The sequence below is a fragment of the Epinephelus fuscoguttatus genome, linkage group LG15 (assembly GCF_011397635.1).
Source record: "Epinephelus fuscoguttatus linkage group LG15, E.fuscoguttatus.final_Chr_v1".
Taxonomy (NCBI): Eukaryota; Metazoa; Chordata; class Actinopteri; order Perciformes; family Serranidae; genus Epinephelus; species Epinephelus fuscoguttatus.
In genome coordinates, this window is record NC_064766.1 from 17,490,852 (window position 1) to 17,557,559 (window position 66,708).

Below are 66,708 nucleotides of genomic sequence, written 5' to 3' on the forward strand. Positions count from 1 at the left end.
ATGTTCTCAATAAATGTTTTGTTCCTTACAATCAATGCAAAGTCTTTTTAAGGTAAAGGTCAACTAGCATATTTGAAGAATGAGTCGCCTGACATCTATTAATACATAACACATTACCGCAATGTTGTTGAGCTCAAAATGTTAATCAGTCTCTCCAAATCAGATAATTACAACATTTTAACTGTGAAATAAGAACCCAAAGTATATCAGCGTGCATAGTATTTAATTGGCCTTTACTGTATTATTAAACAGTAAAAGCAAATTCCTGAAATTCAGTTCTGGCTTTTGGTTTTGGTGTGCCACCCTATGATTTTCAGTGGCTCCCTCTGGCCACCCCTATGAAGAATTTCTGGGGACGCCCTCCAAATGTTCTCAGTCTAACATGTCATGACTAACCCATGAAAATCATAAATCTCCAAAATGTCAGCAAGAAAAACAGCCCTGTTTTAAGCTTTGCAAAAATGCATTTTTCATATAATTGAAAGGTTTTCTAATAGTTCATTTGGTTTAAAAAGTAGGATAAGTTTCTAACACATAAAGGAAAACTTGTGGATTTCACTGGACATCAACAATGTGTTCCTCATAACTCAAGTTACTCACAGAAAACACTCCTCCTGGACATTATTCCCTGTCTGTATAAGGAATAACAACAATTATAAAGGACTACACACTGCAATAATGGCAATGCAACATGAAAAACAAGAGATGTTTTTCTTCAGATGTCACTTAAATGGTCGTTGTATGCCTCACTGTTCTTTGAGTTTCCTTGTGGTCTTTATTTTTAGCCGGGGCAGCTGGCACACAAGAGTTGAAAGCAAGCAGACAGGTCCGTTAGTGCTGATGTCACCAGCACACACACAGACATATGCACCTCGATCTCACTGTGACAGTTTCACAGTTACCATACTTAGCACCAAGATTAATCGGAAATGACAAAATATCATGTCTAATCTTTTTTTTTTAAATCACGTGATTTCTGATACAAACTTTCATCTGCAAACAGAGAGCATGAAGTGAACACCAAGCATGAACCACTTTCCAAACATCTCATAGGTGCATAAATTAAAAATTCATGGAAAACATCTCGGAAACAAAAGTTATAACCAGTCAACAATGCATTTCATACTGTGTGCCTTACAAATGACAGAAAACTGATCTAAAAAAAAAAAGCTCTGTCAAACCAATAGTAATTAAGAGGATTTTAATTGCAGTAGACTTATGGTTTATGTCTGCGTAGCTCGACTGTAACGCTCCAGCTGCCTGGTGTAGATCACATGCAGACAGCTATTTCTCCAAATTTTCTTTGGCTGGATCATTTTCCAACAGCCCTTTTTCATTCAGCGGTAGAATGAAAACTATGTCCTTTCTAACCAACTCTGGTATTAACATCAATTTGAACATTCCTAAGTAAGAACACAGGCATATAGATATGCAGCCTGAAGGGGAAAAAATGAACCTTCAGTAACTCATGTAACTAATGTGAACAATGTCCTTTTGATGTCTGACTTCTAGTCTGTCTCCTTCCGCTTCTCTGCTACTTCTCTCCAGAAGTTCCAAACGAAAGGGCCATGATCCATATAAGGAGACAGGAGATCTACACTATGTTGTTTCTTCAAGAGGTGAAGTTGAGATTAGGGAGGGGGGCACTGGTCTAGAGTAGCCAATGTGGGGAGTGGCGGATCGGGCAAACGGTGGGAAAGGGCTGTCACTAGAGACTGGGGCTGTCTCCAAACCTCCAGTCAAGTTTAAATCACATAGAGCTCCACCGACTCTCAGTTTGCATCCTCCTCTGCTCTCCTCTCTGAGCTCCCTCTGTCTCTCTCCTCCTCTCTGCAACTGGTCGTCACCTTGCGAGGGCTCCTGTGAGGCGTCTTCCTCTGAACATCTGCAACAACTTTTCACCTAAAGAAATAAAAACTTTTTTCTCCTTTGAAGCCTGAGACCCAACTGTCACCATGGAGGCCATCAAGAAGAAGATGCAGATGCTGAAGTTGGACAAGGAGAATGCCATCGACAGGGCAGAACAGGCTGAGTCTGACCAGAAGGCAGCGGAGGATAAATGCAAGCAGGTGAGACGAGGCTGATAGATATGATGACCTGACAGAGCAGTGGGCGCTCTTTTATAACACTAATTTTACTTAATTTAGAGTTAGCTGGGCAATAATTTTGTATTATTATATAGTGATTCTTACATTTATATAAATATATATGTATGACTAGATAAACACAGGAACTATTTAAAAAAATTAAAAGTAACAAAATTACTTACTGAAGTTGTGTGACATACTGCTTAACATGTGATTTTGTGTACATATTCCGTCAAAAGGTATTCGCACTAATGCTGTCATATTGATTTGAACTATATTGCACAGCCCCGTCTAAAGTGAGAAAAAAATATCAAGGTTACTGTGACATCTAGTTTCTCACTTCAGAATAAAGTTGGAAATATTTTTATGGATGTTAAAATGATTTAATTCTTTTAGTCTCTTTTAGCCTCTTTTAGGCCAATTTTAATTAAGGCAGAATAATCTGTGTGATTAATTTGCTATTCACATAAAACAGTAATATATTTGTGTTTTCATTACAAAGATAACCAGGTTTAACATGAAATAAATGAATACCAAACCACTTGTGCAGTCCTAGGAGGAGCTCAACATACAATGTCAAGTATTTCCCAGAGCACCAAATGTTAAATTACAGAGAGCAGCTGATACTGAGCCCCAGGGCCTTGTCTTTTGGTAGGCAAGAGAAAGTGGAGGGTACCCACAGGAACGCACAAACAAAATGGCAGATACCCCTCTTCTACCAACATGGAACTGATTTTGTTCTTGTTCCTGTCCCTAATTTTGAACTGTTTAGATTATTTCAGCCAAAATTAAACTAGTTCAGAACCTGAAAAGTTGGTAAGCTGGAACCAAAAAGTAGCAGGTTTTCCTTGACCTGAAGTGCGAATCATGACAACATCAGTGGGTGTGTCATATTCTACAGGTTGGAAAAAGGATAGATGGATTCATGCTTGTTTTTTGGGGTAAAAACAAATATCTCTAATAAGAGAACAAATGGTCACAGGTAATTGACCCTAAGCTCCGCCCCTATGTGATGGTCCTCAAGCTATTGGAGCTAGCATGAAGCCCACACTGTCACTAACTGCACTCCCTGAAGAAACATTATCATATTTTTGGAAAAACAAAAATGAGATTTCAGTGAGAAGCAGACCGAAGGGTCTACAAAATGTTTTTGGAGGTTATATTTAGGATGTCAAACTCACTCAGCACTAAAAACAGGTTCAAAAGACAAAGATAGGTAGTGGTTAAAGCCTAATGTACAGATGACAGTGTAAAAGTAAACCACCACATCACCTGACAACCTGATGACAGAAGACAATGGAACTACAGGAAAACTTTGCTGATATTCAACCAGCTGTGTGTCATCACAGTGTGTGAAAATGAAGGATGCTTGCCTTTCCCCCCCATTGCCCGTGCTTGGAGCTCCTGGGGAAGCTAAAAAAAAAACGTTAATTTGCATACACTACAATGACACTCAGCTGTTTGAGCTGGCTAGTCAGCCCTACAATTTTCAGGCTTCGATTTTGGGCTTTGGATTGGGGAAAAAAAACATGTATCTCCTTTCAACCTCTCTGGGTAACAAGTATTATTAGTACACGTGCCCCTGCACAATGTTTGGCTCAAAATCCACAAAACCACCCTGAAAATGAAGGAAATCTGAAATGATAGCATGAGAGTCTATGGAGCACAGCCATGTTGTTGTTGGACCCTTGTCGGAGCTGGTCAGTGTTACACTATAATTGGCTAGGCTGCGTTTGAGGGGCGGGACTTAGCAAAGGGTCAATCAATGTAATCCACGATATTTACTGCTTTTGTGCATTGTGATAACAACGAATGGAATGGAAATGTTCAAGAACCGTAGCTAATTTGGTGGAAAATGGGTAATTGTGACAACTGCTGGACAAATTATCCACAGTGAACCAGGGGGATTACATGAGGTTACCAGAAGTGGTGCTGCAGGTTTTTAAACTACTCATCTGTGACAGTGGTTGCACTGATACTTAAGCATGAGAGTACTGCATTACCCAGCGTCCTTATCTGAAGTTAAAGGGACAGCAAACACCAGGTGAGACAGAGCAGACACCAAAGCTGAGTGTCATCTACTTCCATTATATCTAAGAGAAGGCAGACATCTCTACGGCCAATATCTCCAACACTCTGTAACTCACGCTAAAACAATCTAGATTAATAAACAGCACGACAAGGGGAGAGGAAATATATGTATTTTTGGTTTTGGAGTGGACTGTCCCTTTAAGTCCTCAACCTATCAAAGAAAACCTCACAGATTCCACATATCGGCACATCCATATTTGGTGCTGCAGGGTGAAAGCGTCAGACAGTTTGACATTTATTTTGAGGGCTAACTTAATGATAGTGTTCTTCTACCACTTGACACAAGCAAAGTAGAATCTAGAGATGCAATATGATAGTTAAGGCTTCTAAATAGAGACAATTATTGCACAGTGGGACGTGGTGTCGTCATCATGGCAGTGCGAGAGGAATGCTAGAGAGAGAGAGAGTTGGAGAGGCTCGGACAAAGCTAGGATCTACATTAAAGCAAGTGGAAAGAATCTTCTCTCTGGTTTCTAATGCCCTAATCATACCCTCAGAGAGCACAAGGAGTGACAGTTGTCACTGGCACTGAGCATATGGACCCCCGTCTCTTCCACATCAACAGTCAGCATGAAATCCTAGAAGATTACGCAGAGCTCTTTAGTTTGTTTGGATGGCACTGATTCAAGCAGTGCTGAGATATGCTTTCTTTGCTATTCTTGGCATGATGTGGCGAACATCAGAGTGGAGTCAGGCTGACGGAGGGCACTGAAAATACACAAAACTAATACTCAATCTTAACATACATCGCAGGCAACAGTCTCCAGCAGCAATTAAGGGATTGGCTTACCAAATTACAAAAGAATTTTAAAAATTCAGCAGCAATGGGTCTTTTCAAAAGCAATGGCCCGTTAATAATTCACAGAGCTGATCGCAGAGTTTACACTGAAACTACTTTCTACAGAGAAAACAGCCCTGACTAAACAAAATGACAGCAAGTTCTGAAGATTATAGACACACTTTGTGCTTTTCAGTGGAATGTCTAAACAATTATTGGATGTATTGCCATGACATTTAGTGCACACATTCATGTCCTCCAAAAATGTATTGTATGGTGATCCTCTGATCCATCTTGTGCATTCATCAAGCCAAAATTTCAGTTTGTACAGTATTTTGTTTTGTAACTATATACCCATAAAACGGACATTCCCACCAGCCTCAGCTGTGTTTTGTGCTAATTAGTAAATGTTAGCATGTTAAAACATTAAACTAAGATGGAGAACATGGTAAACATTATACCTGCTAGGGTTAGGGTTAGCATCAGCATGTTAACATCATCCTTGTGAGTATGTTATCATGCTGATATTAGCATTTTGCTCAAAGCACTGCTCTAGTAAAGTATGGCCTCACAGGGCCACTGGCTTGACTATACACCTATTGTTTCGAGACATCTAACTTAGATTTGTACTTGTCATATCCCTATATGTATGAGAGCTTCTGGGTATTGACCAAGACTACTTAAAGGGGCAGTTCATCCCAAAATCTTTGGTGCTGTTTATCAGTCTAGATTGTTTTGTTGTAAGGTGCTGGAGAAGTTTGCTGTAGAGATATCTGCCTTCTCTCGAATATAATGGAACAATGACACACTTGTGGTGCTCAAAGCACACACAGAAAAAACCTTAACAGCAATGTCTCTTTCCAGAAACCAAGACCCAGGTAATCAAGATAATCCACACACCTTATTGTTAGCAGTTTCATATAGGAACTATTTTCTTTCTACTGAACTACACCAACCAAATCACTGTACAGAAAGAAGTGCAGATCTACTGTTAGCTCACCTACCACCACAGAGCTAGCTAACGCTACAGCTCAGCCAAGGAGGACGCTGTTAATGTTCGCATCGCCCCAGCCTCTTATGCATGAGTAGATGCACACTTCCTTCTGCACAGTTATACAATTACCGGGTGTAGTTCTGTAAAAAGAAAATAGTTTCTACATTAAACTGCTCACAAGGTCTGTGAATTATCTTGAGTAACTGGGAGAGGCATGAGAGGCATCGTTGTTAAGATTTTCAAATTTTTTGGCACTTTGAGCACCACAGGCTGAGTGTCATCTCATTCCGTTATACTCAAGTGAAGGCAGACATCTCTATGGCCGATACTGCCAACATTCAGCAAGTTCTACCAAAAAAGTAACACTACATGTAAGAGGAAAATGTGTAGTTTTGATTTTGGGGTGAACTATCCCTTTGAGTGATTTTAATCTTAGTTTTAACACATCCGCACTCCCTCCCCCATCACTCTATCAAAACAGTGCTTGATTTTTCCATTCAGTGTTTCATTCATACTTACTAAGTTTAGCTTGGCTGTACCCTTCCTGACTCTCTGTCACATTTGTCTCCTTCCAGCTGGAGGATGAGCTGCTCGCTCTGCAGAAGAAACTAAAGGGAACAGAGGACGAGCTTGACAAGTACTCGGAGGCCCTGAAGGATGCTCAGGAGAAACTGGAACTGTCGGAGAAGAAGGCCACAGATGTGAGTTAACCACAGCGACGCCATCTGAAACACATTATCCACATAACAGTGGAACACCACAACGTCTGAGTTTCAGTCTTATAACCTATTGATTACCGCTCGTTCAGACTGGACTGACCTACATATCACTCTGTGACTGAGAATACCAGTGGCAAAGACACATTCAGGCTTCGGAAACAGAGGTTCTTTGCTATGAACATTAGTTTAAAAAACATTGAATTAAGGGCCTTATGCAGTGACTGAGTGTTGCCTCTACTTACACTCCCATAAAAGGTCATATCTGGACTCACCTGCACAGGGAAGGGTTTGGTTGTTTATTGGAAGCATAGCCACAGAGTGAAAATCCCCTTTAGTGTGTTAAACACGGTTACTTTTCAGTATGTCAGAATATTTACAATACATTCCCACTTTCAGTGTGCTACTCAGCACCTACTCATCAACCACAATGTAGAAGGCAACTAACAACCCAGAAATGAGTCCTGAAATGACCAACTTGTATTTTCTGCTTCACATAGTGTTGAGAATCACTAAGCTATTGGTGTCTTTGTGAGGTCTGTAACGGAGCCATTTCTCAAGCACAGACAAAACTTGGCCGGCCTGTAGCCGACCAGGAATCCCAGGAATGCAGCTTAAGCAAACAGAGAACCCCGAACTGCAGTGTCTAATGAAATCAATGCTCTGGCCTTTTTTGGGGGCGGAGATATCACACTCAGCTCTGTCTGGCCCTTACAGTACATACCTTATCACTGACAATGGTGAATGACCATTAACCTTTAAAGAGCATCTATTTCATTTATGAGCTTTATTTCACGGTTACCTGAAAAAAACTTAATCTCATCAAGTGTTATCTTTGATCTAGAGAAAAATGTTCTGGAAAAACATTAAAGGAGTCATGACCAATATAATTAATATGACTGTAGACATTCTCTTCTAATGTTGTTTTACCAGTGACATCTGATGATTCTTTTCTTTTCATCTATTTTTTGTTGAATCTTTTAAGAAGATGCATTATCTCGGAGTAACAAGACTTATGTTGTACGCATATAATTACTAAGGCCGCAACTAACTTTCATTTCTATTGTCAATTAACCTGATGACTTTTGCACGTAATTGATTGGTCTACAAAATGTCAGCAAATAATGTACAATATATTTTACATTTTCTTACAATCACAATTTCCTGAAGTCCAGCTTGGAGTCTCTAGTCTAAACCCAAAAGCATAGGCCAGGGGTGCCAGTCCAATCCAGCCCACTAGATGACTAGACTAAGAGGTGCCAGGTCTCAGAAGCAAGTTAAACAGTACCAACTTCATGTAAAATTCTGCTTCAGAGGCTTTTCCACCCTGACCAGAACACAGTTTTCTGATATAACAGTGCATACTTACTGTGGCCATGTTTAAAGATATTGGACATTGTGCAAAATAGTCAATCAGCAGCTTCATGTCAAAATAATCTGTAACAGGAAATGTGTGGATAAATGCAAATGTAAAATGGCAGTGAAAAGTAGACAGATTGAATGTGGGAAAACTGAGACATATTGTTGAAATTGCACTTATTTTTCAACAGGCTGTTCATCTGTTTAATGAAAGGATGACCGTCTACAGAATGGAATTCTTTACACCAAAAAAGGGAAAATATTGGAGCTGATGTTACTTACTATGCAATGGTTTTAGTGGTCCAGCCCATCTGAGATCAAATTGGGCTGTATGTGGCCCATGAACTAAAATGAGTTTGACACTTTTGGGTGTCAAACACTTGATTTCCTGCATTTTGGTGACTTTTTATGCACCAGTTTTTGCCTTTTCTGATTTGGTTGATGGTGGAAATGTCTTTCAGTTCTTATAAATAAAAGTCCTCTGCTACGTTCATGTTTTTATTAGGGGGGACACATGCACATGTTCTAATATCTAGGGGGATATGTTAGTACAAGGCTACAATGGTATAACCAACAGTCCAAAACCCAAATATATTAAGTTTACTACTAGATGAAAGTAAAGGGCCAGTGAATGTTTTGCATTTTAGTTGAGAAATAATTAAAATGTTGAATCGATTGTCAAAATAGTTGCTGACTGATTCTTAAAATAATTGATTGTTTCGATTAGGCCTACACTAAAGTGAACCTGAATATGTAGCATGAAATGAAAATAGCCTCCACAGTACTACATCGAGGCTAAACTACCAGTGAAAGCAGCTGAGATAAGGCCTCAAAGGTTAAAGGTCAGATTACAAATGATTTAAGTCTCAGATGACCCATCAGATGCCCACACATCTGCTTTTTGTTGCTCTGTCCACCACAACTTCTTCTTCTAATGTGCTTCCCACGGTTTATGAGGGTTGCTGATACACAGAGGAGTGATACAAGGACAGACAGAGAAAATAATTGGGTTTATGCCTGAACAAGTGAGGAGAAGGAGAAGGAGGAAGAGGAGGAGGAGGAGGCAGAAGGGGGCGCTGAAGGAATGTGTCGCCACCCGATGGCTGCAGGTCACGTCTGCAACCAAATCAATTTACATTCCAGGCCTCTGCAGGTCAACAACCCCTGTTGAAGAGGATTATTATCGCCCCACCCCACCCTTGACCCTCCCTCCTCCCCCTTCTAGGATCAGATCTTTAGTACTTTTATTTTTTTACACACTTTACAACTTGCCCTTAAACTTTTACTTCACTTTTCTCCCTCTCACAACCATATCCTGTTCTGCTCACACTGGATATGATTCATATATGTGAATCAGCCTGATGAATCAGATGAGGCAACTCCACTCCTCCTCCCTTGATCTCTGTGCCCTCCTCCTTTCAATCAGAGCACAAAAATGCGGCCCAGGCAACACCTTACATTTGCCATATAAGTCCACAATAGAAAGACTCGCGCACTGACTTTACACACCTCTTTTGTGGAGGAAAAGAGCAGCGCCTTCCCCTCCTAAATCCGGTGATGTCATCTGAGACTGGATTCTTCACGGGATTGGACGATCTCGCCATAAATTTCCTGAAAACTCCCAGCCCCTTTTCCCCCCATCCCAACCCCGCACGTCCCTGACTTCCTGCCCGAGAAAAAAAAGTTTTACTCGGTGCCTGCAACTTTGACGCAAATCAATAACTTCTTAAGGACACAGCCAGTCGATCTAGACGGCTACATTTTTGGGTTTCCTTTTTTAATTTTTTTGAGGAAACAAAGTAAACGAAGTAATGGAGGCCGTGAAGAAGAAAATCCAAGCCCTCCAGCTACAGGCTGATGAGGCAGAAGACCGTGCACTGGCACTACAAAAGGACGTGGACTGTGAACGGGAACTGCGCGAAAAAGTGAGATAATTAATAATTTATCTAATTTAGTCGCATTTTTAAACTCAATCTTTACTACCACGTTCATGTTAAGCATCTTTTGTAAAGAATTAAACTGTCAGTGATGGACCCCAGGTAGCGATAATGATACTCTAATAACGCCCTTAAAGGAATTCCACACTTTTCCTGCCAAACCCTATAGGAAAATTGTTGATTTTTATGTTGTATTGTGTCATTGTGGTTGTTTTAGAGGTTTGCGGGAAACTGGGACATCATGATTGCGACATTCCTTCCTATACTTTTGTTCGGCTGTGTTATCTAACCCAAACCCGCCCTAGATCGTCTCAAACACCTACAAATGCAACGTAAGCCTCCAGTTTTACATTAACCCTCAGCGTGGTTGAGTAGCAATTAAGGCGTGGCAGGTTTATAACGTTATAAAAATGGGGATTTGGTTCCCAATGTATGCCAGAAACAACTGGAAAATGGTTTATGATTTGTTTCTCAAACATACAGTTTCTTGTATGAGTAACTTTTGACACATATCTGGAATTAGGAGTGCCTATCCTCCTCCCTCCTCCTCCTCCTCCTCTTTGGCCTCTACACAGGAAGAAGAGAGCAGACATGGCTATCTGTGATATCAGTCCCACAGGAAACAGGCCCAAAAGAAGCACGCTGTTGTCCTCCAAACATACATGAGTTTACATTACAAAAGTCCGGCCAGCTGTGCCACTTCAGATATGCTAGGGTTAAGTCTGCCACTCTTGTTCTGCATCAGCAGTTTTCAAAGTATCTTGTCAGGCAGAGTCCAGAGCTCATCAGGGCTGTTGGGAGGGAAATTGATTACATGGAGGAAATCTTACTGTACTGCACAACAGAAAAAAAACTGGAATATATGCCCCAGAGAAAATTGCGATGGGTTCCAAAGAATAAATAGGCACAAATACCAGTAAATAACTATCGCTGTAATAACAGAATATGCTGATTACACCTGCAGTATTAATGAGACCTTCCATGCTAAACCTATCTAACCTATAAGGCTAGATTCCAACGTGCCATCCCCAACAGTATCCTTCCTCCACTGGCTGCAGCTTGCTTCCTGGCTGACATCTGACCTGTAACCTCTATCCCTCCCTGTGTTGCTGTAGGCAGAGGGCGATGTGGCATCTTTGAACCGCAGGATCCAGCTGGTGGAGGAGGAGTTGGACCGCGCTCAGGAGAGACTGGCCACAGCCCTGCAGAAACTAGAGGAGGCCGAGAAGGCTGCAGATGAGAGTGAAAGGTGAGAATCATGACGCATCGGCCACATATTGTTGACGCCAGCATACAAGATGGGAAAATCTTATGGCTTCAGGGTCATACTATGGTCACATTTTAGTTACAGGAAGTGGACGGGGGCAGAGGTGCTAGTTCTGTAAATATGAGATGAATAAAATAAGATCCCCAGGAGGGAAATGAGGTGTTGGCTGCACAAGAAACAGACCAGATAAAGATATGAAAGAGATAAGATTAGAGCAAAGGAAATAAAGAAGCTAAAGTATAAATAGAAATTATTTTTAAGCTATATAAAGATAAATAATAAAAAATAAACAATAAGTACAGAATAGAGGAAGATAAGTTTGATTTTAACAGCAACCTCACACTTTGCAGTATCACCTGGATAATTAAACACTGCCTATCTGTCTTTCTGATCATCAGAGGCATGAAGGTGATTGAGAACAGAGCCATGAAAGATGAGGAGAAGATGGAGATCCAGGAGATGCAACTCAAAGAGGCCAAGCACATCGCTGAGGAGGCCGACCGCAAATACGAGGAGGTACGGGCACGGAGGAGGTCAAATTACAGCTGATTTTGGTTCTCACATCTCATTTCTGTTTTTGCTCAATGGTGATTTCGTGTCTTTCTAATGTCAGGTTGCCCGTAAACTGGTCATCCTTGAGGGGGAGCTGGAGAGAGCAGAGGAGAGGGCAGAGATTGCAGAACTGTAAGCATAAATTGAAAAGGTTACATAGGAGTTTATGGGAAAATATTTAAAATATGGAGAAAATTTACATGTATTTTCTGTATTCATACAGTAAGTGTGCTGACCTGGAGGAAGAGCTGAAGAACGTCACCAACAACCTCAAGTCACTAGAGGCTCAGTCTGACAAGGTATGGTGTGGTTAATCTCCTGCAGGAGCAGTTTGATTGTGTATTTCATCTCTATCAGCCTGCTGTTTGACCTTAAAACAACTTCACACATTCACAGTTAAAGGATTTGCCCGTTACGACCCCTGGAGCTGCAGAGCATCTTAACATTTTATTACATTTTATAAAGTAAAGGAAGTGTTACCCATTCAATTCACCTCCTGAGAATGAGCCTAAAACTGTAAAACTTTTATCTAACCCGCTAAAAGAAAGACAAGCATCATGTACGGTGAATTATTAATGTTTAAAATATAAATAATGAGCATTAAAGGTGGAATTTTCACATTAAATGTATTGTTTTGCAGTAAAATGGTTTTCTTTTCTGTCTTTATAGTACTCTGAGAAAGAAGACAAGTATGAGGAGGAGATTAAGGTTCTGAATGACAGACTCAAGGAGGTAAGTTCATGTCTGCTCCAGTTGTATTCTCTTTTGGAAGCTGTGTCGGGGTGATTAATGTTATTTTTGTCTTTTTAAAGGCGGAAACCCGTGCAGAATTCGCAGAGAGGACAGTGGCTAAGCTGGAAAAGACCATAGATGACTTAGAAGGTACGCTTCATTTTAATTCTTCTCTTCGTTCCTACAGCTTCTTAACTCAACCTTTGTTCAGAACTTTGATTTTCCTTATCTTTGATCTGATTTCTCTCTTTTTCCTCCTGATTTCTCATCATCGTCTGCTCACTTCTGCCTTGTCCTCCACCTGCTGCGTATCTCTCTGCCCTTTGACCTGCAGATGAACTGTACACTCAGAAACTGAAATTCAAGGCTATCAGCGAGGAGCTGGATCATGCCCTCAATGATATGAACACCTTGTAAACTTTGATTAAGCTCATGATGTCGTCACTTTCCCCTTTGTCTCCCCTTGCCTGATCTGAAGCACTTTGTCTCTTCCACTCTCCCTTTGCTCTCCCTGCCCCTCGCTCCTTTTGTCTTAAACTAAAGCTCAATAAAGATATTTTTCTCTTTTCATCTGTTGTCTGTCATTGGAGTTACGCATGCTTTTCACGTCTGTGCAGCTGTAGTACCGAATAGTTTCTTTGTTTAATGGTTATATTTTATTAGCATACCAATTGCACTTCTGTGATTAACTCATCCATTCTCTGATAAAGCCATTGTATTTTATATCTGCTGTTACTTTTTATTGCAGAGAACCTATCGAATGCGAAAGAGGAAAACATAGGAATGCACCAAGTCCTGGACCAAACACTGCAGGAGCTCAGTAGCTTGTAAAATGCCGAGAAGAACACCAAACAAATTAAAAAAAAAAAAAAAACATTTGTTTTGTAAAAGATATTTTCTACATGCCATCCATTCTCCTTTTTAATTTCACTCTTGCAACACATGTAACCCTTTTATATATTTATGGTTCTTATGTTTCTTTTCCTTTTTTAAAAATGGTTTTGGGTCCATATGGTAATCAGTTCGGGTGCTGCACATTGTGTCGCCGACCAAACTCTGAGCACAAATAAAACTGATGATGACGCCAGTGATGATGATGTTTGATGAGTTTGTGTCGTGAGTGTGTCTGTGTGTCCCTCAGGCAATTTCAACACAGTTATGAAGTGTAACAGCAGAAGAATCTCAGCCTTCAATTTACATGTGCCGCTCTGCTAACAGTGAAATTCATCAGACACAAAACTGGAAATGAAGGCTCGGCTTAGCTGCTGGATCTTTGGTCCCACAACTGTAATGTCGCTTTTTCAGTTAAGATACGTATGAGTAATAATTCAATCAACAATAAAAAAGTAGCATACACCAGATAAGTTTAATGTTAAAGATTATATTGTCCCCAGAAAGTTGAAAGCAGGCCTTCAGCTCAGACTTTATGTGGCCTGTTTGTGTATCAAGGAGTGGTAAGCACTAAATCATAGTAACCATATAAACAAACTGACCAAAACCCACCCACAGAGGAATCCCATGTGATGTGGTTGAAAACTCAAAAAACAACTTATTACATTGACCTTGTGTTGAGCTATTGACAGCATAGCTCATTCTGAAATGCAATACCACAATGTTAAAGGTCCAGTGTGTAAGATGTGGGGCTTCTATTGGCAGAAATGTTATATAATGTTCATAAATATGTTTGCATGAGTTTATAATCACCTGAAAATGAGAATCATTGTGTTTTTGATACTTAAGAATGAGCCATTTATATCTACATAGGGAGCTGGTCCTTTCGCACAGAGTCTACCATGTTATTTCTACAGTAGCCTTGAACAGACAAATCAAACACCTGCTGTGATTAGAGCCATTCACATTTTAGCATTCCTGTTGTCACCCACCGTAATTCTCCTACACTCTTGGCACACTTTTAGTTCAAGAACCTCACGGCTAGATGCTACTCAGTCCTACATACTAGACCTTTAAGTCCTGCATTCAAAGTGTTACTGCAGTAAAGGTAAAGTATTTTCAGGAAAAAATATACAAAATATCAAAAGTAGAATTTCTGCTCTTTAATGTAGTCACTACAAAATCAAACCAAAAGCCAAGGTAGTAACTACAATAATTGTAGTGGGGGGGGGGCACTTCAAATAATTTTTTGAGCATTGGGGAGGAAGTTCTTGATTTGGCTTAGGGAATGGACATTCTTCTTTAAATGGTTGTGCTTTGTATGTATTTTAAACACCCTCAGAACTCAATCCTGCAAGCCTATTTTCAAGGAATGATTTTTTTTTAATAATTTGAAGAATCACACCATTTAAATTCACCAGAAACTGTGAAATATGGTTATTTATAATGAGAGGGTCATACATTTTTCCCCATGTAACCAAGGGAGGCTCAAAGAAAAATATTTGTATCTCGGGAAGGTCATGATGTAAAGAAATGGAGACACACCCCAGTCGCACCCTGCTCTGACAAGTAAAGTACAGTCCCTAACTACAGTTTTAGTGTGTTTGGGGGTCAGAGGTCAAATCATTCATCGTGTTTTTTTTTTAGATATGAAAAATTACTTTATGAATTCCTATTTAAACAATAGGAGCAGCCCTACTTTTCTACCCATAACACATTTGGCTGGACAGTCTAAAATCTTTGAAGCCATTTTCTCAGCTTCAGTCTTGCCATAGTTAGCCTTTAATTTAGTTTAGTTTAGTTTAGCTTATTTATTTTATTAGTACAGATGCATGGCATGTAATGGAGTAAAAGACACCTCTGTAGAATACAAGTGTAAAATAGCATATGAAAACCTGAGTAAATGTACTTTGTTACTTCCAACTCTGCAGAGGACAGTTAGTAAAGTAAGTAAACGCCCACTGGTCCGTTACATATAAACTGCAGGTGGATTCCGCGCCAGCAGGGGGCGTTATTTCCGTACATTCACATCGCTGCTTCGCCGGGCGGGATTTCCGCAATAATATCAAGTATGGCGAAGACATACGACTATTTGTTTAAATTACTGTTAATCGGCGACTCCGGTGTCGGGAAGACCTGTGTCCTCTTCAGGTTTTCAGAAGACGCCTTCAACTCAACGTTTATCTCAACCATAGGTACGAGTTTGTTGATGTAAACTGTCTATTTATGTCTGTTTACAATACGGCAATGGGCTGTCCCGGAGGTTCCGTCTACTTGCTGGAATGCTAGCTATGCTACGTATAGGGCTGGAAGTAGTTTCTTTTTGTCATGAATACACAGTCAGTTATTTTTCAAGTGTCATCCACATAGTTAACTCGGTTAGAAGAGATGAAAAGAGGAAACGTTGTTGCCCTTGTGTTCTGCTTGAGGCTGATGTAAGAGTAGAAATGTTGGTGGTGTGTTTTATGATGCCGGGTGGTTCCCCTGCCAGCTAACGGTTGCGGTTAGCTAAGTAGCTCTAGTGTTAGCCATTGGGTGCCGTCTACATTCTGGTAAGACACCGGAAAACCCTATATAGCACGCCGTAGCTAGTTAACATAAGCATGTTAGAAGGGTTGTTGTTCTTTAAAGCATATGTTACTGCTCTGTGGGATGACAAGAAGCCGAGTCGCCGTTTATTCCGAGTCTACAAGTATAATTTTTTCGTATCAGAGCTGTGTCGATCAGTGTTTGACAGGTAAGCTAGCAAGCTAACGTTATGATTGACATGATCCTCCTTTATCCCTCCAGGCATTGATTTCAAGATTAGGACAATAGAGCTTGACGGCAAGAAGATAAAGTTACAGATATGGTAAGTTTATCATGATTAAATTACTCAAAATGCAGGACGTGTAACACGCTGGCAGTATCCTGTCAATAATTGGCTAATAAAGTATGGATGGTATACATTTTACTCAAGGCTCCTTACAGATGTAGGGTCCTTACAGGTTATTAACACTTTTAAAGTCTGAATTCTTGCCCTTAGAAATTGTTGCATTGTTGTAAAAGCTTTTGTACACGTTCATTTTGGTGATTTCAGCAGAATTTATTTCACTCTACCTGTAATATCTTAAGCAGCAACATAACAGGATTTATAGCTTACAAAATTCATCAATATAATTCCAACCTGTAAATTAACCTCAAATATACCAAAGCTTTATACCTCCCTGCTATACAAGTGTGTTGGAAAAAGTCAATTTAAGATAAACCAATCTCCTCAAAGAGCAACTTGCAGGTTGGATTATTTATACCACATCTATTCTTAACCTTTACTGAAAACGAGCATTTGAAAATGTGTAAGTAAAATAATATAGGTAATAAGTTATTCCATCACTGGCATACTTGACCGTGGTGAGATGGTGATTGAAACTTTCCCACATGATTCATCCAAATATTCATCATAAAGATGTTTGATATCTCTTTCGTTTTTCAGGGATACGGCTGGTCAGGAGCGCTTCCGAACAATCACAACAGCCTACTACAGAGGAGCAATGGTGGGTGTCTTCACGTGTAGTCAGGCATAAATCCACTTCCCCAGGAAACTACAGCTCGTGAGCTCTTACTATCTTAACATGTTTGAGTTACTGTTTGTTACAGGGCATCATGCTTGTCTACGACATCACCAACGAGAAGTCGTTTGATAATATCAAGAACTGGATAAGGAACATAGAGGAGGTATTTACTGACTCAAGTAGACAATTTACGTGCTTGCTACTTCTTTAAATATCTAAATGGCACTGTGTATATTGTTGTGCTTATTAAATATCTCTTCTCTTGATACAGCATGCATCCTCTGATGTTGAGAAGATGGTCCTTGGCAACAAGTGTGATATCAATGACAAGCGGCAGGTGTCCAAAGACAGGGGGGAGAAGGTGAGATGCAGTTAGAATAATACATTGTTAATAGGTTATGCTTGATAATAAATAGTAACATTGGTGTACTTTTATATTGATAAATTTGAAAAAACATGTCAGCGTGCTTAACTTTCTCCCGTTGTCTTTTAGCTCGCACTAGAGTATGGAATAAAGTTCATGGAGACCAGTGCAAAGGCCAACATCAACGTGGAAAATGTAAGTAGCCATTCCTCTCTGAGTTATAAACTGCTGAACAGATGATGTGTCATCAATTTGACAACATGGTTATTTGCTCTGGTTGACAGGCATTTTTGACGCTCGCCAGAGACATCAAATCAAAAATGGACACGAAGTTGGTAAGAATTCTTTGATAATACAACTTCGTTTTTCAAAATGTGAGACACTGATATTGGAGGTCGACCGTTAGTGGATTTTCAAAGGCAAATTGAATAGTAGTTCGAAACAGGTACAAATTGATCACCTCTACACCCCGCAGAAAAAATTTGACTGCGTCAGAAATGAACAATTTTTGATTTTATTAGAAACTGGATAAATGTTGAACTAAACCTCTAAGTCAAAATAATGAGTAACTAAATATATCTTGAATTGAACATCAAACTAACCATCAAAAAAATCGAAGTGGGGGTGAGTTTTGTATTTTAAGCCGTTCATTTTAACATGAGGTTCTCAGGTACACAGTGACATTACCTCGACTTGAGCATTGTAGCTGTTACTTGTATTTCAAAAATGTATTTGTAACAAGAAATATACTCAAAATACTTTCTCCATGATTCATAAAACATTAAAAACAAGACTTGGTGAAAACGCTAGAGAACTTTTAATTTAAAACAGGAAGTGGCAGCATTCACTCAGTCACAGACTAATGGAGATTAGCTTTAGCACGATAGCGCTGGACCTGCTGTTGTGGTCTAGCCACAAAATTCTTGTATGAAGAGCAATACACTGTCACACACTAACACAGCAGATGTGACCTGCTTTCTCTGGAGGTGTACCCACTGATCATTTCACACAACCCATCCCTCTTTAGCTTTGGTGAGTGATGTAAGTCACTGAGTAGCTGGTGGAGGCCGGGCAGCCATCGGCCACTGTCTGAGCCAAGTTCTTTCAATAAAGATTTTTTGTAAAACATCTTATCAGCATAAAGAAAGTTGCAAAACTGTACAAGAGTAGCCACTGAGCCAGCAGTTGTACATGACAGCGGTGACCTGTTTATTTGTCATTTTGCAGGAGGGCAACACGCCGCAAGGGAGCAGTCATGGAGTCAAGATCTCAGAGCCTCAGAAAAAGACCAGCTTCTTCCGCTGTAGCCTACTCTGAGGACTGAGGCCTTCGATACTGGCTGCCAGCTGGCTGGACATAAATTGACTGTGCTTGCTCTTAGCACTTCCTTCCCCTTCCTTCTTTCTACCCATCCATGGCCTGTCCTCCCAGTCCTCACAAACCATTATATTCCCAGTAAGCAGAGGACTTCCCTTCTTCTCTTCTTCTTCTTCTGAAAGCTTCCAGTGGTGCATCTCTTCCATTTTAAGGAAATCTGTTGTCTTCATGGGTCTGAGTGCTTGACTGGTCGAGGACTCAGCCAGGAGCATTGTCCAGATGTCCCTTATCACACAAAAGACAGGCTCTTACTTCTGATGTTAGTCTCTTTGTACTACGCGCTCACATTTCACACAGCCAGTAGCACAACCGAGGATGAGAAATCATTCAATTAATGTCAAGGTTTTGGGATTGCAAATACAAATGTGATATTTAGATCTATTTTTATTAGTGCTCTTTTCCCTTTGTAAGTGATAATTGTCACCCAGAGACTGATAGGCTTGAACTCCAGTGAAACAGAGTTGCACATGCTTTCAATTTCATTCCAGCAGTTGAGAATCATATCACGCATACGGCACTCAAGGATCAGAGAGGAACTGGTTTGAAAAGTTTTCTGTTTGAGCTCTGCTCCAAATAGAAACCTTTTGTAGTCCATGACAATCATTTGATTTGACTTAAAATGTGTGTTTCATCATGCCCTGATCATCACACACTGCCTCCAGCTCTTTTTAACATTCCTGCAATAGCTTTCAGGTCCTGCAAAGCAATTTGGCAACACAAAACCTAAAAACACAATCTAGATTTCTGCCTCTGTAGATAAAGTTCTGTCACATCAGCAGAACAGTGGTGAGGTGATGTGTGTCTGCTTAGGTTTGCTTGGTGTCGTAGCCAGCAGGACAGTATTGTAAACTGTGCTGTGAAAGTGAATTGCTACCAATGTGTAGGTGCACTTTTTAGGAAAATATAAAGATGTGCACACTGTATAATATAAATAATCCTCCACAGTTGATTACAGTGTAATTAGAATAGAGCTGCATATAACAATTATTTTTATAATTGCTTATTCTGACACTTATTTTCTTGATTTGTGTATTAATTGTTTGGTCTATAAAACATCAGAAAATAGTCTGTTAAAAGTTTCTAAAGCCCAAGGTGACCTATTCAAATGTCTAGTTTTGTGCAACATTTGGTTTACTGTTCCATAAAACAAAAAGAAAAGCAGCTAATCTTTACATTTGAGAAGCTAGAACTAGCAAATGCTTCAAAATTGACATCCAAAAAAAGTCCTATCTCAGTTTGACTGACCGTTTCAGCTCTAGCGGTTACTTTAAAGTGTCGCCTTTAATTTGACTTGAAGGTTTTGTCGCAGCTCTGGTTCACAGTCAAGCTAAATGACGTCTCCGGTGATCTGACCAGCGTTTAAAATCACTTGAAGTTTCGCACTGTAAGCCCCTTCTCCTGCTATCCATGCAGCTCTCCTTGCACTTTACCAGTAATTCGTGTTTTGTGTGTAGTCTGTGCCAAGTGATAGTTTTGCAATACAAAAATTACTTAGTTTAAAGCATTTCAAGTCTCGGTAATATAATGGGCATAATTCCTAAAAAAAAAATTTATACTACACTTATTTACAAATGACTTGATCTCCTTTGCTATTTCACTGCTAGCGTGATCCACTGTCCTGGTATTAGATCACTGAAAAACATTGCCCTAACATACTTCAACAGCTATATATATTTATAAAAAGGAAAAAATAATAAGCAAGTCTCTGTTTCTATGCTACTGCCCTGCCAAAACGTAGTTTAAAAGTGATGTTTTCTTGGCTTATTAGATGAACGCTGGCTTGAACGAAGTTGCAAAGATGGTCCCCTTAGTATTATTGTACACTCTGTTGTGTGTTTGTGTTGTTTGACTGTGGCCCTTTAGTTTGACAGCTAGGTGGCACCAGAGGCACAGTTTGCAATATAGGTGACCATCTGAACTCCAATTTTAATCAGTATTTTATTCAGCGCGCGAGCCGCAGTGAACTAGACTTGTGCGAATCCAAACATGTACCCACTATTTAACATTGATGTTGAGTCTCAATCTGTTTCCTCTGTTCCTCATGTTTTCCCTCTTACATTTGTTACTAGTCTGAAAATCAAACTCCTATATGCACAATATCGAGGGAGGATCTGCTTTTGCTTGCCTGCACCTTTTTTTTTTTGTCTTTCTTTTTTTTTTTTTTTAATATCAAATAATTTGGGACCTCATGACTACCATGGCCATTTGTCTTAACCGCTAATACTCAGTTCTGTCAAAGGTGAGCTATGCATTGTGAATCTTGGACCTGTGCATATTTGTGTGATGTAATTTTCAGACATATTGTAGACCTGTACAGTTGAATGTATGGGCTTTTTGTTTTGTGTCATTCACTGAGCCAAAAACAGGACTCTGTCTGTAGAAATGGCAGTTCTACAACAGTGCGGGTGGAATTGAGCATGTCGCAAGACGAAGCAGGAAGAGTGTGGATGTTGAAACGAGGAGATAGTGCTGTTGTCTCATTCGAGTGATACTGTAGCTTTAAGTCATAAACAGAAACATAGGGAGCAGACTGTTGTGGGACTCAAACTGCGTCATTTTCAGCTGAAATGATACTCCCTCTTTGATTATGTTTTTAAATCATATCCTTTAATAACATACTGTACATCCCTTTTTACAGCCATATTTTCATTCCATTGATTGTGAAGTACACAGGGAGAATAATACATTTAGAAAAAAAAAACAAGGTGGAAAAAAACATTGTAAATATCACATTGAAAAAAAGAGATCTACTTAAATTGTACTGTACTTTCTAAACCCATATGAAAATGTATCTACAATTTGTAGATATGTGTACTTTTGATTTAATAAAATAAGATTATAAAACTCAGTTTATGTCTATTCAGTGTTTTTATTGGCTGGCTGTCAGAGGAAACTGAACTGTCAGTTGACCCCCATGCTCCCACAAAGGAGCCTGACTGCTTTCATGACAAATGGCTCTCCTTTTCATTGGCTCGCTATCACACACTGGAATATTCTGGCATGTGTTTCTTTTATAGTCTGGTGTAACTGAACTCCTTTCGATACAAAACGCAAATCTACTGTTGATGGTCATAACTAATGAGCCTTGTCTTGATGGATTGGTTGATACCGGCATGTGATGATAGGCCTTCAGTCACACCATGACCGCTGTTATTTCTGCTGGTGCCGTGAGAAAAGAAAAATTGGACGCGGACACAGTATATTTATATAAACATCTGATTTTCATTATGCTCCTATTAAAGACGCCAATCCGTGATTTCTCATAGTATTTACTCTGGATGCTAAATGTGAAAGTCTGATTATCTCTGATGAAGATCAGAATGTTTCTGATAACAGTTTTTACAAAGTAAAACACAAAAAGCAAAACTCTAGGTATTCAGAAGATGAGAGTTGGTTTTTGGTTGAGATACCAGGACTCCCCCACTTTCCAGACACTGCAGTGTTGTAAGTCCATCCTTGGGTGCAAATTAAGAAACTCACATGGTCGCTTCATTTCTTTATATCCTGATGTGGAAGGTGCTGTGAACAGAAATTAGAATAGTTTGATTTCCTCATCAGAATTCAATCAAAGGGGCTCTATGCGAAATTCAGAGCACACAAGTTGTCTGCACACGGTATTCAACATGGAGGTGACTGAGCTGGTGGCTAGCAACTGACGGTGCTAACTCCATAAACAGTGCTTAACAATGGCAACAGCGCTGACAAAGCTAACGGTGCTGACTGCTGTCCCAATATCAGCGGTATTAGCGCAGTGCAAAGTGGCAGCAATTAGCTAGTTAGTGGGATACAGGCATGGGTGTGCAATCAGACTAGATTACAACACCACATGCACAGACGAAGCGTGACTTCATTCTCTGGTCAGGACACCATTACTCCATTATATCTTTACATAGCAAATAGTGGTTTGCTTCTGTATAAATGCTCTGAATGTCGCATACAGAACCTTTAAAAACAAATTCAAGGATAAGACAAATAAGTGCCAACACATTCTCACTCTGACCTCATCACATGACATTTGGTCATGGACTTTCCACGCCCACATATGACAGGCAAGGTACCCTGGGTGCGTTGGTTGTTGACATTCTGGGACGCCGTGTCAAGTTCTGCCTGTTACATGCATTGTCTTCTTTCAAGATACACTTCCTTTTTCACAGGAAATTTAACTTTTATATACAGTCTCTTTCAAAATAAATGCACTCAGTCTGTACCGCAAATTTACTTTTTTTTCCTTCAACAACAAACACATGCTTGGTTTTAGGAAAAAAGAACAAGGCTTGAATCTTACAGGACACAAACACCGTCTCTCGGACGAAAGTCGGTGTTTACTGGACCCATCCACCAGCCGGCCCATCCCACTCAGACTTTAGTAGCCTTAACTTTCGTCCTTGTCCCACCACGTTTCCCCCTGACGCCGCCATTAAACTATAACGGGGACGTATCATGCCAACATTTAAGGACGTCTTTTTTGTTGGTTTCTGTCGCCACAAGTCACTGCCCAAGCACCGGATTTCAACGACTTCAGAGTGAGACCAGGCTCTCAGTGCACATTAGATTAACAATCAGTGACTACAAAATATAAAATAAATGTGTTCTTTTGTCTTGTATGTAGGTGGGTTTCTGCTTCATTAAAGCTTCCAGTTAATGGTTACCATTGTCCTACCTGAGGAAGTCTGGAGCTCGAACAATCATGTGCTGGAAGTCCTCCAGTGACAGACGCCCGTCGTTGTCCAGGTCGGCCTCATCTATCACCTTTTCACACACCATCCTCACCTCGTCTTCCGTCAGCTCATTACGGGTCAGCTTGTTCAGTGTCTTCTCCAGGTCTGACTTGCAGATAAAGTCATCGTTGTTGAAATCTTGTAGAAAATGGAAAAGAAGGAAACATCTTAGGAAGGAGCAAACATATTTTGATAATCAGTTAATCATTTAAGTCATTTTTTCAAGTAAAAATACATCTTATTCACAGCCTCCTGCTTCTCAAATGTGAGTTTGTGCTGGTTTTCTTTACATATTCACTCAACACACCCAGTCCTTCATTAGAAGGGTTATTTCAGGTGTGTACTCATCATAACACAGCTGTGCTTTTACAGTGTGTCACCTTTAATGGTTTTTCCCCTCCATTGTTCTGAATAATGAATGAACAGTTTCCTTGACCCATGACCAGGCGATGTATATGAAACGTCTTCATCCATCAGCACTTGTTATTTAGGGGGGACACTGGTGCTGAGCACAAACTGGGCTTTGACCAGCTCCTTGCCTCTATAATGAGCTGGTTAATCATTTATAACATTCCATGCGCCATCCGTCATGCTTACAGCTCCAAAGCCCTTCAACATGCCCCCTTTTCGTATGCTTGTACCATTTTATATTCAAAGGTTTCCATGTTTCATCAGCGGTCATTTAACTTACTCCATAATTAAAATTGATACAAGAAATGAATGATTTAGTTGCAGAAAGGTGGTTTGACTCTGGTATTGGGATGCTTCTTTACACGTGTCATAATGAAAGTCCTCTATTTTCATGTATTTATTGGGGGGGGGGGGGATGCACACTTTAAATATTTAGGGGGACATGTCCCCTGCATCTCCCCTGGAATCAGCACCTATGGTAACAATCGTTCGTTCATTTTCCGTAGCCGCTTATCCTGTTGGGGGTCGCAGGAGGCTGGAGCCTTTCCCAGCTGACATTGGGCGAGAGGCAGGGTACACCCTGAACAGGTCACCAGACTATCACAGGGCTGACACATAGAGACAGACAACCATTCACACTCACATTCACACCTACGGACAATTTAGAGTCACAAATTTTAACCTTGGACTGTGGGAGGAAGCTGGAGAATCTGGAGAAAACCCACGCTGACATGGGGAGAACATGCAAACTCCACCCAGAAGGGCTCCCACACCCCGGGTTCAAACCAGGAATTTTGTTGCCTTCCTCAAATGCTCAGTCTCATTGTTTGACAAAGGGAATAAACAAACCACACAACGGTCACATGACTTGAACGTTGCCACCACAACGAGGCTGTAAAGCGTGTTCAGTGTGATTACATTCTGTAGTCTCATATTGCCAGTTATTAGCAACCTTCTTTTTAAAGACACATAAAAGCTTTGAAATTCAAGATTGGGGTATTTACTGATATATTTTATGTCCTAGAACAACATGTGAAAGTGTCTGAAAAAAAGCTTGTATGAACCACAGATCTTATTTCAGGCATCTAACTAAAATCCCATTTTAAAAAACACATTGACTTTTGAGATGAGGGAACCAGGAGTGCTGTGGTGCCCCAAAAGATAAACAAATAAAGCCTCTCAACAAAGCACAATAAAAAACTCCTTGTTTAACTGTACCATCTCTAATATTTTACCATATATTTTGAAAGCGTAGTAGGCCTTGAGGTCACGTGGCGCCATCTCACTCAGGACTGAAAACATGTCCAAGAAGTCATCCAGTGTCATGTTTCCCTCTCCGTCTTCAGAGAAAACCTCAGCAATCCTCTGCCGAAAGGGGTTGTCCTGGACAGAGGGGACACCAGTGCATCTATAACTGTCCAGTTAAACTATTCAGTGCTGTAAATCATACAGAACTATGAAGTGGTGCTTGTTGGATGTAATGGCGTTCACGTGCTCCATGACTGTGTGCTTTTATTTCTTGTTCTTTTGTTTTTTAAATTCATATAAGCTCTAAAATTTGGAGTAATGAATGACTATGAGGGGAAAGTAAAGTCTAGCTCTCCCTTTCTCAGGACATGTCAGTGACCGGCGTGTTAACACATCTGTTTACCTTGCTGTCATTGTGTAAAGAGGCATATAATTGACCCATTTCCAACAAGTGTGTCCTGAGGGACTCACCAGCATCCTTCAAGTTTAAAGGAGTCGGGTAACATATAACGTTACAAAGAATTCTGTCGATTAGTTGGCCATTAATTATGGATTGGGAACACAGGGAGAGAGCGGGTCTGCAGGGTGTGCGTGGGCCAGTGGGTCTACCTTCAGCTCTGGCATGCTGCCAATCAGCTCATATGGTAGCTTCACATCTGGGTGGCTGGTGTAGTCAAGGGGAACGAGCTGCGGAGCCAAATCCCGGTAGCGGTCGAACAGTCTGGGGAAGGTTTAAAAATTTACTTTCAATATTAAATTACAAGATATCTTCCATATTACGCAGTGGTGTACTGTAGAGGCGCATCTGGCTGTGAAGAAAAAAGTAAAAGTGAAAAAGTGAAAACTACTCTTCATCTCCACTCTATTTCTCTCTGTTGTGGTGGAAAAAGTTTCAGCACAGTAAAAGTCCTGAAGGCATGATTTTAAATACCATGTGCTCTTAACGGTAGGCTGCCCCACAGTAGGACAGGACTGCTGATACTGTAGTTTAGAGTTACAGTGTAGTATTGTGCAGAACACAACAAAATTCATGAATGTAATGTGTGTCCATTTTGATATCAGTGAAATGATTTGCTCACCTGAGGATTTCTTTTCTTGTAAAATATGTGCAGTCCTGCAAAAACAATCAGATCATGGCAAAAGTGAAGTTAATGTTAAGAGCAGTAGGATGCAGTTCTTATACAGTCTGGTGTTAAATGACTTGTTTTATGCAGTAATGGAAGAAGTACTCAGATATTTACTCAAGAATGGCAGCACCACACTCTAAAATACTTGAATACTAGGAACAATCATATATCTACATTTTTACTTGAGTAAAAGTCTGTAAGTGTTGCAGGGACACCCCAAAAAGCTTTTCATAGGTGTGGCCAGAAGGGGCCACTGAAAATCTTGGGGTTGCACACCAACACCAAAAGCCATAACATAATTTTAGGGATTCTTTTGTACTGTTTAAGTACGTAGGCTTAACACTGTCAATATGAGAGTTAAGGAATACCATACTGATATACTTTGGTTTCTTATTTTACAGTTAATAATTGTAATTATCCTTTGTGCATAGACTTCTTCAATTAGACTGGTTGTCCCTTTCCTCAAAAACACAAATGCACATTTTTCATTTAAAGGAGTGCATTGATTGTAAGGACCAAAATATTTAATGGGAACAAGCCTTCTTGAGTTTAGGAGAGACTTGTGGGTACGTAAAGAACCCACTTTCAGTCAGGACCCCTTTGAAAATGGCCATGCCAGTTGTTTCATCGCCAAAATTTTGCATAAATTTGGAGCATTATTATTTAGGCCCATTCCTGATAAGCTATGCCAACATGGTAAGTACCACTGGATGCCTTTGGTTGTCTAGTTTCCCATTATAACACTACCTTTGCTTAAAAAATGAGCATGCCACAGCCTCTTTTAGTTAACAACTTTATATACTTTATGGGTAGTTTCATCTATAACAATGCATCATATATGCTATGATAAGCATAATCTAAATCTGAAAAGTACTTCTAACTGTAAAATAAATGTAGTGACTGAAATATAGTGGAGTGGAGGTATAAAGTAGCATCAAATGGAAATAGATTCAATTAAATTAAGCAGAAATGCCTCAAAATAATACTTAAGTACAGTACTACAGTAAGGTAACTAACTTCCACCAGTGTTTTTGTATGCAAACAAACAGCAGAATTCAGATAACACTTCACCACTTCAATAAAAGTAACTCCAACCACTGTCACTGACTTTGAACCATGAATTGCCTCTGAAGTACTGACTGTAAAATGTCCAATCTGAACAGCAAAGTTGGAGCATGTGACATAAAGTCTGACAAGTGTATTAACCTTGTGTACAGATGCCGGTAGCTCGTATTGATAAGAGAAGCACCGTTTAAAGTGAATGAGGCTGCTCGTCTCCCACAGAAAGACAAAACAGGATTTACACCAACCTGATAGGCATCTAGCTGCTGTGCTGTAAAGATGGTCTGTTTATTCCCCATGTCTGAGCGAACAAACGCCAAGCCTCACGTCCATCGCTGCTCCAGCATCAAGTGCTTTTTTAGGGTGTGTGGATATGTCAGATATGAAATGCTGGGACAAAAGGAAGCCAGAGCCAAAGAGGGGATCGAGTGTCAGGCTGCCACCGGGCCCTTTGGTCCCCATTATAATGGCAGCATTTCATCGTTTTCTCCATAGTGAATAGCAGCCCCTTTGACAATGGATAAGGGCTGTCGTTCAGCATCATGCCAAGTGGTATCAACCCCCTTTAGTGCCACTCTATGGCCAACGCCTCGGTCACAGCTCAGGTTACACTCTTTGGAGACAGGGTTTTGTAGTGGGCAAATAGACTTTTTGATGGGAGACAACTTTTGTTTCAGCGGAGAAACACAATATTGGATAATTATGCAGTTATTGAGCACATTTTTATTTTCAGCTTTAGGTCAGGTATTACATATCTGACCTATAACTAAACTTTAAAATGTCTGTTGTGAGTGGCAAGTATTACTTTAGGCACTGAAATCAAACTTTGTCTTTTATCCTGGCTTTATAATTCAAAATAGCATTAGCACTCAGTGACTAATGCATTTTCCACCTTCAATTCATTCTCGTGTATTTAGCATAAGCAGTAAGGGAGGCATTAGGTTGAACATTTACACACAAAGAAAGGTCTAATGTAAAATCAGCTCATGTGTTTTCTTTAGAAACTCTCACATGGAAAGGTTTTGTCAGGGCAGGCTACGTCGGCGGCTTTCAGCCTGGGGGTCAAAAGACTTAAAGAGGTCATCAAGTACTTCTGTGACATAAAATATATATTCTTTTCAGATTTTGCTTCTTTCCCCTGAATATATTCAGCCCAGCATCTTTAGGAATTATGTCCTGATGATTCTGTACCTGTACCTTACAAGGCAGGCAGCCATGCTGGGGAGATCAGGGCGGTGGATGAACGTGTACTGTTGAGAGTCTAACGTTCATGCAGAAGATCAGTCTTAATGATCAGCAGTTCATGTTTGTTCTGTCATAAAACTCAACCACAATCTTTCCGTACCTTAATCAAGTGTGTTACTTACCTAACCCCAACAAAAACCTTTACTACAATTCCTTTGCCATGACCATTATCTTTTCCCACCCTTAACTATACCACAGTTTGCATGCACATACATTGTAGGAAGCAAGAGTTTGAAATTGGTGGTTTTAAAATCTGAAATATGCTACAGTATATAGCAAGCTGATTGTCTCATAATGGAAAGGTGTAAAGTTTAGCAAAAACTTAAATTAATCATTATTTGAGTGATTGAAAATGTTTTCATTGATTTTCTGCTGCTTATCAAAGTCTTAATAAATTATATAATTAGGAATTATTGTTATATTTTGATGTAAAAATAAGTAATTCTGGTCTAAATAATCTCTACTGGTTTACCCTCATACTTAAAAGTCTTAAATCTAACTTGGTGAACACTGTGGAAACCCCTGAAACAATCCAAGATTCAAAGTCAACTCATGTCGACATTAAAGCCAAATAGACATTGTATTATTTTAATGGGCTAGAAACACCACTCTGTTTCATACACTAATCGACTAGACTAATCACATCCCACTGATATGGTGAGAACTTTAAAGGCTTTATGTTTTACAGTGTATTCAGTCTTTAGTTGATGTGTTTTTGCGAGAGGCTCCTTCAGCAGCCTCTACCTGCCGTGAATCATCTCTGTTAGCTTGCTGATAGGCTGAAGGGTTTATATCCTCTTTAAGGGAAGCGATATGCCCTGAAATGTTGCTGTTTTGCGAAGTGTAGAACCACACAGACACGCCGAACTTAAGTGCTGTTTCCAATTGCCATTTCAAGCAAATAATGTGATTAACACACATTAAAAGGTGTGTCACCCAAGGGTCAGTGTTTCATGCTGGTTAGATCTATGAAAATGCCAATGATTGTTTAATCATTGATGGCCCAGGGGAAAGGAAGAGTGTGGCACTAATAAAAACAAAGACATGAAGTTTTGACTTACACTAAAACCAGTTCAAGTGGCAATAGGGAACTATCTGAAGCTCTCCAGCTATTTTAAAGGTTTGATTCAATGATTTCTTTCCTAAAGCTGACAGAAAATGAAAAGGTAATTGTAGTTTTTCCTTCAGCTCCAGCAGAATGAAGAATGCTTGAGGACTTTTTGGCTACATATTAAAAGGGTCAGCTTTTAAATTACTTTTAAAACAGATTTCTGTCTTCCTCCTTCTGCGTTATTACTTCTTAACCATGTTGTGTTTTTGAATAGTGTGTAGTTTAGTATCTTCTTTTACAAAATATAGAAAGTCTGTTACTTTTCTTCTTTTTTAATATTTTATACTACATTGGAGAGGTGTTATGAAGAGACATATTTTCTAATGCTATATCGACACATTAAATTTCCTCCCTGTCTTTTCTTCTGCAGGCTATATTGAGTGTAGGGGCAGAGTATGGAGGAGACGCCACCCACCTGTAATGGTCTGTCTAAGCTAAGTACAGCAGTAAACATTACAGATGTCCACAGTACCCAGTCATGCCAGGAGACTTCTGCATCCTCGAGTTTGGATTCTTCACAACAGAATAAATGTAATATTAAAGGTTTTCTCAGGAGAAATGCTTTTGTTCTTCTCACTGTGGCTGCTGTTGTCCTAGGTAAGTCTCTTTATGAAATATTTGTTGAGGTTTAACTTCACCGTCTTTGTAAAGTCTTTGAATCTCAATGTTGAATACATAGTTCATACATGGTGTTCATTTTCATGCAATGTTAGTCTACATACTGTGTTGGATATGTAATTCTGGGATGAAACTCCTCCCATGTGTGTCTATCATGTCTCCTTCCATAGTCACCAGATTACTCTACCTAAGTACTGTATTCTGGGCATGAAGATTGCCCTTGTTTCTCATAGTATAATGCCAGTTTTTCCAGCAGTGCTCTATGTGTTGATTGCGCAACATTTGGTATTTTCTGTCATTTGACAGATGCACTGACATCATGACCTTAGTCTATGTTTTTCTGAGGGCTTGGCCCGGGCTTTGCTCTGCAATCCAGCAAAATGACAGCCACCAGAGATATAAATACTTCACCTTTCCTGGAGAGCTGTTGATACGGACGCTACAGATGCTGGGGCTTCCTCTTGCACCTCCAGTCTGATTACAGGTGAGATCCCCGAATGTTACAGTCAAATGGCCCCACACACGCCATTGTCTGGCTATGTGTGTATGTATTGTAGTGTGTCCTGAAGAATCATATCAACCTTCACATCAGCCATGTAGCCCAGATGAACCTACCTTGCAAAGAAAATGTTTAATTCAGTGATGTTAGTCACCAGGAAATTTTCATCTCAAGAACACAACATGTTTTTGTTTTTTGAGGCAGGGAACACCAGAATTTTTTGAGCAACGGACATTTAATTTCCTGCAATCTGGTTAATTTTTATGCACCAATTTGTGCCTTTTCTGCAGCAATATATGGTGTATATATCTTTAATTTTGTCATGTTTTTACTGGGGGGAGGCAAATGCTTATGCCTGAAATACTGAGGGGGGCATGTCCCTTCTATGAATATTAGCATCATCATTCCAGTGTAATCCAAAACAGCCACACAACCGCTAACTACAGCCTAAAACTTGACTGTAAGGTTCACAGGGGTAGGATTTATTGCTGGGCTGTGGTAGTAGACTGCATTACATTGTACAGGTATATTGGTAATTCAGCATATGTCTTAGTTTTAGTTTATTATGTTCATATATAGTGTGTTTGCTATGTGAAAATGTTTGAATAAGCACAATGCTTCTTCTTCTATATTGCCCATATAGTATATGTCAAACAATTTTTTTGTGGTTTTAATTTTGCAAATCCACCTAAAGCATGGAGTATCATTTATACGATGCAGTTTCTTTTCATTTCAGGAATGTCACCTGTGGAAAGGAAGGCTTATGGGAAAATGGGGCTCCAAGCTCTCTGCTATTACATAATTGAATGAAATACAGTGAATACCCTCATATCTGTGTTCACTGGCATAGTCCTAGTCTTGTTCTTGTCCAGCCAGAGAACTCAACCAGGAGCTCCTCAGCATCCTCTGGTGGTAAAGTGAAAGCTTTGCAGACTATAGATGCCTTTCTGGATTTCAATAGGTGGGCATCAAAATGGATCAATTGACTCAATCATACGTAAACTTTCAGTCTAAGCTAACCTGTACTCTGTTTCTTTGCTTTGCAGGAACATGTTTCCGTCAAATCTGGTGGCCGCTTGTTTCACGCAGGTGAGATCTGCAGTGGTCATGGATTTTTGTGTGTGTTTGTCAGAATGGTTCCTGTCACCAATGATGGTTTTTGTCTTTTATTTAGTATAAAACAGTTTGTTCTGAAATCAGAAGTCTTGGTGTGGTCAATCTGCAGACTGTTTATATGTGTATAAACAGATATAGTACAATGTCATGCATATTCTGAAAGAGATTAGACTTCCTTAACTTGTGTGTGGTTGTGGACAAGTCACACTCATGTGTTTCTGACCTCAGAACTTCCTGTTTGTTGATAGAGGTTGTTTGATGGTGACCACCAACGTGCTGCGTGACTGTATCGGTGTGGGTGTTGTGCAGCATCTCTGCAGACATGAGCTGCAGAGCTCCAGTCAGACAGAAGAATGCTTAGTGGAAAAAAACAAAGTGAAACCTTCTAACTGAGAAACTGCACTTTTATTCAAAACACATTATGGCACCAAAGTAAACATATCATATATTTCTCTTAGTATACAAGGACAAATAACTGTCTGAAGATACTTAATTCCCACATTGGAACAGGTAGATTATAGATCACTGGTTCCCAACTGGTGGGTCATGGACCAAAAGTGGGTCGTGGGTCCACTCTGTATGGACTGCAAGTGACTCATGAATGTGTCAAATTTGTAAAAAAAAAAAAAAAAAAAGACACTTTATTTTGAAGTGCAGTGAATTTCCAGCACAGAGCAACCAGATTATTGCAACCAGACGATTTGATTGCATGAAAACTTTATAAAGCTTTGAAATACAATAGTTACTGTAGCCTACTGTAAATGATTTTGCTGCCTTTGTCATTAATTAGAAGACATTAATTTCAGCAATATTTTAAGCTTTACAGCTGTTTTTAACAAAATAAAAGCAATGTTAGAATTAACAATAATCCTGAAAACTCAGTATGATCTGACCCAATGTAAAGGAATTGTTATGATAATGTCTTCCTCTTCTTAATCTTCGTCTTTTACCTGTAAATTTTGACCAGAATCTCTGGCTTTTTTCACAATGGCTTTAATCAAAAACGACTGAAAACCCTTTAAAATCTGCACCATGTTGTGAGAAACTGACATTTAAAAATAGCAAGACCTTTTCGATTAAACCTAGCTGTTTAGTGGAGCCTTTGAAGGAAAATACACACCCTGTGTATCCCCATGTCGCTATGATATTACCTTTCCTCCTGAAATACCAAGCCTGGTGATAACATAAATGCAAGGAAGATGGATCCATGCTGTGACTGAGGATTAATTTACTTTGAAATCATCTGGTGACAATTCTTGTGGTTGGAATTTTGTTAAGTAGAAAACTAATCACTGAAGGAGACTGCAAACATTCTTGTGTAAATACAGCAGGGATTGGGAGGATTGTTGTAGCAAGAATTGTGAAGGTGTCCTTTACTTTGACCAAATGTTGACCACTGTGAAAGCTAAAGAATTTGCTTTTCTGTCATGTCAGTCAGTAACACTTTAGTTTAGACCTTAAAATAATGTCACATTTTTGAGTGTATGCCAATAACTTCATTCTACAGTCTTTTGTTTACAGCATTTATTCTGACTGTAACAATTCACAACAGAAAATTTACACATTCACATCTTTCACACGATATCACTTCCATCACTGCCATATATTATAATTTATGGATATTTACATATATTACAATGCCACCTACTGTATGTGACACACTGCACATTAATCATTACTTACATTTGAGTTTTAAAGGGCAGCTGGCTATCAATGTAACAAAACTATTTACATTGTATTTTTTAAGTATGTCTAAGCATAAAGTAAGTATGTCTATGTATCCCGACACCAGTGACTAGCTGATGTCAGTGGCAGCCGCAGCTTCCAGCCACCATGTCATTATACTGTTTCAGCACCACATTCTCATCATCATCAAAATAGAGCAAGTTGATGGAGAAGAGCTTGTCCGGCACGCAGCACGGCGTCTCAATGCCTTTGATCAGCTTCAGGGCGTTGATGATGGACTGAACGGTGGCGTGGTTGGTCGGCTTCATGTTCTGACCTAGAGGGAAGGGGCAGGAGCCTTTGCAGTGGTAAGCATTGTAGCCTCGGGGAGACACAATCCAGCCCGACCAGCCGATCTCCTCGAAGTCGACGTAGAGGGGCAAGCGCTGGCAGGGCGAAGACGCACCTTCCTCCTCACTGTAGTCCACGGAGCGGGCGCTGCGGGAGGATGGACCTGACATGGGGGCCAGGGCCAGGCTGGAAGAGGCTGTGGAATCATTTGGGTCTGGTGAAGGGAAAGAGAATATTTTGTAAGAAAATACAGCATTTTATACAGTATCTTTTTCTGACTTGGGGTCCAGCAGGTCCTCTGAAGCTGATTTTTCAAAACTTTTTATCTTATTTCTTTCCACATTACACTCACTCTAAAAAAATGTGTGATTGTCCAGTTGATGAAGGTATGGTTTTTAGTAGCCAACTAGCATTGAACATCAGACTTTCCTATAGAATGTGTCCAATAACTGATGGTACAATTATGTGTTTGTAGAGTATAAAATGGACAGAGATTTGTCACAGAAATTCAAGTCATAAAATGAGAATGGGGGGTCCACAGCCTCCCCAAGGCCCCATAAATTGTACCTACAGCCCTGCTCATGTGGAGTTAGACCAAATAAATACCTGACCTCTGTATGTTTTACTATCACTGGACATAACTTAATCAATCAAATGACATTACTCTAAATCTCACCTGTGCTTTCAAGAGTAGTAGAGCGGCGGCCATCGTCAGTAAACAAGACCAGCATGGGCTGTTTGCTCTGGTGGTGGTTGCGTCCTGAAGCAAAGCGGATCAGCTTCAGATCCATCTGGCTTCCTCCCAGGGTCCGAACCACAACATGGAGCCCGAGGTTGCTGCCTTCATCTATCATCCAGGAGCGGACCTTCACGATGAAGTTCACATTGTTCAATTAGAACACAGAGTTCAAGCAGTAATGCTCAAAAATACACCCACAGAAGTTAATGCAGGCCTCACAGAGAAGTGGGTACTTACTGCTTGTGTGATGGTGAACACTTCCCAACCAGTAGAGTGGACTGGGATGAGTCGAGAGGACAGCAGCTTCTTTCCCTGTGTGTTGTTTTTGCTGGTGTGGAGCAGCTGATAGACACTAACCTGAATCAAACAGAAGAGATGTGGGGTTGTGGTTATGCCCAGTGGAGAGATGCATTTGGGTGGATTCACTGTATTTCATTCAACTGTTCTGTTACTATAGTTTTATCTGGTGGTACATACCTGGCAGAAATGGTGTCTGTTGAATGTCAGTGTTGCCTGAGGTCGCAGCTTGAAAAGATGGAGCTCTGCAGTAAGGATCTTCTCAGTTCTGGCAACTGTGGACAGATTGAACCTGAACTCCACCTGCTCACTGCGCACTGCAATGGAAAAGTACATCATCAGAAAGCAGAACAAACGGGACCACACTTCATTGACTACAGTAGTCAGCAGCAAATAAATGCGTGCACAAATCAAATCTTACATTTGTCAAAGAAGCTGCGCACAGTATTCCCCTCCAGAAGATACGGGTCTTTGGTCACACCGTCCACATCAGCAACCGTGTTGTACAGATCGAGCATGTACTGAGGTGGCTGCTTGCGTCCATGGATAGCAGGGGGGTCCTCCATCCCAAAAACTTCCAAAAGTCTCTTGATAGCAGCTGAGCGTACTTCCTCTGACTCATTCTCAGCCATGAAATGATTCTCCAGGTAGCTGAGTGAAGGCCGTGCAGCGGCGGTGCACACCAAAGCGGTGAAGCTGATCACAAACAGCAGCATCTCTGAAGCTTGAGTTGATTCCTTGTGCGTCCTTGTCCTCGAACCATACAACCTGCCAGCAGCTTGGAGCTGGAGTGACTGCAGGGTCCTGGAAGCTCGACTTTTTATATCAAATGCGGCCCTTCACTCTTTAGTGCCCCCAAAGCCTTGGTAAACAGCAGTAAAGATGCTATTTGGTCGCAAATGTAAATCACCAATCAGCGAATATAAAGGGAGACTAATGGCGGCGTTAACAAGGTGTGAACCCGACTGTAGATTTTAGTCAAGCCCATTGTCCCAACGTCTGGCAATAAAGGCTCAAATAAACTAATTTCAGCCTTTGAAAAAACTTGGTGCTTACTGACCAGTGACTTTGCTGTTCTAGGATATATTTTCTCTGATGTATCATGTTATAGTGGATGCGTGTAAAGAATATGAACAGGATATACTTGGAGCTGATCTCTTGAGGAAGTGCACTCACCATGGGAGGTAAACTGCGCCTAAATGAATCCATTACTTTAGAATAATGGGCACAGTGTCTTAGGTGGAAACCAATTACTTCGATAAAGAGACGGGTGTCGCTGGCTACACGTCGCGAGATTTACATAACCGCTTATCCAGTTACAGCTGGATAATCTGCAAATTTGCAGTCTGATTTTGCAACAGAGCTCCAACTGGACTGACCTGCGATGGTTCAAGCTGATCTGGTGCTAAAACAATACTGTGACTTCCAACCAGTTCCTTAATTCTTCCTCATAAAGAGTTTTTTTTTTCCCCTATAAAATATACAGCAGTTCAATATAAGTCTATCTGAACATTGCTTTCAGTGTGAATTTCCTGGAGATTTGGGTACAGCACAGTATACTGATACTGGCATGTGCGCTGGGAATTTTGAGTTTCGCTACAGGCCACCACCGATACAAAAATATATATAAATTAGATAATTATTGTTAACCCTGGACTCATAAACATTCTCTTCTTTAGACTTTATTTTATTCCCCAAAGCCAGCTCAACCCTTTCCCTTACAAATGGCTCACTGTGCCATTTGGTCACTTTGATCTTTACGCACGATTACGCACGGGCAAAAAACAGACTGACACTGAAAAAAGTTTGTTTCCCCCACTGTAATAAACATTTAGGACATCAAAGTTTTTTTCTACATGACACCTTGTAGGCAAGTCATAAAACCCCTTCTCTTAGGATGAGAGAAAAACAACAACAGAAGAGTTGTTTCACACGTTCATATCAAAATAAGGAGCTATTACCGACCTGCACGTGTGTTTTTTTAAGGGACATTTACAACAATGGTTGGCTTTTCATGTGCTTCTTTCTAGTGCTTCTTCAAAGCCTCGTTTTAGCTCTTTGAAACTTTAGACCTTGATACTGATTTATACTTTATCGATTCATAGATTGTGGGTCTGAAAGACAATCTGTGAGGCCTAACAATACTTACTCCTGTTTCTGCTACAAAATTTGATTCATTCACTCAAAAGTTAGGTTTATGTACTTATTATGCTAATTACAATTTATATAAGAATTTAAAATAGGGCTACACACTATATCTGCTTTTTGGTAGAATGTCTTATACGCCATTTAAGGTGTATTTTCTTGGTAATGTACCTTTCCAAGATGTGTTATGTTTTAGTAGCAGTTTGGAAAAATTTTGTTATAAAGCCTTCTGCCCCTGCAACCTGGCCCCACATAAGAGAAAGAAAAAGGATGAGTGTTGTACAGTGGTCCAAGGACAAATCCTTACAGGTTTTCGTATTAAATTTATTTACAAAATTATCATTTTTACATATATTACATATAATACAATAAATCTTTGGGGCAGCAAGGTCTTAAACAAATGTTATAGTATCTGATGGTGTCATCATTGGACTGTGAATAAAAACACTTCAACTCCTGAGAAGAGATTGGCGGTTGTTTTCCTGTAGGGGGCGCAGTGTTCAGTTTTGGCAAAGGCAGGAAGTGATGGAGAGGACTGTGCGTATCTGCCCATGCTGGTTGAGGAAGCTGTGGCTCTCGTAGCCCTGAGGAACACAGGAGCTGGACTGTCTTTCCGCCCATAAGTGGCAGATTGCTGGATCAGCTGGACTCCTGCAAAAGACAATAAATAAAAAAAACATTAAATTTTTTATTTTCTCATAGCTATTTGGGATCAGTAGGACCCCATAGGTGTAAACAAACTAATCACTGTCAACAATAATAAAGTCACAATATCCTCAAATGAGACAATAAAGTCCAAATGTCCTTTAACAAGCTGATGATAAATTCACAGCATCTTAACTTGTTACTGTTGCTATAACTGGTCAAAATTGTTATAACATCAAACTACAAGTTGATGTAGTTTCACAAGTTTCAACCATAAAATGTGACCAGGTTTTATACCTGTATACCTGGCAGAGAAGGCTGCCATCTTGCTTTTACATGGATTAGTTTACTGTGTTTTTAAATGGGACAAAAAAGGACAAGGACAAGAGGTCTAAGTTGAGTAGAATGAAGTATAAGGTCCAGTAAACCCAAAATGTGATGTCCTCATATCAGGACACAGGATCTCAGGAGGATATGTCGCCTGAGTAAGGTTGCAAAGGTATGAGATTTTCACTAGGATAACTGTCTCAGAAAATATTGCAGCTTCATTGTCTAACAGTATTAGAGTTTTAGAATTATTATCAGTCAGGATGACTCTTAAAGGAATGAAAACAGAGGGGTTATTTTTGGTTGAAGAAACATTTTATAATATTATTGAAACCTGAAGGAAGATAACTAAAAAATAAAATAAAGGTGAGATCCTCCATCCAGTTGCATTTTTTTCAGTATTGTAGATAAGCAAACAGCACATGGTATGATAACTGTCAATTTCCATTTCACAGTATACCTTGCAACCAGTGTACCACTGCAACCCTATGTCTGAAGCATATATCTTTCTCAGAGAAAATATCAATGAAATACCTGAATTATCTGTTGATATATCCAGTGACACCGTGACAGTCAGCTTTGTTATGTGAGCTTCTTTTATGTTTAGTTTGTGAACACCATAAAGCTTCAATAAAGAGCTGAAGGTTGATACAAGATATTTATGTGATAATGTCAGAGAATGTGGAAAAACATGACTTTAACAACCTGAAAGCTACTAAAGGGGAAATTAAAGAGGGAAACTTCATGAAAGGGGCTGATCAAATTTAAATGTATTTGTTACTCCTCGTGCCTTAAAATCAAACTACAACCATTTGATGATGGAACAATGAGGTAAATTAGTAATATGAACCTTTTATTCTTTTCTTATATTCCAGATAAATTAATATTACATTATTATAGGTCTGCAATCTTAAAATAAAGCAGAAGATAAAAGAGGGACATTTGGTGAAGGAATTAAACATGAACAACATGCTGAGTGCAGAACGTGTCAGAGCTCACAGGCAATTGTTATGAGAGAGGCAGAGGAGGTGTGTGTGTGTGAGGGGGTGTGTGTAGCAGCTGTGTTCATGCTTACCTGAGAAGGCAGCGGTTTCCTGTAGTGCAGCCTCCCAAACATCTGCCCACATCTATTTCCTGTGGAAAATTAGCAACACAGAGAGAGGGCAATCAGCTCACAGCTGGTCACAAATATTGACCCAGTTGAGTCGGGGTCCAGCTGCTCTTTAGCATGTTAAGTGCTTTGATTCGACACCTGCAGCGGCCATTTGTGTTTGCACTGTGCTCGCACCTTTGGTGCTGAGGCCCAGCAGATGACCAACTATGTCCAGCAATACATTTTAAATTTTATGTTAAAGTTCATCAAGTAAAGTTTGACGTTAAAATCACAAATAGTTATATTGATCTTTGTGCTATTGAGAGCATCATGGATGAACTTTATAATAACCGCTTCAAAGTGGGGCTTTTGTGAAAGGTAGAAGTTTAACAGAGATTAATGAGTCTAAATCCTCATTTTCTCCATGACCAACAAAGCAGTTTAAATCAGGTTTTAACAGTATTTTTCCTGAGTGGAGCTGGGCAGGGACTTCTCTCAAATCTGCCAGTCTATCATGTGTATTGTTGCAGGTTGTGCATGAATAAGCAATGCAACACATCCTGCAGTCCAGCCTCTGGCCAGTGGATTAGCTTGATTAAGTGCTGTCTTCCACACATGTGTCTGATGCATAAAGATACTTCATTACTGTCTGGCACCCATCGAGAGCCTCATTTCCTTTCAACTGGGCTACAAAAGAGAGTGTGAAAGCAGCATCACAAATGAATCACCCCTCTAGTGTTAAGTACGCCATGCTAATCACAGGAGAAATGAATCTTATTTTGAAAGGCTGGATTCAAATATAAAGCTGGATTCACACACATTTTTTGTTTCTCATAAACAAGACTAATGACTTCTGAGAACTACAAATTCAACGTTTTTATCATACTTCAGAGTTTGCACCTACTTTGAGCCTCTCCTCTTTGATTCCATCTGCATGTTGGACTATTTCATAGTAATACTCCACGTATGGGACTCTGTAGCAGCTTTCCTTCAGCTCACAGGCCGCCACTGTCTGGATGACGTCCACTTTGTTGGGGGTTTCCACCAATGCAGAGTCAAACTTGGTGGGGACACAAGAAAATCCCTCTGTGAAAGATTAAAAAAAGAAAAATTAGGGTACAGCCAGGAGGAGCAGCTCTATTGTAATCTGTGATCCAAATGTGAACAGACCAACAAACTTTGTGATCACTCCAAACTGACTGGCAGGCCTTTTGCTACACTAGGCAACAATTTTAGTTGTATTTTGTTCTGATGCTGTTAAATTATAGTGTTTATCAGGAATGTCTGGATATTTACAGTTTGATTGCAATCAAACACACTATATTATGTATGTACATTTAGTTAAAATCTTGATATAAATCCAATTATTGCATTGCCAACAGTGCAGGGGCGGCTTTGACTATGGGCCTCCAGTAAATATCAATATAACTTAACTATATATGCTGTTATAATGTTTAACTTAGGTCACAAACATGCTGTAGTTTAATGTGTATGAATAAATCGACATCGTGACATTGTACTCTTTGTATCAAGGTAGTTTTAAAGGCGATAAGCACTTAAACTGTTATATTATTTGGGTGTGAAATACAAATTATGTGAAGGCTGTGAAAAAAAGTTCTCTCTCTTGGTTGTTCTCACATCACTGAAACTCTTCATACCAGTTAAAGTCCTTTGATTTATATTTTAATAGGCTAATTTACCTACTGACTGCATATTTTTGCAGCCTCATTGTTGATAATCAATATTTCTATCCAGATGGCAACTTCCCATCTCTCAGTCAGCCATTTTTCATTTGTTATGCTGCTCTCTGTTCAGAGGAGCCCCTCTTCCTGTTTTGGTCTGTGGTATCTGAAACAGACAGGTGTACACACACACACACACACACACACACACACACACACCTGGTGAGCCCTTGGATTTGGAGCATCCTCCCACGTCGATGACTGTCTCATAGGGAGTCTCGAAGTAGTAAGTCCTCAGTGCCGGGACGCGGATGCATTGGGTCGGCTTGATCTCACAGTGGCACTCCTCGATGACCTCCACCTCCCGGGGTCCCTCCAGCAGCAGTAGCCGGTCCACACGCATCCCGGTCGGCTCACACACCTGGTTCATCCCGCAGGAGGGCAGCTGGTTCAGCGGTCCCGGGCTCTCTGGAGCTGCAGGGCCGGGCGCTCTCAGCTTATGTAAGGCGAGAGGTTATTGTTTGGTTTAGACATGTCTAAACGTGTTTCTGTGTGCTTTCATGTAAACAATGCAAATTATTCTCGAGATATTTGTGTTTTTAGACTTGTAGTTTATGATGAGTAGTTGAATTGCATGATGTGTGCAAAGTTGCTCATCAGAACTAATCTTATACAAATAATAATGATTTGAATGCTTAAATAAATGCTTCTTGGCGTTTCAGTACCATGTAAAGGCCCACCAGAGTTCAGGACAACTTTGTCAGACAATTACAAATTTACAGCGCCCTCTAGTGGCCTACTGGGGGAACTTGCTACACAAAAAATATGTCAGGCAGATACATAGGCCTAGATGAAGAAACGTTGTGTTAGGGGGTGCATGTTTATTTTGTAACACTGGCTGGTACTTGGATTGTAAATAAACTGGGCCTATTAGTTATTTATTTAATTGGGTGGTAAATAGACTGGGAATAGTTGATAGTTGTGAATAAATTTGGGAATTTGTTTTAAAAAAGAAATGTAAGAAAGGGGTAGGGACATACACATTTTACTTCTACCTACTCCTTGTCGGACACTGTTATCTTTTTTTTATTGGTTCGAAATATAGCCCTTACTTTCTTGCTCCTGAGAAATTCCAGCATTGAGGAATGTTTGGAGTAATCCTGCGGTCCTGCCTCATGTGACGGCCTGGATGTTCCCCCACAGTGAGACCTGCACATTCCCACATCAACACTGACAGGACTCCCAGAGATGTCTGTGGAGAGAGAGGGACACACACATAATCGATCTGATGTCAGACAGAATTTTTGTTATAAAAATGATTATATTATTATCAAAAATACAGTTTTTGTTTATCTCAGTTGCTTGAAAATTTCTCGGTCTGTTTGAGATCATACTTTTGTTTCTGTTAGAGGACTACAGACATGCATTTACTGTTTGATGACCATGTGGTGGTACTTTACCTTGTCCAATGTAGACAAAGTGGCTCTGTCTTTTGCAGCACAGTCTCTGCCTGACCAGGTTTCTGTGATCTATGTGTTTGCTCAACACTCTGGTCACTAGAAAACATAACACAAACATCAGAGAGTTAAGATTGTTAACAGTTTTACTTAATATAGCGTAAGTGTACACTTTCTTTACGAGTGCTTTAAAACATCATATTTTTACAAAATGAGCATATTCAGATCCTCGAGATCACAGTAGTTTACACACAAGTTAAAACATGGGGTGCAATGGTGGAGAAATCCAATTTCTTCAAGGTCATTTGGTAATGAAAAGCTGTAATTAGCAGTTATTTAGATGGATATCTGAACAAAAATCACTCTTAATCATTTGTTTTTCATGTATTTTGCATGATTATGTTCTTCTGGAAATATTCATTTTGGATATGCATGAAAAGAAGAAAAACTTTTTAGCTATTTCAGCTATTTAGTTCAATGGAAGGTGAATGACCCCACGTTGCTGTGCAGCAACAAACCCGCCTCTACACTCATGTTTACCAGTTGTAGCAGAAGGGATAAGCAAGTACATTTGAGCAGATTGCTGTCAATCCAGTTAGCGAACAGCTATAGCTGCTTCTATACCCATCACAGTGCAACTACCTGCACTGAATGTTTTCACAATGAATTAATTGATTGTCTATAAAATGTCAAAAATTGAAAAAACGCTCATCACACTTTCCCAGAACCCAGAGGAACATCTTCAGATAACTCCCTTTGTCCAACCAACAGCCCAAATCCCAAAGACTTTTCCTTTTGTATCATAAATGACAAAGAAAATCTCACACATATGAAACTACAACCAGCAGATGCTTGAAATATGACAGCACGGTTGGAGATTAATTTTCTTTCCATCAACTGATCTGTTAATCGACTAATCGTTGCAGCTGTACTCAGAATAGAATAAAGCAAGCAGTACTTACAGGTCAGGTGGAGGGCACACAGGAGGAGAAGAAATAGCCGGGGTACATCCATGGCTTTAGTCCGATTCTGCTCCTCAGCTGCCAGATACTGAGTGTCCCTCTGCTCACTGACGCCTCTGATATTTATATGGGATCAAGCTTCAGCCCCAGATGTCACCTGAAAACAAGCTCTCAAAGTGGTGTGGGGTCAAAAAAAGTGAGAGCTAATCAAATTTCCATGCTGAGTTCTTCCAAGTAGGGGCCACTTCAAAGGAAATCTCTGCAGCTTCAATGTTTCTGCTGTGAGGGACCCAGTGGCTCGAGTGTGTCGATCAGCCTGAGCTCACCCTAATGAAGTGCTTAAGTAGCCTCGGGCCATTAAAGCGTCGCTCATTCAAAAGCATTAATCATCTTTTATCTCAGGGGGAAGGTGTTTAGCACCTCTGACTTAAAACAAAACCCGGCCCAAGCACATAAACAGGATCAGCATGGGGGCCGCAGCCTCCCCTTCAGAAAACTCCAGCACCTTTGTGTTTATTCAACGTGACACCAAATGGCCAGACTTCTCAAGAACTGCCCTTCAAATCTCAGCTTCTTTTTCTCCTCAGAGGAAAACCAAAATTAAGAATTAGAATAGCTTACTTTGTAGGTGACACATTGTTAGACATGTCGGTACATTTATATGGAACATTTATGAGTTTCTTTTCCTGAACTAAGGAAAAAGTATACTGTCAACAAAGCCCAGAGAACACCTCAAACAAATACATCTAAAAGGCCCAACCTAAATACTCTGTTTTGTTCCTTTCATACACCACATAATGTTTTATAAAGTCTTATTTAATTGCAGAAAAGATCTTTAACTATGTTACAATATTGGCATTTTTTACTGATTCTCCACTCATATCTTAATAAGGTGTTAGTTCTTCTTAGAAGTGTTGATATGATCCCCTCATTTTCCCCGGGATCAACGGATCATCATTCAGAGAGTCGTCGGCACTCAGACACCTTGATTAAGGTGACACCCTAAACAGTTTCAATTGTTGATTGCTATCATGGAGTTTCAGCAAATCTTATTGAAGTTAATCATAATCCCAGTAAAACCCAGATTAAGTCGTAGTAATTACTTGATTTAATTATGTAGATCATATGATTTGTTCCATTAAACTCTACAAAGATGACCACAATTGGTTTTCAGACTTTTAAGGGGCACTTAACTGGGGCACGGAGGTCCACAAATCTGTGATGCTATTTATATAATTGATAACGGTGTTGTGATTTGTTATGTTCTGTAAAATGTGAAATGTAATCACTTTTTCAGTAATCACTAGGGATCAAGTTTGAGACTCAAGATCAAAAAATAAACTTTATGAGATCGATAATAAGATTCACAGCTCACATAAAATGAAATGCTGTGTTGTTTCTGGAACTTTGGATTGTGTTACATGGTATTCCTCAGCAGATTAAGTTTGCCCAGATGTCGTGGTTCATGTTTAAATTCATATTTCACAGAGTCCTCCTCTATGTCGGTTTAAAAAAATAGAAAATGGAAATGTAAACGCACACAGTCACACAGTGACAAAAAAGTCAAAAGTCAACAAGTCCTAGAATACTTTTATTTGTTGTAGTGGATATTAAATGTACAATTAGGGGTTGAAAATCTTTTGTAGAATAAGAAATCAGAATGTGATACCTTAACTCTCATATTGGCATAGTTATCAAATAGCCTATATACTACAACAGCCTAATGTAATTCTTGAAATTCCTCAGGCTGTTCTCATGCACTGTTCGTGCATATATCTATGAAAAGTAATGCACCACAATTCGTATATAACTCAAATAATCATGAGCAAGTGTATTCGTGTGTAACCCAAAAAATAGAGAAGGCTGCGATAGCATGAACAATGTGCTGATGGGAATAAAGAAGGAAGTAGCATGACGAGCAAAAGTCTGCATAAGGAGGAAGGTTGATGTGGTGGGTGGGTCAAACAGCACAGGACTTTCCCCCATGACACTAGTGTTCAGAAGCGACTGAAACCAAGTGCTTTGAGTTATTTTTTTAAGCACATTATCACCATGTTTCTTTTCCTGAACCTAAACATAACTTGCCTAAACTGAACCCACGTAATTTAACGTTAAGTTTGTAACATGACAACACCCAACCATGTTTTTTTCCCTAAACCAGACCTACATAACTTCATGTTAAGTACGTAACTTTACTTTAAGTACATAACTTTACGTTAAGTTTGTAACATGACGATGCCCAACCATGTTTCTTTTCCTAAACCTATCCTACATAACTTTACTTTAAGTACATAACCTTACATCAAGTTTGTAATGTATTAACTCCCAACTATGTATTGTGCATAATTGTGCATATTTTTCTGTCCAGCTGGCTTGGGAGCATGATCTAAATAGCTCTCTGACTGCTTCCCAGTGGAACATGATTTGGAGGTCAGCTTTGAGATCTTTTAAATGACTGAGATTTAGGATTACACAATTTAAAATGCAGAGCATAAATTAGTCCTGTTAGATTGTCCAAGATGGATGACAAACATCAAGATTACTGGCGGCATAACTGTGGTAACCAAGATTCTTTATTCTGCTTGATCTGAGACTGTCCAGCACTCTAGATAGAAGTGATATCTCTTATGTCAGAGTTTCTCAATGTCAGTTTCCCAGTGTACCCCAAAGTATGCTTGCTGGGCCTGAAGTTGGACAATAATGTTGTAGTAATTTGTCAATTGCCTAAGGACACTGGGTTGCTCATCTACTAAGAGACTAATTCTTCTTAACTGGAAGGTGTGTAAGGCAGCCTGCTTCACAAGGGACACTTTGCTGAAGGAATTCCTGGACTTATCAAACATAGAACGGGCAGCCTGCCTGTGAAAAGACTTTGATATGGGGCTGGAAGACCACTGGGACACAGTCTGTATGCTTCTATAACATATATATATACATATGCACATATGCAGCACGTGTACTAACAGGAACTAAGAAACGTGATCATATTTCTCCTGTTTTAGCTTCTCTGCACTGGCTCCCTGTAAAATCCAGAACTGAATTTAAAATCCTACCGTTAACTTATAAAGCTCTAAATGGTCAAGCTCCGTCATATCTTAGAGAGCTCATAGTGTCATATTATCCCACCAGAACACTGCGCTCTGAGAACGCAGGGTTACTCGTGGTCCCTAACATCTCCAAAAGTAGATCAGGAGCCAGAGCCTTCAGCTATCAGGCTCCTCTCCTGTGGAATCATCTTCCTGTTACGGTCCGGGAGGCAGACACCGTCTCCACATTTAAGACTAGACTTAAGACTTTCCTCTTTGATAAAGCTTATAGTTAGGGCTGGCTCAGGCTTGCCCTGTACCAGCCCCTAGTTAGGCTGACTTAGGCCTAGTCTGCCGGAGGACCCCCCTATAATACACCGGGCTCCTTCTCTCTCTCGTATTCTATTACTGCATCTTGCTAACTCGGCCATTCTGGATGTCACTAACTCGGCTTCTTCTCCGGAGCCTTTGTGCTCCACTGTCTCTCAGATTAACTCATATCGCAACGGTGCCTGGACAGCGTGATGTGTGTGGTTGTGCTGCTGCCGTGGTCCTGCCAGATGCCTCCTGCTGCTGCTGCCATCATTAGTCATTAGTCATACTTCTACTGTTATTATACACATATGACTATTGTCACACATGTATACTGCCAGGTATTAATACATACTTTGAACATATTGTACCACAGTAGCCAGAACTATAACTATAATATTATTACTTTCAACAATGTTGTTGTAAGCTACTGTCATTACCTGCCTCTCTCTCTCTCTCTCTCTCTCTCTCTCTCTCTCTCTCTCTCTCTCTCTCTGTGTGTCTCATTGTGTCATGTGGATTACTGTTAATTTGTTATGCTGATCTGTTCTGTACGACATCTATTGCACGTCTGTCCGTCCTGGAAGAGGGATCCCTCCTCAGTTGCTCTTCCTGAGGTTTCTACCATTTTTTTTCCCCGTTAAAGGGGTTTTTTGGGGAGTTTTTCCTTATCCGCTGCGAGGGTCATAAGGACAGAGGGATGTCGTATGCTGTAAAGCCCTGTAAGGCAAATTGTGATTTGTGATATTGGGCTTTATAAATAAAACTGATTGATTGATTGATTGATTGTATGTATACACAGTATATACTATACTATATAGTATATTGTAAATACGGGTTTAAAAATTCACCCAAACGGAGGAAATTAAGTCTTTAATGCTCCAGATTTTTTTGTTGGAGGACCCCTAAATCTACAGTTTCATATGTCCCCACCCAAACGTTGAAACAAAACCCACGCCCTTCCCGGTAAACCTTTCCTCTATGCGTACCCTTCATTCATCCAGCGTTACACGTGCTGAGATGATCACTGGGATGGTGATGGGATTATACTGAGACATACAGCTTATGCATGATGACTCTTAGACAAGCAGTGTGTACAGTCTGGACAGCAGAGGTGGACAGGAGTGACAGGTTACAGACAGTGTGCCTGTGCAGACAGTCTGGCCTAGTGTCTGGATGGTGTCATGGTCGACGATGTGGGTCACTGTCAACCGGTCAGAAGGCCACAGTCTCAGACTTTGTGTCCACATCCGTTTTGGTAGAGGTTGTGAGGTGTAAGTCACATGTTTTTGTCTTGATGTGGGGAACTGTCAAATACATTTGAATTATCATTTGTTAACAGTGCAGCTTTCAACAAAGCACCTCTGACAAAGTTGAAGATTAATACAGTTTAAATTATCATGTAAAAAAGTTCCAACCGGAAGGAATTGAGCTACGTTAGTGAAAGTAATAGCCTTTCCTCGACACCTTGACCCCTAACAGTAATGATGGTCATACGCATAACATCGCAGAGATAATCCCATCAATGTCCTGTTGATGCATCTGCATCAGGCATACTGCATGTTCATGTCTGAGGCTTAAAGAAGCCTCTGTAAAGCCTGTCTATTGTCTGTCTGCGTGGGTGGAGTCCAGCACTCTGGGATTACAGGGTGACATGCAGCACTTCTGGATTATACAGCAGAAGACAACAGCACAGTGAGACAGCAGGTGAAAAAGAGCAGTGGTCCGATAGAAGCATCTGGACGAGCAGTTGGATCTCTGAGAGACTTCATTTTGGGGCATTTTTTCCTGATGCATGCAGATGCTAGTTTTAAATTCACGTCATGCTGCTCATATAATTTTGAATCCTTTTTTTCTTTCAGTTTTTATTTTGTGGAAATTTGTTTTCTTTATAATTTACCACCTTTTTGTTTTCTAACATTACCAGGAACCATCTGGTGTCTGGGATTGCAATCATGTATTTGAACAACAGAAATAATGCCATCAACACAGAGAGGAGTAAGAAGAACATCAAGGGGAAAACATGTGAGTATGGAAATATTGTAGGATTTGTATATATATGATATATTGAATGCAATGTAAGGCAGTCAGTTATAACTTTAATCATGTAAACAAACATTGCTGATGCATCCCTTGATTCTTTTTTCTTTTTTCAGGGGCTAACCTGAAGACAACCCCATGTCAGGAGGAGACCTTCACCCAGACATCTCCAAAGGTTGGGGCAAAGTTGGAGCCGAAGAAGAACAAGACAGAGGAGAAGGAGGTGATGCAGCTCACTGCGTTTGAGAAGGCCTTTTATGATCTGACTCATTCAGAGAAGGTGATGAATGATCTGACATTTGGACGACGGGTGGGGCTTTATGAGCTAAGAGGAGAGATTGGCTCTGGAAACTTTTCCCAAGTCAGACTGGGGATACATGACTTGACCAAAGGTGAGAAACTGGGTGCTTTTCTTTTTTTTTTTACCCCAATTTTCTCAGCTTCAGTGAGCAGGTTGGACACAAAGGTTGTAGATTGACACCATACGTGTTTCAAGGGCTTAATCCTGATCTTTATTTGGGTCACAAGGACAATGTTTAAACTTCTCACATTGTTGCATTTTCTGCTGATGCTTTAAAATGAGAAAGTATGTGATCCAGGTCATAGATGGTTTAAAGGCCTCTTTCTGCTTCTATAATACGGTCTGTGTCCCTGAGTTGTTGCAATTAATCTGTCAAAGTAATGATGAATTAGTAAGAAATGGCCACACCTCTCAAATCTCTTCCAGATAAAACATTTGAAGCACCACTGCAAACACTGCCAATAAAAATGTGGGTCATGGTAGCTTGCCCAAACTGAATTCAACTGTCATATAACAATTTCAGAAACTCCTTTAATTTTCCACTTATGTTATATTAAGAGAAATTTCTATTGAATCACATTTTCCATCACATATCATGAAAATTAATTTTTATAATTTAAAATGTAGTCTATTAAATATGAAACAACACTTTAATTAAGCAATGTAGCCACAAAGGGATATGGGGATGAACAAGACCAGACTGGAGAGTGAATACAGGATTACAAAATTGCAACTATTGAAAAACAAAAAATAACAACACAGACATGTAATGTTGTTCTGAGGTGTAACTTACCAGATACTGCCAGTGGCACCACCAAGGGGTGGCCAGTAGGGGCCATGGCCACCCCTCTGTGTGGTGTTTTAAACTCAAGTAGGCTTGTTCCCACTAAATGTTTAGTTCCTCACTATCAAGGTATTCTGCCCAATTAAAGCTGCATATTTGCCTTTTTTTTTAAAGAAAAGGATAAGAACAATTAATCTTCTAATACATGTATACAGATGCAAAATACATTATAACAGAATTGTTGTGGAACTCAAATGTTAACTGTGCCAACATTAATCTATGCACATTTGGCAATTCGTAATATTAACTGTAAAGTAAGAAATCAGAATGTGATACCTTAACTCTCATACTGACATAGTTTTCAAATAGCGTACAACAGCCTAATGTAATTCTTGAAATTCCTCAGGCTGTTCTCATGCACTGTTCATACGTATATCTATGAAAAGTAATGCACCACAATTTGTATATAACCCAAATAATCATGATCAAGTGTATTCATGTGTAGCTCACAAAATTGGGAAGGCTGCGATAGCATGAACAATGTGCTGATGGGAGTAAAGAAGGAAGTAGCATGAAGGGCGAAAGTCTGCATACGGAGGTAGGCTGTGGTGGTGAATGGGTCAGACAGCACAGGACTTTCCCCCTTGAGACCAGTGTTCAGAGGCATGTGCAACCAAGTGAACTTTGAGTTATTTTCAGGTACATCGTCACCATGTTTCTTTTCCTGAACCTAAACTTGACTTTATTTGTCTAAACTGAACCCACATAACTTAAAGTTTATTACGTAATTTTACGTTAAGTTTGTAACATGACAATGCCCAACCATGTTTCTTTTCCTAAACCTAACCTGCGTAACTTTCCTGTCTAAAATGAACCTACGTAACTTTACGTTAATTACATGACTTTATGTTAAGTTTGTAACATGACAACATCCAACCATGTTTTTTCTCCTAAACCAAACCTACGTAACTTAACGTGAAATTCTTAATGCAGTGACACCCAGCCATGTTTCTTTTCCTAAACCTAATCTCAAAACTGTACGTCAAGTTTTTAATGTAATAACTCCCAACCATGTTTCTTTTCCTAAACCTAGCCTAAATAACTTTACGTTAAGCACGTAACTTTATGTTAAGTTCGTAACATGATCATGCCCAACTGTTTTTCTTTTCCTAAATCTAACCTACGTATATTTATGTTAAGTACGTAATGTGCTGCCTACTGTAGAAGATGTAGATACAGTAAGTGACTTGTCACATGATTGACATATTAGTTGGAAATTCATGGGAGACACTTCAGTCGGCTTAACATGTTACACAATGCTGGTCTAGCTTTGGTAATTCCAGATGGTAGACGGCAAGTCACCATTTGCTAATCCATAATGTCTTCAGCCTTCACAGGCAGCAGCTTGTGTGCTGATAAACATTCCTTAGGAATTCATTAAATGTATTGATCGAGACATAAAGGAAAAGCTATAGTTAATAACATAAGGAAGACTGAGTAATAAAAAAGGTACAGATAAAAAGTAAAGTGTGTATTCCTTGTGGCCTCACTGCCCGTATTTGTCATCATCTGATAGAAAGAGTTGCAGTAAAAATCCTGGATAAGGTGCGCCTGGACAAGCGATCTCAGGCACTATTCGTGTCAGAAATCTCTTGCATGGAGAAGCTGGCTCATCCCAACATAGTGCGACTGTATGAGGTGCTGGAGACATTCAAGAGGCTCTACCTGGTGATGGAGTATGCCAGCGGAGGAGAGCTGTTCTCCCGTATCAGCACCAGGGGGCGCCTGTCAGATCTGGAGAGCAAACTAGTGTTTTCACAGGTCCTGTCTGCAGTCAAATACATGGTAAGTCAACAGCAAGTCTTTAGGTGAACATTGAGCTGTATATGTTGCTGTAAAATGAAGGAAGAGATTTCCAGTGCAGAATATTAAAACTAAAGAATGCTTTAAAGGTCCTATATTGTAAAAAGTCAGATATCCTGTGTCTTTTTTATTATAAAGCAGGTATAGGCTCTATTTAAATACTGTGAAAGTATCAAAACACTCAATCCATAGAGAAATGTAGTTTACTGTATAAATTAGAGACTGCTGATACAGTGCCCCTGCAGTCATTCTCCAGCTGCAATGATGGTGCAGAGACGTTGAGATTGTAGATTTTAAAGACCTGAAAACCCTGACCAGTCAGAGCAGCCTGGGCTTTTTCTTTTTTTTTTTTTTTTTAAAAGAGACAGGGGCTTAAATGGAGCGTTTCAGACAAGAGGGCGAATACAGGTTTTCCAGTACAGACAGCAAGAGCTTTTTGAACATTAAATCATGTAAACATGTTCTAGTAGAAATCCCAAATACAAGCATGAACCTGAAAATGAGCATATTATGGGCCCTTTAGAGGATAGAGCACCATCTTAAGATACTTTTCTTGAAGATAACTAATATTTTGGAGCTGCTGAGTTATGAATCCAAGCAATAACAATACTTAAGAATGACTCTGCATTTAAAGGTTCTCATATCTTCTGTGCAGGAGAGCTAATTAACTTTCTAATGCCTCAAATGTTTTTCTCTTTTCACAGCATGATAGTAATATTGTCCATAGGGACCTGAAGGCTGAGAACATCTTCTACACCAGCACCTACTGTATTAAAGTGGGTGACTTTGGTTTTAGTACATCCTGCAGCCCCAACGGAGTCCTTAACACATTCTGTGGCTCTCCACCTTATGCAGCCCCTGAGCTGTTCAAAGAGAAAGGTTATGTCGGTCAGTATGCAGACATTTGGGCGCTGGGTATCTTGCTTTACTTCATGGTGACTGCCACTATGCCATTCAAAGCCACTAACACAGGCAGGCTCAAGTGTTGTATCCAGCAGGGCTCCTATGCCATTCCTTCATATGTACCCAGATCATGTATGGAGATTATTAAGGGCCTCCTGAGGCCGGTACCTGTGGACCGCCTCACCATGAAACAGATCATGGACAGCAACTGGATGAGAGGTATTGAATACCCCGAGGCCTACCTAGCTTGCAGCCCTACACCCTACTACCTGGCTGAGTCTTCCAACAACCTCAGCTCAGATGAAATGAGTGTGAAGGCAGCGTTGGAGGATCTTGGCATCACCAAGAACCATCTTGTCAACAACAGCGTAGACTTGAAAAGCCCCGTGACTGGTGCTTACCGGATTTTGCTGCACCGCATCCAAAAGAGGAGGTCTGTGGAATCTGTGGGCTACAGCCAGAGTTGCAACAAAGAGTCCCAGAACAGACTCACATGGAGAGCAGGCTCAGACGGCATGTTAGACAAACAGCACTCTGAGGTTTGTCTCATCATGTAAATTCGTCAAGGAATACGTCACCTGTATATCAGTTACTCAGCCTATGTTACTTTGAATTCACAAGAAAAACTTTATTTTTCTTGCATGCCTCTGCAAGCTGAATGAAGAATCCAAAAACTGAGAAAACTGAAGTCATAGGAGGCCATGTTTAACAACAGCAAAACTATTTCAAAACTTCTGTGTACAAACTAAATAAATGCAGTATAATCCAAGACTCATTTATCCAGTCACATGCTCAGTAATTCCCAGTTACATGCATTTCACTAAAACCTAAAGTTTTTTTCAGGTATTAAGGGTAACATGGGGTGAGTACTGTAATTGATTTACAAATAATCATTTTGGGGGTGAAGTATTTCCTCTAAAAGAATAGTTCAACATTATGGAAAATGTGTTTATTTGCCTTTGGTGCTGGTAGGTGTATTTTTGAGCTTTGGAGAGAGCCAGGCTAGTTGTTTCCCCCCTTCTTTGAGTCTTTATGCTAAGCTAATTACCTCCTGACCACAGATTCGCACTGAACACACAGTCACACTCAGAGATTAAGACTGTTGCATTATCTAACTCTTGAAAACAGGGAAATCAAGCCTATCTCCCAAAATGTCAAACTATTCCTTTAATAGTGTTTCTCTGTTTTTTGTGACGCTAAATAGGCAGAATGTGACATTGAAAAGCTTGATGTTGATGATTTATTTCCATATCACGCCATTGCACATCACTGTGAATTAAACTGTAGACCCCATGACACACTCTGGAACAATATCTGGCACTCTTGTGTCCACTTACATAACATTTTCAGTTTTTATAGCGTGAGCTTTATTTAAACCAACTGAGCGTGAAAGAAAATTCACATGAGGGTTGACAATGACCCAGAGATTTCTCTGTCATTTAGGCAACAGGAATGTGGAAACTTATAGCTAATATCTGCTCAACATCAATGGATTTCACTGAGTTTTAATTTTTCTTTCATTTCTGTTTATTAAAAAAGATACATAGTTAATATTGTAGACACAATAGTGTTGAACTTCCCAAAAATGTCCTTACAGATCTTTTATGCAAGGGAGGATGTATAGGTAATATCTGATAGCACTTAAATCAGGTCATTTTAAGTTATGCAAAATTGTGAGTTCTTGTATGTCATTGTATTCCATGTGTACAGTATGTTTCATTTGATTAAAAATAATTAAAAATGTGTCTCTACACAAATATCTTGATTCTAATCTCAAGCAATTCCTTGAAAGCTGCATTACGGTGAACTGATTTCAACCTTGACTTTTACTGAACTTTTAGAATGACGAACAACTCATTATATTTATCGGTTTTACAACATATTTCTGTTCATGATAGTATGTTACGGTAAAGGCAAACAATTCTTTTTAATCCTGCAAATAAAGTTGACTGCTCAAGGTGAGAAAAAGTAGCTGTCATGACAGTTTTTGGGCTTTGGTTTAACAGTACGAAATATTATGGCAATAAATATAATGTCATTTTCAAATAACTTTTTGGCGTGCAGTGCTTTATGACTGCTTTCATCTTTCTTTCTTTTTAGTTTCCCTTTCCAAACTCTCATAGAGATCATGATTTATATTCCAACACCAAACTTGCACGAACTTCTGTTAACATGAATTTCAAAGTTCATGTGAACAGAAGTTATGAAGGTGGCAGAGATACAACACTCGGAAGCAACAAGTCTGTGCTATGACTTCACATATTTTCTGTTTTTCTCTCTGCACACTGCCTTGTATTAATGCTGCTATTTCCTGTAATACATCACATTTGTTTCAGTGTAAAGTGATTTCCTCACACACTGTTTCCCTCCTTTCATATTTTCCTTTCATGGTTTTTCGCCTTGATAAGGCTAAAATTTCTGATCACAATATCAGCCAGCCATTTATTTCTGCCCCAGCATGCAGAGAGCAAAGTACGCAGCACATTTGTTGTTGTGATATAAACAAGAAGAAACGAAAGCCTCTGCACCACAATCCTTTTCATGCTGCAACCCAATTCTTTGACCTCTGAAGTTGGTGCATCTGTTAGTCATACTGCAGGTTTGAATGTCCATCAATATTAAACAGTCCATTAATGTCTTGGTAATTGCTACATATTTGTCAGGTTATCATTCACTGGTGCCTTTGGGCAAAGTTGGCAGCCTTTTCAAACAAACACCTCACCTGCATGCATGGAGGATTCACAGTTTTTTTTAATGTTGATTGCCCTACTTTAATTTCTATTCTTAACAATAATCCCATCACTCGCTCCACCTCTAAGACACGTGCACATTAGCTGACAAGATGTGTCACACCTCTCCTTTAATCAACAAACATCAGATAATTAACACACTGTAGTGCACAGGCCTGCACTGTCTGATAATGTTGCTATGTAGGCACACACAGTATGTAAGATGAAGCCTCTGCAAAGCCAAATGTGTGGAAGTCATAAATCTTCACAGACAGTGCAGTCAAACACACTGCGTTACTCATCGTGAGATTTTATCAGCTGCATGTCCCAGCAGTTCTTGAGAATGCCCACGGAGATGAGAGAGTAATACACGAAGATCGATGAGTAAATCCAGCACCTTGTCAGATCAGATACTGCTGCTTGTAAATCAGCACAGAGCATTCACACATACTCTCATTTAAGGTTGATGCGTGCCTACTGTCTTTCTGTAAATATTTTGCAGTGCAGTTGTAATCAGATTATTTCAATCTTGGGACTGTCAGAGTTGTTAGATCTTATTAGCTATGCATCCTCTGCAAAGCAAATCAGCTGCAGTTGAAATCCTAAAGGCTGTGAAATTAAAGACAAGAAAGGAAAGTACAAACAGGTGAAAAAAGTATGATGTGCATCAAGTGTGTGAAATTATTGTAGCGTCTATTTGACATTTGAAAAGCAGCCTACATCCACATCATTTGTTTCAGTGAGCCATTTATACACAGCAAGTGGCAACACTATAGTAAATGTTAAAAGTGTCACTTCAACATTCATTTCACAATAAATGGCTGCATGAGTTCAGAATTGTGTTGAACTCTTTTACTGAGCAATCTGCAGTAGCAACTGTAGCACTTGTGTAAGGTGCGATTAGTTACGTACCTGCTTTTTACGTTGAACTTTGTCATATTTAAAGTGTGTTAAACTCTTGTAAAGTTAAACACTGCAAGCTTAAATTAAGTTTGACGATGATAGCATCAGGTGATGAAGGACAATTATATTTTATAGCAGTCTCACGAGGAAAGTGTAGACATTTTAGAGCTCAGCTGAAAGGTAGTTGTTTAGACTGTCACTGCTGTATGCCTTGTGTTAATACAACAGATTTTCAGGTGGATTATGTTCCTTATAAAAGTCAAGCTTGTGCAAGCAAGAATGGGGTGTCCCCTTTCCTTTTTATTTACATAATGTGTCCTGTTATAATAAAATACAATGTAAAAATGTGTTGAAATTCACATAACACACAAAAAAGTATCAGTGGCGCAGGAGGAAAACACGACATAAAACATTTATTTGAACATAATCATAAACGTTGAGACACTAAGCGGGAGGTGATAAGCAGGTTTACTGTGATAATGCTTTTATTGGAACACATATGCTGTAATAAAATCTATACACAAAATGTATGAAAAGACAGACACTTATTCAGAAGAAATTAAGATAAGAGCTCCTTTTCTATGACACACATTTCAGACTCACATTCAACAATTTATATTTGTATATAAACAAGTATTTGCTAGACATTCAGGCACATCAGATGAGAAATACTTAGATATTATTAACATTTACACTCCATCACCATTAATTAAACAGCTTATTGAATACCTCATGTTTTGAAATGTGAGAAAACAGTCATAAATATTCTCATTGAAGCACCCATGCTATTGAAGGCGTTTATACATGGTGGCCAGTCAGCATCAGCAGTTCAACCCTGCAACAGCAAAGTGCTGCTGTGTTCTACCCAAGCTTTGACCTTTATCTTAGTGCAGAGTGAAAGCAAAAGTAATGCTACAAGATTTCCTTGGCCGGCCTCGTCAGTTGCCTTCCAGTAAGACGCCATAAAACCCCTGTAAAAAAAGCGTGTTGCTTAATGATACGATTTGGCAGATGGAGGACAGATGAATGGGGGCCATTGTAGCAGGCAGTCGCCCTCAGCCTCTGCTTGGCCGTCGGTGCTGTGGAGAGCAAAGAAATCCATTTCAACGTTTCGCATATTTGAAACTGTCCTTTCAGAACTCATGTATCGTTTTCGTCACAATATTCTTTATTGTTTCTGATGTCAAGATACAAACACAATTTTATGGAAAACATATTTATTTATCCTTTGGGAACTGGTTCAAACCAGGTTCAAATATAGACAGACTCCATTAATCACCTACCTTCCTGGGTTTCTTTTTCCTGGGTTCATTTTTGACGACCTTTTCATCAATCTTCTTTATCAGGTCTGTGACCCATCTCTCTCTGGGGTCTGTGCAAAAATCACGCCCCCCCCTCATTGTGAAGCTAGAGGATAAATGACGCAAAGAGATGTTAACTTCTGCTAAAATAAGAAGTTTAGGAAGATAATAACACAGTTTAACAGTGGATGTTTTCTATGCACGTGTACTTACATTACAGCAGGGATGTTGCAGCCTCCATCTGTCACCTGCCATCTGTACGCCACTGCGTGCTTTTGAGTGCCCGGGTTCATTTTCTTCACATATTTCAAACAGCAGTCATCATAGGTTACTGAGGGATTAGAGATCCAGAACGGTAAAGTTAGGAATCATCACAGTATTTACAGCATCATAAACTTTGACAGTCAAGTCACATAAATTAATCAAAAGGTAATTGACACAATCGGGGAATGCTAAAGGTCTTGAGCAAGGCAATAAGTACACAGTGAGGCCACATCTGCCCACGCAGGTGCTCAGGTAATAAACTTGCCTCACTGACCCGCTCTTTATCTTTGCTGTGTATTACATGTGACTGCAAGATACCAGCTGCTCGTTTACAGTGTCTTACTTTGTGCCAGTGCAAGGCAGAGGCAGGATAGGATCGGCAGGAAGAACAGTGTGTTGAATCGCATGGTGCAGTCTGTAGTTGCAGCCCTGAAAGAAGCCAGATGATGCAAGGAGTTACAATGTTTACCTGCATTTAGCCTTATCACTCCGTGCTTATTGCACCTCCGCTCCTCCCACGCCTTCCTTATTCACATGCGAAACCTTGAACCTTGAACAAATATTTCACATCGGCTCTCTTTGTATAAATGTACGTATGTTTCTTACTACTCTGACCTTTGTTACTCTACAACTCTCCACCATTTCATTAAATAAATCTCCTTCTCTTTGAGTAACTTGCAAGATTTTGATATCTGTTGAATAAAGCAATCACATCTAAAACATTGCCACAACAACAACAATTTGATTTTGAAGTCCACAAATGTTTCCATTCCATGTTTTTGGTCCTTTGGTGAGTAGTTAATTTTGATCTATTGGTGAGAAACAATCATTGCTTTAGAAGTGATGATGAGAAAAGATGTCACATCTGTTAACTAAATCTGTTCTCTACTTAAAATCAGTTTGATTTCAAGCATACAATTGAAATTATTAACATAAACCTGCCCAGAGACGACAAATAAAGGTTTGTTTTGGTAAATCTGACACATTTACACTAATTTGTTCTGAAATGATGAGTGATTTTATTGATAAATTAAAAAGTAACTCCCCAAAAAAGTGCAAAAAATTCTATTAATAGTAAAGAATCTTACCAGACAGAATACTAATGATCATTACAGAATGTTTAAGAAACTCCAGATTAAAACAGTGCAGTGTCTCTTTCTATATTCAGATTACAAACTACTCACCTCTTAATGTTGCTCTCTTCTTGTGTCTGTGCAGGAGAGGTGAGGCACTCTTATAAAGGACTCAGGGAACTTTGCCAGGATCGTATTTCCATAAACGCAACTCACCTTTGACTCGACTCATCGTTCTTTTTTCTTTTTTCCCCCTGACTTAATATTGATGTGTGTTTTTTTCCCTCATGCTTTCTCTCCCAAAGCATTTATGACAGACATATTAAGAGTTGTGTGTGTGTTGCTTGCAATAGCGTGTGCCTCCCACCTTATGTAGGGGTTACGTAGAAAGAGAACTGGAGATACCTGTGATTTAACTAAAACAAGTTGCAGTTGCAGTCAGTAATTTGAGCTACAGTTTCATGACATCTTTGAAATTCTCAAGAAGCTGGAAATTCTCAGTGCGTGTGTGTGTGTGTGTGTGAGTGTCAATTTTACAAATGACATACCTCTTCGTTAACATTTAGATGTAGAAATAGGAAACGCACATTACCATAGAGTTAGCTCCCAGGGTGCCTGGGGTTGTTGTAATTGGAGTCTGGCCTGTTAAACTCTTGAAGGTTTTAACGTCCACTCACGCTGACAGTTACATATTGAGAAACACTCAGTCTTCCACAATGGCTGTTGAATGACAGTGTTTGATGCCATCATTCTTGCATAATATGTTCTCAACTTGTATCCAAAAAGCTCCTCTCAGTAAATCCTCGCACTTAAGAACAGCATTTAGCAAAACTGATGGAATAGAGACATGGACAATTGAAGTTTTGTTTCAAGATGCAACTGTTGAAGTTATCCTTCCCATAACCTTGGCCTGATAGTGTTTTAATTGTGTTAACATAAGCAGCAGATCAGATATTTGTATGTTCTTGTCTGCACAGTCACCACAGGAAAATGCTGGCATTGTACATTTTTGCAAATCACAAATATGTTACATTCCCACGCTTCACACATATCATATAATTTCTAAAGTCACGTAGCGTATGAGCTGACTTTGTCATCAGGGGGTGGAGGGGACTGTGGATGGCATGCCACCTAGGTGAAACCCCTGCCAAGCTGCAGACCACTGTTCAAGGCCAGTAAAAATCAAAATCAGTTGTGATTTAGTGAGTTGTGACTGTTTTTCAGCAGATTTTTAGGCACCAAACTGGGGTGTGTTGTAGCAACCTGTCGCTGTTTTTTCAGCAGGGACATTGGCACAAAAAGAGGTTAATTTTTACAGAGACATTGCTGCTTTTCCAGCATGGATTATGCCCCCAAAACTGGGTATTTTTAGCCAGATCATGACCCTTTTCCTGACAATAACCAAGTGGTTTTTGTGCCTAAATCTGACTGCACGTTAACAACTGTGCTACATAATAATGTGCAAATATAACACATCCATAGTTTTCCAAGAGACATTAAAGTAAGCATCACCATATACATTTTTACATCAATGTAATAATTACAGCATAGGCATTTAAATATATATTCAGTTCAATTCAACTTTATTTATAAAGCCTAACATCACAAATCACAATTTGCCTCAGAGGGCTTTACAGCATATGACATCCCTCTGTCCTTGGACCCTCACAGCAGACAAGGAAAACCTCCCCAAAAATGCTTTAGCAGGGGGAAAAATTGGTAGAAACCTCAGGAGCAACCGAGAAGGGATCCCTCTTCAAGGACAGATGTTGTGTGTACAGAACAGATCAACATAATAAATTTACAGTAATCCATATGACAAAATGATACATAAAGAGAGACAGAGACAGAGAGAGATGCGGGGTAAGCAGTAATGACAATACCTACAGTATCATTTCAAACATGTAAATACACACACATACAGAACATACAGCACAAACAACATGTAACATACACATTTAGTTGCATTTAAATGTAACTATACTTACTACATAAACAGGAAAAATAGCATACCGGTAATTAACACTTTAGCAGACCCCTTTCCCCTTAAAATGCATCCACTCTCAGGTAGCCTACAAATTACAGAATGACTAAACACATATCTCTGCAGTGGTTATTACAGTATTAGAGGTTTATGCTACTTTTCATATGTTTAAAGAAACACACGTTCTGAAAAGGTATGAGCCTTATTTTGGATTCATTGCACATTTCAGCCTTCTTTTCCTCAGGGCTGACAGCAGGGTACGTCTCTGCATTCGGTGTTGTGTGTGTGTGTGTGTGTGTATATGAGAGAAAACTGTAAAGCGCTATAGATAAAAGTGCCACATGCAGTCAATTTACCGTTTGTTTTTCACAAACTATATTACCAGGTGATACTCATACTATGAGTATCGGAACATGATAGCATTCATAGCTGTATTAGATACAGAAAGAAACCAACCAATAATAGTTCACTTGTGATATTAAAAATGTCACATATTTAAATTGCAGATAGAAACGCATTTTATTCCAGGCTTGGGTCCCTGGGCATGTACCGTAGTCCCACCAGTCCCTTTAAATGATGCCCTTGCACTGATACCTGCTCTGGCAAAACGATAATGTTAATCTCACTTTTAGTCTGTAAATTTCCCATGACATCATTTCTAAGCTTCATTTAATAATTCAAAGCATATCCACCATGTAGAGAAAGGTAACATCTTTCCTCTATTTTATGGGTATTATTTTATTGGTTATTTATTCAGGTTTTACACATAATTTTTATGTTGAGATAAATTGCATCTACTGTCTCTGGTTACCTTTTTAAGTGTGAAACATAAACACTGTATACCACTCAGAGAACATTAGTTGATGTACAGTATAAATCTGAAAGTACTGCTGTTGCTCATTTACTTTAATTACATGTGGAAGTTCCCGACAGCTGGTAAACACTAAGTTTTATCAGGCCATAAAGGCTCTATCTCAGAATCAATAAAGCTTACCTGAACTCACAATTAAGATTCTCCAAGACCTTTTTTGACCCTTGGAGCTGACAGGAAAGAGGAAGTAACAAGATTAGACACTGTATCTCAGGGCCTTGACACACCAAGCTGATGGTTGACCGCATCTGTCAGCCTAGTTTTGGGCGGCATGTCCCGCACCGATGCCTCTTGATGGCTAATTTTTGCCCAATCCAGCATGAATCAGAGATGGCGGAGCCTGTCGGTGAATGAAATCATTCTGATTGGCAGTTCAATTCAGTGCCTGAGAGAGAGTGTGAGATCAAAACAAACTTGTTAAATTATCAGGGTTTTTTTTAGCCATTTAGCTCTTCAGCAAATTTTGTATGTGTCTTGTTCACTAGCCAATATAATTTGCTCTTTCAACTCTGGGTTTTGTTGTTAATGTGATCACTGGTTATCTAGCATCTTAAAACTGTGCTGTCAGTCTTCCGGTTTCCCTTTTTTAATGACAAATACAGACTACAGCCGTCTACTGGTACAGAGAGTTATTATAGTAGGGAGACAACGTACGTGCTAGTTAGTCGTTGTAGTCCTTGCAGTGCATTCAAGTGCAACTTTTTGGACACAGGCGACATGAGGCGGCACAACAAGTATTTTAAGTCGTTAATATATGTGTATCTAAAATTAATGGCCTATATGTGTGAACTTTATTAGTCTGATTTCACCATTTCCTGACAATTTACAGACAGTTATACTGAGTTGAGAAAAGTGTCACAAATTAAGCAGTTAGAAAATTTATGTTACTGTCCGTTCTCAAGCCAAAAGTGAAAATACAACCTGTCTTATGTTTAAAAAAAAAAAAAAAAAAAAGTTGACTCTCTCATGTCACGCTTGTCAGTATTTCCAGGAAAGCTCGCCTCTGATGCATGAGACATCAGTTGTACAGAATCAGATATGAAGCATCCGTCCTTTAGACACATTGTGTTCTGACAGTTGAGAAGCTTTGCATTAAAAACACTTGTCAGCGTTGCCATATCGCGTATCCACCCGAAGATTTCCCTGTTGCAGAACGCTTTGTGACAGGTATTAATGAGCCCTGAGTGCCTGAGTGGACACCGGATAGCGCTGTTCACTGTTTACACTTTTAGTTACATCCAAACACTGCTAAAACCCAATGAGGCATTGCATGGATCTGCCCCTCTCATTTCCTTTGCCTGCAGGATAAAAGTGTTCACTACATTTGTTTACCACACCTCTACTCCAGAACACACGACTGTACATTGTGTCGTATAGTCTGAGAATTTCCTCTGCCTTCCCAGTTGCCACCCAGGCATTAAAGTAGTTCATATAAAATTTGGCATGCTGTGATTTACTCACTAATCACCTGAGTCTCATTGTGCGATTCTGGTCTTGCTCCATGCGAGGCGTGTGGGTTCGATCACAGTACAAAATGAAAGAATGTTTGTTGGCAAAACAATCTGTGACTTCAACAAGATTGAAAAAACACTAGAGAGTTGGCTGTGGTTGTCTTTATTCCTGGTAGCGATTGCATATTCAAAATATCCTGACGGATTAATGGCATTAAATATTTGTCAGGAGATGATGGTCCACCGCCAGAGGTACTTGGACTCAGGCCGTGTGATGATACAGTGTGTTGTCTTCAGCATTCTTTTAAGACAATATGATATGTTGTTCTATTCCTTCACCGTTGCTATCGTTTTGCATGCATATGAGAGAAGACCTCTCCAAGAAGCCATTCATCAGCATATGAGAAACTTTACTTTGGCACACAGTACAAAAAAACACTACAGCAGAGATGAGAACAAAGCTGTCTTACAGGCTGTAGACTGAATAATGACACTGATTAAATATTTACTTCTTTTGCAACTGTCCATTTGTAAACTGCATGTGCACGAAAAAGAGAAAACAGTCAAAAAGAATTTAGTCTCTACCGGTTGTCATTTCTTTCTTTCCTTCTTTTTTTTACTGATCTTGAAGCATCAGACGGTCTCGTGTTTTCTGGGTGTGATGATGACAAACCGAAAGTACAAGGAGTTTCAAAATCTGAAGCTTTTCTCCTTGTGGAGGCATGAATGTGCAAAGACAACAATCTATGTTAATGCCAAAGGTGTCAAGAGATAAGTTCATTTGATAAGTGTAACTTTCCACTGACTGTTTCAGCTGAGGAAACATAACCAAGATCAAATGGTTTCTTACTTTTGGGGCCATGAATATAGACAGCAAACTTCATCACAATCTACCCATTGCTTTTCAAATGCCACCAACAAACATATAAATAAATGACCAATTAAGGCAATCCCATAATTGACAGAGGGAAAAAACAAACAAAAAGGTCCAATGAGATGGTATTGTGACTTCTGCAATGGGATGTATTTATTTTGTGACAGGATGTTAAAGTTGGCAGGCAGTTAGATTTGATATGAGTTTGGTAGAAGTGAGGGAAATATATGATGTCTTTTTTGGTTATGTCCACTATGCAGCACAAGCTCACCATTGAAGAGGCTGTGTTGTTTTCCCAGTCCCTATTTCATGGGAGGGAGCTCTGTACAATATTTACAGCATAAATATAGCAGCAAACAACTCTTTGTTATGTAAGATATAGTAGAATAATGACATTCTGAGCAGAGAATGCAGTCACGCTCCCTCTGTGTGTGCTGTAATCTGAGCTTCTCTGTTAATTGTTGTGGTAGACGGTGCTGCTGGGTGTGCATGTTAGCGCAAGTCCTGTGTGTGTTTCCCACTGGCAACTGGTTAGTTAATTGCTGCTGCTCTGCACCTGTGTTCATGTGGCAGTTATTGCTGATATAGGGATGGCATCGCGTCTGCTGTCCAGGTCCTTCCCCGGCTATCTCTGTCAGCACTGTTGCTGTTGTTAGCACTGTTCGCGCTGTTAGCACAGTTAGCTGCTAGCTGCCAGCTCTGCCACCTCCATGTTGAGAGCTGTGTGTAACATTCAAATCATAGATATGTTTTGAATATTGCACAGAGCTTCTTTAATAAAACAGTTACTATTTTAAAAAGATTTTTTTTGGATGGCCCAATAAGAAAGTTGTTTTGTCGACTACAAGTGCTGCTGGAGTTATATCCCTTCAGTAGGGGCAGCCGGGCATCAAGAAGGCGAGCACACTTGTGAACGTGTTATCTCAAGAATACCTTGAGCGAATTCCCTCAAATCTGGCATGTCCACTTTGACTCAGTGATCAGCTGAATAGATTTTAGTAGTTGAAGGTCAAAGATCACTGTGATCTCATAAAACATTTTTGGCCATATCTCAGGAATTCACAGAATTTCACACAAAGGGCTCATAGGATAAAATGATAAAGTGACATTTTACATCCAAAAGGTCAAAGGTCAGCATCACTGTGACATCATAATATTCTGCAAAATCACATTTTTGGCCATTACTCAATGCCATAACTTAGGAACAGAACAGGAAACATTTGGTAAGAGGCAGAATTGGTGAAACTAATCTTGAAACTGTGCTGATTGTATAGCTCTTCTGTGCTGCCAGGTTAAAAATGTGTGTGAAACATCCATGTTTTAGAATATGTAGCTTGTTTGCAGCAATGTCCATATTCAAAGCATTGTCTACTGTCATGGCAACATATGAGTCTGGACATACATGGATGTTAACTGTAACTGCAACTTGACTGCCTCACAGAAGGATACAACTGTGAGGCGGTAGTTCAAGTTTGCGCTGTTTCTATGGGACTGCACCATAGGTTTTGATTATTGAAAAATATTAAGTGTGTGACATACGTGTGTATTTGTGAGCCTTTGTAACTATTTTAGCACTCTACTGATTGACTGAACACATATGAATACAGAAGTTAGCAGTAGTTTGCTGTATACTGTGACTTAGTGTCTCAGTTTATCTAGGCTGGCCTGGTCTTGTTTTGATTCCATGCAGTGTCTTATATAAACTAAGGAGGCAAGTGTCAGCAAGATATCCTTGAAGGTCTTCAGCATCATCAGATTTTTTTTACACCACAAAAAATGTATTAGTGTTTAAATTACTGCCAAAAAATTTTTCTGTTTGTGTCCTTTAAGCGCTCACACAAAAAGTCCAGGGCTAAATTTTAGTCCCAGTACATCTCTACTTTTTCAGACTTTTTCCTTTTTCCAGGCACCTTGCACGTAGGTGAAGTTGTGCCGAAAATCCTCACTCTGCTTCTTCAAAAAGACATTTTTCCAATAGTGCCAGTTTAAAGCCTCAGTGTGTAGGATTTAGGGGGATTTAGTGGCATCTAGTGGTGAGGATTGCAGATTGCAACCAGCTGAAGCTTCTACAAATTAGAATTCCTTTAGTGTTCATTGTTCAGGAGGTTTTTAGCGAGAGTTGAATTATCCGCAGAGGTCTCTTCCTCTCCTAAACAAGTGGACCAGGTAATTAAAACCAGTAAAAACACTAAAGCAGTTTCACGTCACAAATCAGTGTTTCTCTCATGCTGTTTGGCTCATCAGAGATGAGCTAGCCAAGCACCTGCTAATTGTGTACTCAACTTTTTTCTCTGGTAACTCAAGATCCAGACATTAAGCAGGTTTTTACAGAGAGCCAAATAATCCAGAGAGGTCTCCTTCACTCCAAAACAAACAGACCTGGTAAAGACACTGTGTAAAGCAGTTGCACGTTTAAAAAAAAAATGTGTTTTTCTGACATTGCTCATTTCCGAGGGGCTGCTAACTATGGTGGCTGATACGAAAATGTGAAAAAGCGACTGGCCCTATCCAGACCCAGTGTTTGGATTGTCTGTTCTGGTCTATTGTTGAAACATGGTAGTGCAACATGGCAGACTTTGTGGACAAGGACCTGCCCTCTATGTAGATAAACAGCTTATTCTAAAGTAATTAAAACCTAAGGATTCTTATTTTCAGGTGATTACACATGATAGAAAACACACTAACTATATTATATTGCAAGTTTGCCAATATATCCCCCTCAATCCTACACACTGGACCTTTAACACTGATAATGAACACTAAACACAGCCAATTATCCAAGGAATTACATTCAGATTAGAAAAATCGAATTACA

General features: G+C 39.7%; 7 protein-coding genes across 11 annotated transcripts; 3 read left to right on the forward strand and 4 right to left on the reverse strand.

Moving 5' to 3' along the window:
* The first annotated feature begins 1,741 nt into the window (after positions 1-1,741).
* On the forward strand, positions 1,742-13,604 carry LOC125902522 (tropomyosin alpha-1 chain-like). Of its 4 annotated transcripts, none has more exons than XM_049598953.1 (9): positions 1,742-2,069; positions 6,526-6,651; positions 11,078-11,211; positions 11,628-11,745; positions 11,843-11,913; positions 12,005-12,080; positions 12,451-12,513; positions 12,594-12,663; positions 12,848-13,083. In XM_049598953.1, the coding sequence occupies exons 1-9, from the start codon at positions 1,956-1,958 to the stop codon at positions 12,928-12,930; spliced, it is 855 nt and encodes a 284-aa protein (XP_049454910.1). In that variant the 5' UTR covers positions 1,742-1,955; the 3' UTR covers positions 12,931-13,083. The 4 variants fall into 4 exon arrangements, with proteins under 4 accessions (XP_049454910.1, XP_049454909.1, XP_049454912.1 ...); XM_049598952.1 differs by lacking the exon at positions 12,848-13,083 and adding an exon at positions 13,262-13,604 and having other exon boundaries at positions 1,745-2,069; XM_049598955.1 differs by lacking the exons at positions 1,742-2,069; positions 6,526-6,651 and adding an exon at positions 9,631-9,950.
* A 1,699-nt stretch (positions 13,605-15,303) lies between these two features.
* On the forward strand, positions 15,304-21,544 carry LOC125902523 (ras-related protein Rab-8A). The gene is made up of 8 exons (XM_049598956.1): positions 15,304-15,599; positions 16,195-16,255; positions 16,877-16,937; positions 17,041-17,118; positions 17,227-17,316; positions 17,449-17,514; positions 17,604-17,654; positions 18,547-21,544. Exons 1-8 carry the CDS (start codon positions 15,476-15,478, stop codon positions 18,634-18,636), a joined length of 621 nt encoding a protein of 206 aa, XP_049454913.1. The 5' UTR covers positions 15,304-15,475; the 3' UTR covers positions 18,637-21,544.
* Positions 21,545-22,183: 639 nt separating this feature from the next.
* On the reverse strand, positions 22,184-27,561 carry cib3 (calcium and integrin binding family member 3). 2 transcript variants are annotated; one of them, XM_049598958.1, is made up of 6 exons: positions 27,511-27,561; positions 26,153-26,187; positions 25,683-25,794; positions 25,061-25,208; positions 23,357-23,552; positions 22,184-22,215 (listed from the first exon to the last, which is right to left on the reverse strand). In XM_049598958.1, the coding sequence occupies exons 1-6, from the start codon at positions 27,559-27,561 to the stop codon at positions 22,194-22,196; spliced, it is 564 nt and encodes a 187-aa protein (XP_049454915.1). In that variant the 3' UTR covers positions 22,184-22,193. The 2 variants fall into 2 exon arrangements, with proteins under 2 accessions (XP_049454915.1, XP_049454916.1); XM_049598959.1 differs by lacking the exons at positions 25,683-25,794; positions 26,153-26,187.
* Positions 27,562-33,420: 5,859 nt separating this feature from the next.
* LOC125902521 (anti-dorsalizing morphogenic protein) lies at positions 33,421-35,988 on the reverse strand. Its single transcript, XM_049598951.1, has 5 exons — positions 35,325-35,988; positions 35,084-35,220; positions 34,844-34,963; positions 34,544-34,733; positions 33,421-34,081 (listed from the first exon to the last, which is right to left on the reverse strand). Exons 1-5 carry the CDS (start codon positions 35,617-35,619, stop codon positions 33,657-33,659), a joined length of 1,167 nt encoding a protein of 388 aa, XP_049454908.1. The 5' UTR covers positions 35,620-35,988; the 3' UTR covers positions 33,421-33,656.
* Positions 35,989-37,299: 1,311 nt separating this feature from the next.
* On the reverse strand, positions 37,300-43,268 carry pnhd (pinhead). Its single transcript, XM_049598961.1, has 7 exons — positions 43,215-43,268; positions 42,256-42,351; positions 41,908-42,047; positions 41,015-41,291; positions 40,018-40,199; positions 39,096-39,154; positions 37,300-37,699 (listed from the first exon to the last, which is right to left on the reverse strand). The coding sequence occupies exons 1-7, from the start codon at positions 43,264-43,266 to the stop codon at positions 37,549-37,551; spliced, it is 957 nt and encodes a 318-aa protein (XP_049454918.1). The 5' UTR covers positions 43,267-43,268; the 3' UTR covers positions 37,300-37,548.
* Positions 43,269-48,484: 5,216 nt separating this feature from the next.
* LOC125902519 (serine/threonine-protein kinase NIM1) lies at positions 48,485-53,137 on the forward strand. Its single transcript, XM_049598946.1, has 4 exons — positions 48,485-48,577; positions 48,709-48,984; positions 51,254-51,522; positions 52,245-53,137. The coding sequence occupies exons 1-4, from the start codon at positions 48,508-48,510 to the stop codon at positions 52,998-53,000; spliced, it is 1,371 nt and encodes a 456-aa protein (XP_049454903.1). The 5' UTR covers positions 48,485-48,507; the 3' UTR covers positions 53,001-53,137.
* A 3,405-nt stretch (positions 53,138-56,542) lies between these two features.
* On the reverse strand, positions 56,543-58,948 carry ccl25a (chemokine (C-C motif) ligand 25a). The gene is made up of 5 exons (XM_049598960.1): positions 58,825-58,948; positions 57,984-58,069; positions 57,590-57,707; positions 57,359-57,482; positions 56,543-57,154 (listed from the first exon to the last, which is right to left on the reverse strand). Exons 2-5 carry the CDS (start codon positions 58,045-58,047, stop codon positions 57,131-57,133), a joined length of 330 nt encoding a protein of 109 aa, XP_049454917.1. The 5' UTR covers positions 58,048-58,069; positions 58,825-58,948; the 3' UTR covers positions 56,543-57,130.
* Positions 58,949-66,708: the final 7,760 nt, after the last annotated feature.

Bases quoted from the DNA above. Each gene is read 5' to 3' on its own strand.
- pnhd (XM_049598961.1), bottom strand. From the start codon at position 43,266: ATGGATGTACCCCGGCTATTTCTTCTCCTCCTGTGTGCCCTCCACCTG. The intron at 40,200-41,014 runs GTGTGTGTGTGT...AATCTTTCACAG, and splicing joins CAAATCCAAGGGCTCACCAG to AGGGATTTTCTTGTGTCCCC. The intron at 39,155-40,017 runs GTAGGTGCAAAC...AATTTTCCACAG, and splicing joins TCAAAGAGGAGAGGCTCAAA to GAAATAGATGTGGGCAGATG.
- LOC125902521 (XM_049598951.1), bottom strand. From the start codon at position 35,619: ATGCTGCTGTTTGTGATCAGCTTCACCGCTTTGGTGTGCACCGCCGCT. The intron at 34,734-34,843 runs GTAAGTACCCAC...TTCATCGTGAAG, and splicing joins TGTTCACCATCACACAAGCA to GTCCGCTCCTGGATGATAGA. The intron at 34,082-34,543 runs GTGAGATTTAGA...TCCCTTCACCAG, and splicing joins TACTACTCTTGAAAGCACAG to ACCCAAATGATTCCACAGCC.
- LOC125902522 (XM_049598953.1), top strand. From the start codon at position 1,956: ATGGAGGCCATCAAGAAGAAGATGCAGATGCTGAAGTTGGACAAGGAG. The intron at 2,070-6,525 runs GTGAGACGAGGC...GTCTCCTTCCAG, and splicing joins CGGAGGATAAATGCAAGCAG to CTGGAGGATGAGCTGCTCGC. The intron at 11,212-11,627 runs GTGAGAATCATG...TCTGATCATCAG, and splicing joins GCTGCAGATGAGAGTGAAAG to AGGCATGAAGGTGATTGAGA.
- ccl25a (XM_049598960.1), bottom strand. From the start codon at position 58,047: ATGCGATTCAACACACTGTTCTTCCTGCCGATCCTATCCTGCCTCTGC. The intron at 57,708-57,983 runs GTAAGACACTGT...CTAATCCCTCAG, and splicing joins CTGCCTTGCACTGGCACAAA to TAACCTATGATGACTGCTGT. The intron at 57,483-57,589 runs GTAAGTACACGT...TTTATCCTCTAG, and splicing joins TGCAACATCCCTGCTGTAAT to CTTCACAATGAGGGGGGGGC.
- cib3 (XM_049598958.1), bottom strand. From the start codon at position 27,561: ATGGGGAATAAACAGACCATCTTTACAGCACAGCAGCTAGATGCCTAT. The intron at 25,795-26,152 runs GTGAGCAAATCA...AACCTTCCCCAG, and splicing joins ACAAGAAAAGAAATCCTCAG to ACTGTTCGACCGCTACCGGG. The intron at 22,216-23,356 runs GTAGGACAATGG...TTCTGTTCACAG, and splicing joins CGAGCTCCAGACTTCCTCAG to CACCTTCCACATCAGGATAT.
- LOC125902519 (XM_049598946.1), top strand. From the start codon at position 48,508: ATGTATTTGAACAACAGAAATAATGCCATCAACACAGAGAGGAGTAAG. The intron at 48,985-51,253 runs GTGAGAAACTGG...ATCATCTGATAG, and splicing joins GATACATGACTTGACCAAAG to AAAGAGTTGCAGTAAAAATC. The intron at 51,523-52,244 runs GTAAGTCAACAG...CTCTTTTCACAG, and splicing joins TGTCTGCAGTCAAATACATG to CATGATAGTAATATTGTCCA.
- LOC125902523 (XM_049598956.1), top strand. From the start codon at position 15,476: ATGGCGAAGACATACGACTATTTGTTTAAATTACTGTTAATCGGCGAC. The intron at 17,119-17,226 runs GTATTTACTGAC...CTCTTGATACAG, and splicing joins GGATAAGGAACATAGAGGAG to CATGCATCCTCTGATGTTGA. The intron at 17,515-17,603 runs GTAAGTAGCCAT...TCTGGTTGACAG, and splicing joins CCAACATCAACGTGGAAAAT to GCATTTTTGACGCTCGCCAG.